At 52.6% G+C, this 71,556-nt stretch overlaps 2 protein-coding genes across 2 annotated transcripts in view; both read right to left on the reverse strand.

The window, feature by feature from the left end:
* Positions 1 to 2,220: 2,220 nt before the first annotated feature.
* TTLL8 (tubulin tyrosine ligase like 8) lies at positions 2,221 to 40,459 on the reverse strand. Its single transcript, XM_082665566.1, is given in 12 exon segments — positions 2,221 to 2,489; positions 14,493 to 14,555; positions 14,558 to 14,671; positions 14,674 to 14,731; positions 14,735 to 14,986; positions 15,459 to 15,894; positions 17,889 to 18,129; positions 20,066 to 20,214; positions 30,182 to 30,368; positions 37,750 to 37,875; positions 39,443 to 39,557; positions 40,403 to 40,459. Coding segments are annotated over 12 exon segments (1,944 nt in total). The 5' UTR covers positions 40,445 to 40,459; the 3' UTR covers positions 2,221 to 2,328.
* A 16,532-nt stretch (positions 40,460 to 56,991) lies between these two features.
* The window catches only part of MLC1 (modulator of VRAC current 1), a gene marked incomplete at both ends in the record, with an annotated part of 18,876 nt that continues 4,311 nt past the window's right edge, over positions 56,992 to 71,556 (reverse strand). Inside the window, 7 exons of the mRNA XM_082665944.1 lie at positions 56,992 to 57,066; positions 58,581 to 58,730; positions 62,859 to 62,981; positions 63,616 to 63,672; positions 65,615 to 65,731; positions 66,563 to 66,634; positions 67,004 to 67,102. Of these exons, the coding sequence (XP_082522070.1) occupies positions 56,992 to 57,066; positions 58,581 to 58,730; positions 62,859 to 62,981; positions 63,616 to 63,672; positions 65,615 to 65,731; positions 66,563 to 66,634; positions 67,004 to 67,102 (693 nt within the window). The remainder of the gene's footprint in view (positions 57,067 to 58,580; positions 58,731 to 62,858; positions 62,982 to 63,615; positions 63,673 to 65,614; positions 65,732 to 66,562; positions 66,635 to 67,003; positions 67,103 to 71,556) is intronic.

Here is a 71,556-nt window from a genome sequence, read left to right on the forward strand (position 1 = left end):
AGGCTCTGGGGTCTCAGGTAACCGCGTTCCCCTGGGGCTGGCTGCGCGCCTGTGCGATCAGGGAGCCGCCTGCCTCCCCCACGGCTCCCGGGTGTCCCCCTGTCTCTCAGGCCCCCGTCCTGTGGTTGGGGGATGGAAGGTGGTCAGGGGCCGTGGTCGTCGAGCTCAGCGGGGCTGGCAGAGGGGTGGGAGCCATCCCAGGCGCCTGTCTCCCAGGGCCGCTGGCGCCAGCCCCAACTCCCGCAAGCCTGGGGACACCCCGAGTGCCCCCGTCACCCATCTGTATGTGAGAGGCTGCCCCCCCCTTTGCTGAGCCCTTGCCTAGACATCCCTCACCCCAGAGGGCAGCGCCCCGTGGCCTGTAACTCTGGGGCCTGGCTTCTGCTGGCGGCGGAGCTCTGCTCCTTCCCGTTCGGATCTTCCTGGACAGGGGAGACGTCTCCAGGCAGCGGCTCCCAGCACCCTGTCCGGCCCCAGAACCCAAGGTGTGGCTCTGGGGCCCTTTGGTATCCTCCCTGTGTCCAGCCCTCCTCCTGCACCCTCCGGCCTGGGAGGGCACTGTCCCATGAAGGGGGCATGGAAAAAGGTGTATGGCTGGAGAGCTGGGGACACCCCGCCCCCGTTGTGCTGGCCCTGGGGGCTGGGGCTCTGCTTGAAACCACAACAGGGCACCCCAGGTGTGGAGAGGAGCTGACCCGGAGCTGACCCCAGGCCGGCACCCTGGGCAGGCGGGCCCCTGGGGCGGCCCTGGCTGCCGGCCCGTCTCTTGCACCCTGTCTGACCCGAGTGCTCCGTGAAGTGGGCTCAGGCCCGAGGCAGGAACGAACTTGGGAAACACCTGATGGAGCTTCGGCACCAGAGGATGGGCCCCACAGGCAGACGGCACGCAAGGCCACGGGCCCCACACCCCACCCCCGCCCAGGCACCAGAGCCCACGGCCCAGCCTCCCTCCCTCCGGGCCTGCACCTCACCGCTGCTCCCACCAGGCCCGGAGCACATGTGAGCACCGCGGGGCTCTGGGCACCACCCCTCACTCTGCCCTGTCAGTGAGGCAGAGCTGATGGGGATAGCGCATGCCCGGCCGCGTTCACCTGTGGGGCTGGCCTGGGGTGCGGTCAGCCACAGGCTGGCGTGTTTCGGGGTGGCCAGGAAGTCCAGGTGCTAGTCCTCCCGCCGCCCCTGCTCTGCCCCCCCCCCCGAGTTGAGCTGCAGGAGGTCCCTGGGCCCCTAGGTCAGCCGGGCGGCGTAAGTCGGGAGAGGACGTGCTGCCGGAGCTCAGGCTGCGCGGCCCGGCGCTGCCCTCCACCACAGCCTGCTTTATCATCACCCACGGGACAGCTGGGGACGCCGCACTCAGTGACTCTCCCCAGAGCGGCACAGAGGCCCCATGTGGCCCAGTAGGCACCGCAGTGGCCCTCTCTACAGGGCCGCCCCAGGACAGGCCCACCCACCAGGTGACACCCTGGTGTGCTGAACACGCCATCCCGGTGCCAAGGAGATGCAGGTGATCGGAAGTGGACGGCAAATCCAACCACATGACTTCATGGGGAAGAACCATGGTGGGGACAGGCCCCTGACCCCTGGGTCTCCTGTCTTGCCTCTGAGGGCTGGGGGCTGCAGATCCCCCCAGTGTCCACAAAGAAGCGGCCCTCGAGACCCCTCGCAGGCCCCCTGTCCCCTGTAGGCTCGGGTGGTTGGGACACCCCAGCCTGAGCCCAGAGAGGCTGCAGGGGCTCCCCCACCTCTGGTCTCCACAGCCTGCACGGCCCACTGAGAGCCAGAGGCCCGAAAGTCCACCTGCGGTACAATCTGAGGGGATCCGACCCAGTGCAGGGACCCCCTTCACCCCCTCGCTCAGCCCAGGTTGAAAGGAGGCTCTTGGGTGCAAAGAACCTGGACCAGCACAGCCAGACTTTTGTTGAATCAATGAGTGAACAAGGGGCCGCTGGGGAGCCGGCCGGGGCCCTCCAGCAAGGAGGGAGGGGCTCCAGAGGAGGGGTGTCTTGCGGGGGAGCCCACATACCAGGAGGCTCTCATTCTCACATGCCCAGGGCATGCCTCTCACATGCGGGGTGAGGAGAGACGTGTGGGTCTGGGGACACGGGTGTGTGGGTATGGCACGTGGGATGCAGGGCGAGGGGCCCGGGATGTGGGTGGGCATGGGGTGCAGGCACTGGGAGAGGGTGGGGACTGAGGCTCCACAGAAGTACCATGGTGAAGACTGCACAACTTTGCTAGAATAGCTCTGTGTACAAGGTCCCTCATCTATGCCAAGGTTTCCAGAGAAGCACGCCACGCACTGGAGGCCGCGGGGCCTGGTCCTTGGTGTCACGGGGTGCACAGGCCGCCGCCCGGCCCGTTGCCGAGGGGCACGACGGAGGCGCCCTGCAGGACGGCGGCGCAGAACGAGCAGCAGCGTTTGCAGGGACCGGCGGGCGGCAGCGAGCCACGGCACACTAGGCACGGCGCTGGGAGGGCCCTTGGCAGCCCTGGGGGAGAGGGAGAGACAGAAGGGCCCTGAGACGGTGCCCACCCGCCCGGAAACCACGTCCATGGCCCCAGACCGCGCCCACCTGCCCCAGACCACGCCCACCTGTGCAGACAGAGCCCACCTGCCCCAGACCACGCCCACTGAGGCCACCCACCAGCCCACAGACTGCATCCATCAGCGCATGAAATCATGTCCACCACCCCAGACCAGGCCCACTGGTACCAAAAACCATGCCTGCTGCCCCAAGACCTCGTTCTGGCCACGTTCACTGGTCCCTGAGATGGTGCTCCCCCCAGCACGCCCACCTCGGGCTCGCCCACCCTGCGGCGGCCCCCCCGCTGCAAGGCGTGCACCTGGCTGGCAGTTCCGGCCCAGCTGGCTCCCAAGCCCACCTGCTCCCACACAGAAGCCACCCGGCTTTCCCCAGCTCTCAGGAAAGCCCAGACCTCCACTCAAAGCCGAGCGTTGAGGTCCCCTTGGCCCTGCTTATCTTTCTCCACCCCCAAGGGGGCGCAATCCCAGTCAGGGGGAATGAGCACGCCCCGGGCAGTGGGCCTGGGCCCCGGGCAGTGCCCAGCCAGCAATGGCTCAGCCCAGGAATGCCACGGGCAGAGCCACCCGCTGCCAGTGCTCTGGGCTGAGTCACTCCTGCCCGGGGTCCGGGAGGGTCTGGGTGGGGTGGGCAGGAGTGAGGGCCACCCGGCGCCTATGCAAAGCAGCCCACAGCTTCCTGGACCCTTGAGCGGAGGCTGAGCCGGAGCCCAGGAGTGGGGCCTTCCCCGGGTCCTGGGGCCAGCCTGACCCGCAGGACATGCCAGGGCCTGCGTGGCATATGAGGGTGTGGGAGACCGGAGGCCTGGGCACAGGGTGGGGAGGCCAAATCTTCAGGGGTGAGCAGGCTCTGTCGCCAAGGGGGCAGCTCTGCCGGCAGTGCTTTGCCCACCAATGCACCCCAGGCCTAAACGGGCCTAGCGTACGGCTGGACGGGGACAGAGCCCTGGGCCCGCTCCAAGCTGAGGAAGGGCCAGGCCCCTGCGGCAGAGGGGCGGCATGAGGCAGGCAGGAGGGGCTGAGCCATCCGTTTAGGGGCTGGCGTGAGGGGCTGAGAAGCAGGAGAGCCATGCATCGTGGGGGTGAAGGAGGAGGGGGTGAGGCCTAAGGGGCACCGGGGACGGGGGACATCACCGAAGCGGACGGGGTGTCCACGCAGGAGTTGGTGCTCTGGGATCCAGACCAGCCCTTCTGGGGAAAAGCACAGAACACGAAAAACGTCTCAGAAGCAACAAAAGCTGGCAAAAGCAAGGGGTGATCAGGTCGCGGCTGAGGGGAAGCCCTTCCTTCAGAGGCTCTGCGGACCAGCACCCCTCGAGGCTCGAGTTGCCAAGGCTAGGGGTGCGGGGGCAGAAGACCACCCCCAAGAGGGGTGAGAGACACCCCACCCCTCAAAGAAGCAGCAAGCCCGAAAGGTTACAGCCCGGGTGCACGGGTGAGCCCAGAACACACCTTCCCTGCCCCAGGGAGCGCCAGGCGTGTTCCTGGCGCTGAGCTATGTGGGTGGAAATCCCAGAGAAGTTGGAGTCCCGAGCTAGTCCCCAACAGGTCTGAGTGACGGCTTCTTACCCCTGGGCTGCAGGCACGGCGGGGAGGGCACAAAGCATCAAGCTATGAATTCAGAGCGACGCGGGCAGCGTTCCTCGGGAGGCGGGAGATGAGGGGCCCGGGGCAAACACCACCCTCCGAGGGGCTCCCCTGCATTCTGGAAGGAGTGCAAAGAATCCCCACAACTAACGTTTGAAAGAAACTGATCCGTCTCTAGTAAAATGTGAGAGTGCCGGCCGCAACCGCAGCACAGACATGACCAAAGACTTCACCTGTTAGAATTATCAGACACAGAATATAAGCTAACTGTGTGATGTCATACAACTTAGAGGTTTTAGGCAAAGGAAAGGAACTACAAAGAATAACCAACTTTATTGAAAAGTAGAGTTTCTAAAAAATGAAACGATAATAACTAAAGTTAAAGTTTCAATGGATGGGATTCATAAGGCTCTAGACACTGTTAAGGACAGAATGAACCAGAAGACAAATGAGACTGTGCCGATGGCAGCACAGGAAACCAGACGTTGAACGGGAGTGATACGGGCTGAGGGGCAGCGAAGGTGTGAGCAACGTCACACCTGAGCTCCAAAGGCCAGGACAGAGAGGATGGGGTGGAGGCAATACATAAAGCGAGAGGCTGGAAGTTTCTCATAAACGATTAATGACACGAGTGGGAGAGTAAAGATGTCCAAAGGTTCCCAGTTTGAATAAATAAAATCCCACACCCAGACCTGTCTTACTAAAACAGTCGTAAATGGCGCCCGCAGTGAAGACAGCTCACTTTTGGAAAGCCGCGGACTAGCTGAGCATCTCTGAGCGCAGCAGTGAAAGCCGAGACAGCAGATTGGGCTGACTGAAGTCAGAGAGTGGTCATCGCATGGCCGAGGACAGGGTGCGAAGGGGCACGGGGAACTTTCTGTGGAGAAATGTCCCCTCTCTCCTTCCGGGTGGCGGTCGTGAAGGCAAACACGTCGCACCGTGTCTGCTGGAGACCTGTCCTTACCATTTGTAAGTTGCACCTTAAGAACATTGTGTCAAAAGAGATATTATTTCCTGTGGCGTTAAAAACCACCAAATAACCAGAAAAAAAACCTAATGAAGGACGTGCCAGACCTCTACCCTGAAAAGCCACAAGCCACAGTCCAGAGAAAATCAAGACGCCCTAATTAAGAGTAGATCATGCTTTTGATTTGAAAGACAATATAAAGAGATGTCAGTTCTCCCCTCTGCAGATTCAAGGCGAATCCAATCAGAATCCTGGCAGTTTTTCCTCCCCTCCCCCCTCCCTCCCTTCTCTCTGTCTGTCTGTCTGTCTGTCTCTTTTTTGCTTTCTCTTGAGGTGGACAGGCTGATCCTGACATACGTACGGAAGTGCAAAGGGCTGAGAACAGCCTCTGGTGCAGAGTGTGCTTCCCGTGCTGCTGGCTGGGCCGGGCCAGGTGACCTGCCCTCCCCTGCACGCGGTGCAGTGAAGGCAGCAAGTGCTGGCGTGCGGCCCAGCTGGCAAGAGGCAAACTCGCCCTGGGCAGCTGCGGGCTCGCGGCTGAGGGGCTGCGGTTCCGGCCTGAACACAGCCGGTAGCCTGGAAGCAAGCGCAGCTAGTCCCGTGGGACCCTCAGGGCCACAGCCGCGTGACCATCACGCATTGCTTCACTCCGAGATGAGCGCCACGCGCGGTCACCGCAGCACAGACCCACTCAGGCGCGCACGGGGGTCCTGAAACTGAGAGAGACCCTAATAGGTGGTGTTGGCTTGGGAAGCGGCGGGGGGGCGCGAAGAGCGGCCACAGGAGGTTGACCCTCTCGCCCTCTCCCACGGGCACCAAGACCGAGGCAGACGTCAACCACAGCGACACCGCACACGGCAGGGAGACTGGCCGAAGGGTCACGCGTGCCCAGCGTGGCGCAGCCAGGCGCCCTCCTGGAGGGACCCCGAAAGCCGGCATGCGCCCTGAGCGGACCCGGACATCGTCTGGAGTGGCTTCGGGAGTAACCTTGGCTCCTATGAGCAAGAAGCACCTGAACCGGCTGAGTCACCGAACCCTGGACCTGCACGGGCCCCAGGAGAGGACAGCCCCGGACCAGCTGTGTTCCTGTCCCTCCCTGTGACTGGCCGGGCATGGGGACATTAGGACCTGAGTGTGGGAAGGTGGCCCTCCAGCAGGAGGTGGAGAAACCCTGAGCCCGCAGAGCCTCGACGTGGACCAGGTTCTCATCTCAATCGAGCAACAGACAAAATCGAGACGCTTACAGGAAGCAAGGCCTCCAGGGGCTCAGCCTCTGACCAGGCTGCCGGCGGCTGCCTTGCCCTCTGCCAGGCGCTCGGAAGGGGCTGACAGTTGCCCTCGGCTGGACAGGAGGCTCCTGGGGAGGCTGTGGGTCTGGTCCCAGAGTCCCAGCACTGGTGGAGAGAAGGACACATCTTGAAGACGAACGTGGGAGTGGATTTTGGTGCACAGAGTTGGTGGGACGGAAGCACAGCTTTTGGGGAGAAGGGTTACGTTAGCAGAAGGACCGCCAGCCTGGGCCAAGAGAGGCAGCACCCGTTTGCGCTGTGAGGACCTGAGAGCCCCGCTTCCTAAGGCCACAAGCCGCGGAGGAAACGGCCAGCCTCCAAGGGGCACGTGTCCCCCACATTCTCCTTCGTATACGGCCGAGGAGGACGACGAGAAAAGGGCCTCTCGGGGCAGAGCCAAGACTCGCTGAAAATGGATTAAGGAGCATAGTCATGGCACAGAGCTCTCCCCCAGGAAGGGCGCAGTGTTTGCCGGGGGGATCCAGGGTGCTGTGGACCAGCTACCCTGTGCTGCGTCCATGTGGCGTGCGTGCATGTGTGCGTGTGTGCGCATGTGTGTGTCCGTGCAGGCGTGCGCATGTGTGTGTGTCCGTGCACACGTGCTCAAGAGCACGCATGCACGCAGGTACCTCGTGTTGGGAGAGACAGCCCTTGGTCTCTCGTGCCCTCCTACGTGTCCTTCGAGGTGCGCTCCGTCCATGCAAGGCCCTGACCACCCTTCACTTGGGCCACGTCTCAGGGTGAGGTAATGTCTCCCTCCAGGACAAAGAGCTTCCTGAAAAGGCAGCAAGTGCCCCAAGCTCACTGCTCCCCCCGTGACACGGGCCCGCTGTGCATGCGCCATCCGCCTGGGCCACAGTGCGTCCCAGATCAGCTGGCGCTCACGAAGTCCTTCATCTCTGACCCAGGAGTTGCGTGTCTTCTGGCAACATCCACGCAACAGCCTCAGCTAAGCTCACAGCCAACAGCTTGTAAGGAGGGGAAAGCAAACCCAGTCCTGGCAGTTTGGCAGTAAGGATGCCTCCGGGACTCACAGTGCTGAGGCCAGGGCCCCAGAGAACGTGGCTGAGGTCTGTGCTGCTGGGGGACCTGATGACGGTTGTCTTAAACAAATGCATGTGAGACAAATCAAACGGGTTTGGTGCCCACCTCTCCTGGTCAGGTCAGAGTGGCCTGTGGAAACTGGCCGGAGGCTCAGATGATGCAGGATGCTGTGTATCACTGGGAGAGAAGGCCTTCCTTGGGTCTCCCAAGCACCCTACATACTTTGTGGGGTGTGCCAAGAATGCAAGACCCTGATCACCCATTTACCTTTCTCAGCATCGTGCCTGCAGTGAGCAGTCCTGGGGGATGAGGTGCTAGTTCCCTCCAGGACAAGAGCAGGCTTGCTTACTGCTTGCTACAAAAGTGGTAGATGCCTGAGGTGCAGTGTTCCTCATCTGTGATGCAAACTCAGCGTGTGTAGCAGGCATCTGGGCCACAGTGCGTCACCCCACGTGGCTTCACAGATGTTCAGAGGCTCTCGCTGCTTCCTGAGGTGAGAACGATGAAGTCCTTCGTCTCCAACCCAGGAGTCGCGTGTCTTCTGCCAGCCTCCATGCAACAGCCACAGCTAAGCTCACAGCTCGTAAGGAAGGGAAAGCAAATCCCAGACTTGCCAACTTGTTTTTCTGGTTCATAGTTATCCAGGTGAAGAGGAATGATGGAGAATCACAAATCCCAGACTCAGAGTCTGGTTCTATGACTGTGGAGACTTTTTGGCGGGCGGCGGCGGTGAGCGTAGTTTGTTTGCAGAAGGTAAGTGAATGCCAGTGACCCGGAGGTTAGGCTGTTGTATATTTGATTATTGTTCAGAACATATTCATTCCGCTCCTCCTACCCCACTGAGGAGTATCCTTCGTCGCCCACCTACTTGACTTTGGGCAGATGTGATGTGAGTAGAAGCTTTCAGATGCCTCCCCCTTTTGACTTGCCCTCTCATGCTGATACCATCTGCCTCGTGAAGATGATGACTGGGGAACCACTGGCCCCAGAAGGGGAGACACGTGAGGTGGATCTCAGCCCAACCTGCAGCCTGGAGCCTGGCTCAGCCTTCCTGGTAGAACCCAACATTGCTACAGCTGACCTGAAGATGTGTGAGAAACAGAGGCTTGATGAATAAGTACCTCTGAGGTTGGGGAGGGGTTGTCTTTGTTATGCAGCATTACTGCTGCAAAAACCTGACTTAATAAAGACAGAAACATAGAAAATTGGGAGTGTAGAGTCCAAAACCAGAAAAACATACCTAGTCACCTGTCTTGCGACAATGGTACCATGCAGCGAAGAGGACACAGTGTCTTCAATGCACTGTGCTGCATCAGCTGAACGTCTGCACAAAAACTGTGCACCTTAACTCCTATATCACACCACACCCGGAAACAGTTCCAGATGGAACATAGCTCTAAATGTGAAACCATACAACTTTAAGAGGAAAACAGAAGTGACTATTTTTATGACTCTGGGGTAGGCAAAGATTTCACAAACAGAAAACATAAACGCTAATCATAAAAGAGAAATTGATATTGGCATATGCTGAAATAAATAACGTATGTGCACCAAAAGATACTATTCAGAGTAAAAGGCAAATCATAGAATGAGAGAAGTTACCTTTAATACATATACCCACCAAAGGACTTGTATCCAGAATACATAAGGAACTCCTACAAGTTGACAGGAGTAGGGAACAGAAAAACATGCCCAAATACAAAAAAGGTACCTTGCAAGAGTATGTTGAAATGGACTGTTGATATGAAAAGGTGCTGAATTTCTTCAGTCATCAGATAAATGCAAATTGAAACTGTCATGTGAACCCACTGCACATCTACTAGAATGGCTAAAATAAAAGGACAGAGAATATCTAGCGTTGGTAAGAGTGTGCAGCCACTGGAAGACTCATACGCTGTGGCGGAATTTACACTGACACAGTCACTCTGGGAAATTCCTTGGGAGTGTCTACCAAAGCATGACCCAGCAACTCCATTCCTACAGAAAGATGTACACATGTTCACCAAATTCAGGAGTGCTCACAACAGCACTGTTTGTAATAGTCTGAACTAGAAGCAACGTAAACGTCTATCCACAGTAGTACGTCAGTAAACTGTGGTTGAGAACCAATTGTAACTACGTGCAAGAAACCACATCCGGACATACATCAAACTCAACGTCAAACCAACTTAGGTTCGTTCCTGGAACGCAAAGTTGGTTTCACATTCAAAAACCGATCGATGTTCAGTGCTACAGGCAACTTCTTAGAAAAAGAAAAACCTATTGATGTTATTTATCACTTTAATAGTATAAAGAGAAAAAACTTAAGAGAGTCTCATAGATGCAAAAAAAATTGCTGAGAAAATTCACTGCACATTTGTAATAAAAATTCTTGGTAGGGATTAGAAAGAAACGACTTTAACGTGCTAGAGTATCTATACGTTGATATGTATAGACCATATTTATAGCTTTATTAAGACCTACAGAAAATGTCATTATAAATGAGAAATGTTAGAAGCATTCTCTCTAAAATCAGGAATTCAACAATGGTGCCCAACATTGTGTAGGAGGTTCTAGCCAGTACAATAAGACAAGACCATAGGGGCAAGAAGGTTGGAGTGGAAGATACAAAGCAATTTACACAGGATATAATTATTTACATAGAAACTCAAAAGAAGATACATACACATTTTTAGGAATAATGGGAGAGTTTAGAAATGTGGCAGATAGAAAATTAACATATAGAAGTCAGTTTCATTCTATATGACAGCAGCAAACAATGCGAAAATGTATATATAGAGATGACACCATGTGCAATAGTATCTGAATACCAAGTAAGAGAAATAAATCTAATAAAAGATGTCTATGATCTCTGATGGGAAAATTCTAAAATTTAAAGTAGATCTAAGTAAATGGAGAGATATGTCATGTTCATGGGTAGAAAGATGTGATTTCATTAATTTATCCATTTCCCCCAAATTGATCCACGGAGTCAATGCAAATCCAACCAAAATATCAATAGGATTTTTTTTGTTGAACTTGATAAAACAATTATGATATTTATATAGAAAAGAATGAGGTCAGGAAGGACCAAGACCCTTATGAAGATAAGCAGAGAGAGGCAACTTGCCCTACCAGATGCAACAGGCAGTGTGGCACTGGTGCAGGGGGGCAAACTCACCAGTGGAACAGAATAGAGACTCCAGAAATAGACCCACACATGCACACAGGTGGGATACCAGTTCACAAGGGGATAGAAATAAATTTTTCAAAAAATAACTGAAAAATTTTTCTACGTGAACAAAAGTAAAATTCGATTCCTAACTCACACCATATACAAAAGTCAACTCCAAATGGATTAGGACATTTATGTCAAAAACAAAATTTAAAACTCTTTTTTAAAAAAATAAATTTATTTTATTTATTTATTTTTGGCTGCATTGGGTCTTCGTTGCTGCGTGCGGGCTTTCTCTAGTTGCGGCGAGCGGGGGCTACTCTTTGTTGCGGTGCTTGGGCTTCTCATTGTGGTAGCTTCTCTTGTTGCAGAGCAGGGGCTCTAGGCGTGCGGGCTTCAGTAGTTGTGGCACGTGGGCTCAGTAGTTGTGACTTGCAGGCTCTAGAGAGCAGGCTCAGTCGCTGTGGCACACGGGGCCATGTGGGATCTTCCTGGACCAGGGCTCGAACCCATGTCCCCTGCATTGGCAGGAGGATTCTTAACCACTGCGCCACCAAGGAAGCCCCAAAATGTAAAACTCTTAGTAGTAAATGTAGGTAAACAATCTTTTAAACCTCAGGGTAAAGAAAAATTTCTTAAGACAAAGTAGCACTGACTAAAAGAAAAAGATTGATAACTTTAGCCACATTAAAAATCAAATTAAAACCTGTGTGCAAGTTCTAATTACACTACTAAAACGATCCAAAAAAACGTAGGCCATGCAAGGACAAACAATGAAACTATGTCATGAACCAAGAATTATGATTAATCAGAATGTGTGCACCTGAGATCCAATGGGATGAGGAAAATGAATGAATAAACAAGGTCCTAGACAGTCAAAAAAGTGAGAAAAAGATATGAAAGTTATAATGATTGCAAGGAAAGGAAAACAAATTAGTTGATATAACTGTATGTGAGAAACCAAAAGAATCTTCAAATATATTAATGAATTGATAGAAATGATATTAGCCAGATGGACTTTTTACAGAATCCATTCATAGGGCTTCCCTGGTGGCGCAGTGGTTAGGAATCCACCTGCCAATGCAGGGGACACAGGTTCGAGCCCTGGCCCGCGAAGATCCCACATGCCGCAGAGCAACTAAGCCCGTGCGCCACAACTACTGAGCCTGCTCTCTGGAGCCCGCGAGCCACAACTACTGAGTCCGTGTGCCACAACTACTGAAGCCTGCGCGCCTAGAGCCCGTGCTCCGCAACAAGAGAAGCCACGACAATGAGAAGTCTGCACACCGCAACAAAGAGTAGCCCCCGCTCACCGCAACTAGAGAAAGCCCGCGCACAGCAACGAAGACCCAATGCAGCCAAAAATTTAAAAATTAATTAATTAATTAAAAAAAAAGAATCCATTCGTAAAAATCAATTCCCTTTCTATCAACCAGCCACAATTTGCAGGAAAAGTTTTTTTTAATTTGATACTATTTACAATAGAATAAAAAATATATGTCTAAATCCAACAGAAAAAGTGCAAGACCATTACAAAGAAACTTCTAGGAGTCTATTGAAAGATCTTAAAGGATTTATTTATGGAGAGATATACCATGTTCACATATTCTAAGGCTCAGTAATGTAAAGAAGTCAGTTCTCCCCAAACTGATGAATTTAATAGCAATAAAAAATTTTTAATTTTAATAAAAAATTATGTTGGTGAATCTTGACAGCCTACTTCTGTAACCTGTGTGGAGGTGTAGGGGTGCCAAGAACAGCTGAGTCATTTCCAAGGAAGAAAAACCAGCTCATAGGACTTGTCTGACATCCTGCAAAGCTGTAGTAATGAAGACCTTGTGGCACTGGCCCAAGGCAGACAAAACGGTGGAGCTGAACGGAAGGTCCAGAGGTGCCAACACGCAACAGTGCCAGCCTGCAGGTGAGCAGGGGCGGGGCCGTTGGGCTCCTCACACCACGTGCAAGTCAGCTCCAGGAACGTCCAAGGCTGGAATGTATGAGCCACAGCAATGCTCCTAGAAGAAGAGGGCTTCACGACCTCAGGGTAAGGCCGCAAGCCAAAGAAATGACCAACTGTCGAGGGAAAGCCTGACCTATCGGAGTTTATTAAAATTAAGGTGGCTTTACATCCAAAGACACCATAAAGGTGTGAAAAGGCAGATCACAATGTGGGACACAGTGTTTCCACACAAATCAACTGAAAAAGGAGGAGAATCCAGAACAGATGGCTGTCACCCCTTCAAATCAGCAGAAAAGATGCACAATTCTAAGGACGATCAGACAGAAGACGTGCTTTTCAGGACAGGAGCCCTAATTGGCCAACGCATGTCTGAATACAGGCCATTTTATTAGTAAATAGGAAAATGCAAACGAGCGTCATCACTCCCTCCAGAGGCAAACAAGAGGCCCTGTCAACACCAAGTATTGGCACAATGTGAGCAATGGCCGCGGTGTGGCGGCGGTGTGGCCACGGTCACAGTGCCGTCCCTCTGGCCACGCCTGCAGTGCCCGGTGCGCCGGGTTTAATACCCGCCCCCCCGCCACCGCCAAGCTCACGTCCACTTGGAACCTGTGAATGTGACCTTATTTGCAGATGTAATCAAGGTAAGGTGAGGTCGTACTAGAGGAGGTGGGACCCGATCCAACAACTGGTGTCCTTTTAAGAGGGAAATCTGGACACAGTGACACCCTGAAGGAACACCGTGTGAAGCAGGGCAGAGATCGGAGTCACTCGTCTGTAAGCCGAGGAACACCGAGGACTGCCGGGGGTGTCAGAAGCTGGAAGGGACAGGAAGCTTCTTCCCTACAGGCTCTGAGAGCTCGGCCCTGCCGACGCCTTGGTTTTGGACTCTGGCCTTCAGAAAAAACGTCTGCGGTTTACGCCACCAAGTTTGCGGGACTTCGTTACAGTAGCTAATACACCTACTTAGGTAGAAGCTGTGTGCGCCCTGGGGACACTCACTCCTAGGAAGAGGCCTGGGGAAAGTCGCACAGTGCATTGCAGAGAAAACCTGGAAATTGCCCCCATGGAGAGGCAAGTCGCTAAGCAGTAGGGCTGACAGACCTTGGTGCCAGACTGGACATGGGGTGAGGATGGCGGGCCGGACTGCAGGTGGCCCCCAAGGGCCCTGCCAGCTCTGAAAGCACACGCTCATCGTGCCCGGCGCTGGCGACTCTGGGGGGCGGCCCGCACACGTGCTGATGCAACAGACATGCACTGAGCATCTGCTATGTGCCGGGCATGGCCCCAGGTGCAGGGGTGCACCGAGAGCCCAGCCCCTGACAGCTTACAATCCATGGGGACAGACAGACAGGCAAAGAGGCTGTTAGTGCCAGGGAGACAGACAGACAGACACACTGGGAACCCGGGGGGGGTGGGCACAGCAGGTGCATGTGTCCTGGTGAGTTCAGGGAGACAGGTGCACCTGGGGCAGAGCAGGTGGGGGCGTGGCCCTGGCTGGGGTCACTCTCTTGGCCACGGCTGGGTGCCAGACCGTGCCAGTGGGGCTGCTCCATACCTGTGTACCTGCGCTCGGAGGCCAAGCCCAGGCCAGGCTCCCGGGCCACGTGTGACCGGCTCCATCAGAAGCTTCAGAAAACAGCGCGAGGGCCCAGTGATTGCCGGCCCCTCCCGTCCGCGGCACTTGGCGCCTATGCAAACCTCAAACTCGACGCCCCATTGGCGCCACACCCCACAGGGGAGACAGACGAAGGCTGTTACCCACCTGGTCCTCCTGCAGGACCCCCCACTATCCCAACAACTGGCCAGGACCAGGATGGGGCCAGGGCGCCCTGAACCCTGCTCTGAGCTCAGGCTGGACCAGAGGCCCCGGCCTGCCCTGGAGGACGCAGAGCAGGTAGCCCCAAGCAGACCCGGGGCTCAGACGGACACGAGCACGGCGCTGTTACCTGATGGTCTGGGCAGCTGAAACTGAGCGCTCTCCACTGTCTTCACGCTCGGAAGAAGGGACGCAGTGGGCGCACATTTAATAAGTTTGGATCCAAGTGTTTGTCTGATTCGGCCCTGGCGAGAGCAGAGCTCAGGGCCTTACTGTCTAGGTGCTGAAAGGTACAGGTGGGGGGGCTCTATCTTCCCCAAACTCCCTGTGGCCGCACTTTACTTTCGCACTTCTCTCCACCAGCCTCTTTTAGGGCACAGGCAAGGTGCAAGGAAGCACCTTTCCGTCTTTCAGTTTCAAGTCTTGCTGGAGAGCCATTCGTGGTGGCCCCGGAGCCAGGTGTGGCATGGCCGGGGGGCACCTCTCCCCTGGTGGATGAATGTCCAAGAGCGGAGATGCAAAGTCAAAGTTGGAGATGGGCGTCATCTGCTTCTTGGCTTTCCACACACCCACCCCTTCCACGAAGAGGTCGGACCCCGGGAAGGGGGGCAGCTCCACTGCAGGCTGGGGAGGGAAGGATGAGGTGAGGGGTGCTGGCTGGTTCTTTCCTGGCCTGCCGGTCAGGCGTAAGGCCTCAGGGAGAAGCCCCAGCCACACTTCCCGACAGCTGGGCTGCCCACTGGGTCCCCCCACCAGGGGCGCCAGGTTGCAGGGTTTTGCTGCCTGGCCTGCAGGAGGGCTCCTTGGGGGAGCAGGCCCCTGGAAAGACCCCTGAAGGGCGGCTGGATCTTCACCCCAGGAGGACGGAGGACACTGCAGGTCGGAAAAGGAACAGCCTAGAGGGGCCTGGAGGCCACGGACATCCCGCCAGCCCAGCCAGAGGACCCCCTGCCAGGTGGCCACAGAGTTGGGGTTGGCTGGGGAGGAGAGATTGGAAAGCTGGATGGCAAAGGCCAGCTGGGCGAGACGCCCCCGGGGCGTGGGGAGGGGCCACCCCGAGGTGGCCGGCAGGAGAGGGACACCCCGCCCCCCTCACCTGTCTCCACAGCAGCTCGAAGTTGCCGACGTCGCAGTTTCGGTCGACCTTGCGGTCCACCACCACCTTGATGGTGTCCTCCTGCACCTGCGCGCAGAGCCGAGCCGTGACCGGCGTGGACGCGTGCATGGTGGGGCTAGAGTTGATCTCGATGAGCCAGGGCTTGAAGTCGCAGCCGAGGATGAAGTCGGCGCCGTACAGCTCGAAGCTGTTCTTCCGCGGGTCTACGTGGTCCTGGGCCACCTTCATGGTGTTGGTGACGGCCCTCTTCATGGACGGGTAGATGACGCTGCCCCACACGGCTCCGCGGCCCCTCTTCTGCAGGTACTCCTGGAACTCGGTGCTGGTCCACATGTTGTGATCCGGCAGCAGGGGGCTCCGGTTCTTGTCATTCTTCAGGTGCTTCTGGATGGAGTTGTTGCACAGGTGGATGGCGCTGCGAGGCAAGGCCGCCGTCAGGGTCGGGGGGCGGGTGCGCAGGCTCCTCTCCTCCCAGCGGGCGCCCCGGGACCCCACCCTGAGGCCCCGCCCAGACCCCGCCCCGAGGATCCGCCCCCGAGCCCCTGGCCCCGTGGGCCGTGACCCCGGCACAGCGCCACTGCGGGAGGGGTTCTGACGGGTTCCCCGTTCTCCTAATCCTCCTAGGCAACCTCAGGACAGCTCTCCCATCCTGCCTGGGACCACCATGGGGTGGGGCGGGGAGGGCAGGGCAGAAGCCAGCCAGCCCGGGGCCACCAACTAGGGGCCTCCAGCAGGTACCACCCTCTGAGCCCGTTTCCCCACTTGTCCCTGGAGGAGAGCCGGAGCCCCCCTGGGCTAGAAGGATTCGCTAACTGAAATTTTCAATTAATTCGTTTATACGCTGGCATTGTTCTAAACAGGATTTAAATTGAATAGCATCTACTAGGAGATTATAAAATACGTGGGTCCTGTTCAAAGTCATTTTCATTTAAACGTGTCCCTGGGCCTGGGGATTTGCCATCTTGTTCTGGGTGGTGAGACCGCACCTGTGACCATGAGAGAGCTGTACTCCCTAAGACAGTTGCAAGAAACAAGATACAGGCATACGGAAGAGTTTTGGAAGCTGCAAACAGTGCTGTTAGGGAGCCGACACAGTTCAGAAACAATGTCAGAGAATCTCCTGTCAGCCTGGGGAGAGGGTTATGGTCCCGGATGGAGAAATGGCTCAGAGAGGGTAAGAGACCTGCCAGGCACTCAGCTCCCAGCTTGGCAGGGCCGGGCAGGCTGGAAGGGGCTCCGTGGGCTTCTCACTGCCCAGTCAGCCCAGGACCCCTCCTCCAGGCCCTCCCGGCCTGGTGGGAACCAATGTGCTCCTTGAGCTGCCGGCCGGGACCACTTGTCCCAGCTGCCTGCTCCTGCCAGGTGTGACTCCAGGTGTCACCTGCCAGGTGTGACCCCAGGTGTGGTCACAGCCCCCAGCTTGAGCACAGTGGACACCCTCAAGGTCTCTGTGAAGCAACCTTCAGTCCTCGTGATACTGACGGGCTCCCCTGTAGCCCCCGCCAAGATGTCTAGGCACCCAGCCGGGCACCCGCGTGTGGTCACAAAACAGAGCCACGGAGGCCCTCCATCTGGAAAGAGAGGTGGCAGCTGTTCTCTCAAGAGAATGGCACGTTCCCGAGACTTCGCTGGTGGGCTCTCGTCCTGACACCCACCCGGCCTGCCCGCTCTGGGACCCTGCTGGGGCTGGGTTCACCCACCCCAGGGCACCCACTCCTGCAGGTCTGAGCTGCTGCCCGGCACCCCCTGCACCCTGTATCGGGTACCGCTCTCATCGTCTTCACCCCTCCTAACCCCGCACGGCTGGGGTCATCCTCAGAGGACCCCTCAGGCCACCCTCACGTCCCACACTCTGCCTCGTCGGGGAGCCGCCCCCCACCTCCCCAGACACTCCAGCAGCTTCCCCGCCTGCAGGATCCCCACCCAGGGCTCTGGGCGCTCACAAAGCGAAGGCCCTGCAGAGTCTACTGCAGGATTTGAGGGGCTGGTCCCCAGGAGCCTCCCAGAGGAGCCCTACCTGTCCCCTCCCTCCACATGCTGAGGGGACCGAGAGAGCAAGCAGAGCTGCACCCCAAGCCCGGCCCGTGTGGTCAGCGGAGGGGCACGGCCCGCCACTCAGCCTTCCCAGCCGAGGGGCAGCGGCACCCACCGCAGAGGGTGCCTGGTGCCCACGAGCACATGGCAGACGGTGCTTTCAGGATTTTCTGGAGAAGACGCACACCCCATGGGGGCGCAAGGCACTGGCTCTGATGGGCAGGGGGCCTGGGCCCGCCCCTTGCAGAGGGAGGTCGAGTAGCCTCCGCAGGCCCGAGCACGACACAGCACCCCACCAGGCACACGAGACCTGCCTCGCGCTCCAGGTGCTGGTGGGAGCCCACCCTCTATGGCAGCTAGCTGACCCCCACTGACCTGTCCAGATTGTCCAGGGAGAAGCGCTGCGTCGAAAAGCGCAGGTAGCTCTCCTTGTAGAACCAGATGGTCAGCGGGTTCCAGTCGGTGACCAGGAACCACTGCCGGATGTCAAACTTGGTGTCGTAGATGAGCAGCGGCGTCTCGATGTACTTCTGCACCACCCACTTGTTGCCCTTGGTGGGCGGTGGGTCTGTAGCCAGCTCCAGGATCTCCTCCACGTGGTTCAGGCACACTATGTCTGCAAGAGGCCACCGCTCAGCCCCCAGCCCCAGAACAACGCCTGCGGTCCTGCGCTGGGGGGCTGCGCAGGAAAAGCTCTGCCCTCGGGGTCGAGGCCACAGCCAGGGCAGCCCTCCAGGCTCGCCCACCACAAGGGGCTTCAGAGAGGACTGAGAATGGGAAGGTCGGGGACGGGGACAGAGGCCCCGTGAGGAGGCAGCCAGCGAGCTGGGCACTGGCCCGAGTCTGGGGGGCGCAGGGAAGCAGGGCGGGCCCTTCAGCCTCAGGAAAGCAGCAGGCGGGGTGATGGGCTGCTCCACGGGCTCCAAGGGCTGGTGAGGCCTCACACCCAGGGCGACTGGCCAAGTGGGGGTGAACAGGACGGGGATGGGGTACACCACTCTTCCCCCACGTCTGCACCCCTCCACTTTGCAGGAGGGTTTGCATGCCCCAAAGTTAAGCCGTGTGACTGGTGGTGACCAGTGACACGTGAGCCAAAGTGACGTGCATTTCCCTGGGCTGCAGCATTTAATGTCACCGACAGACCCCCTCCCCAGCCCTCTCTTTCTCTGCCGTGACACTCCGGAAGCCTGAACTGTGTCACAAGACGGTGGGGGGACTCGCCATCCTCCCTGCCAACCTGCCTTGGACAAGCGTGAGGAGAGGCCGAGATGTGGGGCGGCCTGGCTCTCCTGGCCGGCACGGGGGGCGGGTGCCCCTTGTGAGGCCCAGGGGCAGTGACAGCGCGGGACACGAGGGAGCTTTCCTCACAGAACACAGGACCCCGCTCTTCAGTTACAGCAAGTGGAGACCTTGCCATCTTGAGACCAAAGTCCAGGAGGAAGCTGCAAGCCCCTGGGCCAAGAGCAGACGGGGGCACTGGGTTGGGGGTCAGGCGGTGGGAGCATAGCCAGTGACCAGGCACAATGGCGTGCACTCGGTTATGAACAGGTGGGTTTGAGGTGTCTGTGGAGCGTCCCCGGGGATGCAGTGTCGGCAGTGGGTGGAAGGTCTGGGCTCAGGAGAGAGCCCGGGGGGGAACACGGGCCCGGCCCAGGAGGGTGCTTGCTGAGAGCAGGCAGAAGCTCGGGAAAGAGAACGTTTCAGGACAGCCTGAATGCAGGATATTCACAAATTAATAAAGCTTTTTAAAAATCTCATAAAAAGTAACCACTTATGAATTTACAGCAACAGTAAAACCCCTCAACTAACTCAAGGGGCAAATAGAAAATGCAAACGAAAGGTAAGGTCCACTTAGATACTCAGGAAAGAGAGAACATCATATAACATAGACAGGAGGATGCAGGGAAGGCTGTATTCTGAGGACATTTCCATAGCCTGGAAGTTTCTACTCTTGCACGAGGATGTCTGGGAATAAATAAGCTTAGCATTTAAGTCAGCACCAAGCGCGAACAGGAAAATTGAACAAATGCAACCAAAAGTTGGTTCTTTGGAAACACTCCTAAGATTGGAAAATCACCCTGAAATCCTGTTTTTAAATGAAGAACCCACAGTATTCACCATTAGGAATAAAGAAAAGGGCACGGTCACAGCCGTGACGCAAGGAGAAGTAGAAAACCGGGGTCCCAGGACAGAGCTCACAGGGCACTCAGGATGCGCCTGCAAGAGGCCAGTGCCTCTGGGGCTTTTATAACCGCCCTGGGCCCAGGCCCCCACTGCTGCTGGACGCGGAGTCCTCGCTCCATTGCAGCAGCTGGCGAGCAAAGCAAATACGAGAAGAAAACTACAGACAGTCTACCTGAGGACTAGAGACGGAACTTCCTAATGAATCCTAATTACTTAGCAAAATTTGGAAGAGCAGCCATGAACACCAGGGTCACTGGGATGCCCGCTCCCCGGGACCCACGAGTCCTGAGCCCCCCAGGGAGCCTGGCGCCCAGTCCCCCCGCCGCCACGGCTGGCTGTCCCCGCAGGGCGCCCGGCTTGGGACTCACCTCGTCCCCGGGACTTGGCCGCGGGCTTTACGATCCAGATGTTCCGAAGCCCATCGATCTCCGTCTGAGGGTTCACAGAGGTGATTTTCTTCAGCAGAGCTTGGCACTGCGAAAAGTAATTTCTGGAATTGGAGATGAACGCCTCGCCGCTACAAAGCAAGATCCAGAAAGCCCGTGAGGCTCTGAGGGCGGTGCCCAGGTGCCAGCAGGTGGCCGCCCGAGGAAAGGGCGAGGGGCAGGCTCAGAACATCCTCCTGCCTGCCCGACGGGTGCCCGGGAACTTGGCCTGTAGGGTGGTGGGGACCCCCGATTTGAGGACACCCCGGGGCGCTGTGCCTGGGCCCAGAAAAGGTGCCGGGACATGAAGGCCAGGGTTCTTGTGCCGGACCCACGTCAGGGTGGCCCTTGCAGGCCCGTGTGGGAAAGCCGAGCTGCCCACGCCGGCAGCACCCAGGGTCCTGCAGCTGACGCGGGCTGGACGCCAGCTTAGTGTCCCGTGGGCTCGACTGCCAGAGTGGCTGGTGGCCACACGGTCACGGCAGCCATGGGGCCGCCCCGGGAAGCCACCGTAACTTAAGGGAATAAGGGAGGCAGACGGCACAGCTGTCTGCGTGCGTTCAGAGCTCGATGCTGGTGCGTCCCTGAAGCCTGGGACCAGGAGCCCCACCCCCGCCCGGGCCGCATCGCAACCCCACGCGAGGGTGGACTGCAGCAGAGGACACTGCGCTGGGCCCCGAGGCCACCTGCCACCAACTGCGGGGATGGCCCTGGCGTGGGGAAAAAGCCTTCTGGGACACGGACGTCTGTGCACAATGTTGTGCCCACCCTGTTGGGAAGGGGGGGCAACAGGGAGGGAGTAGCGATGAGTGGGGTCCCCTATGGTGGAGGAGAGGCCCCATACCGAGGAGCAGAGTTTGGGGCGTGAGAAAGCAGGAGCCCCCTTTGGTGCAGGGAACGTGGGTGACGAGTCAGACGGGGCCACGCCCCCTGGTTCTAACAGGACACACAGAAGGGGAGCCCCCGGAGCCCCCTGGCCCACCTTGGTGGTGCACACGCTCTACCTGACCCCAGGGAGAAGACAGGACCTGGCGGAAGCAGGTGTGAGTCCCGAGCTGTCTGTAACCCTCCCGCCCGGCAGCAGAGACCGGCCCGGATGCCGTGAGAAATGAGGCAGGTCCCCGAGAGCCCAGCCTGATGGCCAGGGGCAGAGCTGCCCAGGACACCAGCAAATGCAATCTCGACTTGGGCTCAGGAAGAAGACAGGGGTTGATCTTCCCCCAGGGAAGGGTCCCCACTGTCTCCCCAGGGTGTCCAAGCCCTTGCAGCGGCATCCGGGCAGGATGGAGTCCCCTGTGAGTTTGTGCATCACAATAGGAAAACAGTCGCTTCCCCCTGGGGGTTAGAGGACGGACGGGAGGAGGCGGGACCCCAGCCTAAGGTGAAGGCCTGGCCAAGCTCCCTGTCCCAGACACCCTCATAATCGCCAGAGAACAAGCACTGTCCCCCCAGATGCTGATGACAAGAAAGGGACACAGCATCTGCCCTTCTGGTCCTGACGACACGCACACCACGCGTGGGGACCCCGGGCGCCTCAACAAGGAAGGAACGGGGACAGACCGAGCTAACCGCCCTCCGGTTCCCTAACGAGCCCCCTAGCTCGGAAGGTGCCACTGCGGCCCTTGCGCGGTCTGCTGCTGCCACCCACTGGTTACACCTGGGACTTCGAGCCAAGGGCACAGCCCTGAGGGGAGAGCTGCCCATTCTCGCACGTGCAGGTGCCACCCGGGTCCAGATGCAAACACTTCCAACCCCTCAAAATGCTGCCCTGGAGACCACGTCGGCCAGACCCCTCTGCCTCTGCCCTGTCCTCCCCGCCCCTGTGTGGACGCCTCCAGCTTCACACCGGGGCTCGTTCAGTCAACAGAACGACGTGGAGAGCCACTTGTGGTGCTGCAGGCATCAGCAGCAAGTTCTTCACACCGCTGGTGGTTTCCAGATTACGAATGAAGACCCTCTGCAGATGTGTTTTCATTTCTCTTGGACAAACGCCCCAAGCGCGGCAGAGCTGGGTCGTAGGGTATGTAGATGGCTCAATTTATACGAAATGCCTGAGGCTTTTCTAGACAGGCTCCACCCATTTCCAGACACCCCCGCCGCCCTCCCCCCTCCCCCCTCCCCCCTCCCCCCTCCCCCGCCGCCCCCCCCAGCAGATTTAGGCTCCGGCCGCTCCACATCTCGGCTGACCTTTCAGCCGATCTTGTGGGTGTGCAGTGGCGTCTCTGTGGTTTTAATTCACCCTTGAATTATGAATTCAGTGATGCTAAGTGTCTCTTCATGTGCTGATTGGCCGTTTGCTGTCTTCTTATGTGACATTTCCAATGGGATTGTTTCTCTTACTGATTTATGGGCGTCCTTTAAACATCCTAGATCCGAGACCTCTGTTGGATATACGTGTTGTAAATATGTTCCTCCAGTTTGTGGCTTGTCTTTTCATTCTCTTTGTAGTGTTTTTTGATAAACAGAGTTCTTAATGTCAATAAAGTACAATTTATCAACTTTTAAATTATGATTAGTGCTCTTAGAGAACTATTTAAGAAATTTTTCTTTTTTTTTTTTGCGGTACGCGGGCCTCTCACTGTTGTGGCCTCTCCCTTTGCGGAGCACAGGCTCCGGACGCGCAGGCTCAGCGGCCATGGCTCACGGGCCCAGCCGCTCCGCGGCATGTGGGATCCTCCCAGACCGGGGCACGAACCCGCGTCCCCTGCATCGGCAGGCAGACTCTCAACCACTGCGCCACCAGAGAAGCACCCTTGCATGGATTTTGATGGGGATTACAATGAATCTATAGATTAGTTTGGGAAAAACAAACATCTCTGTACCACTGAGTCTTCTAATTCATGAATGTGGTTTTATACACACACACGTACACACACATACACACAACACACACACACACACTTACTGGGTCTTTAATTTCTCTGTATAATTTTATAATTTTCAGTTTAGGGTTTTCCTTGTATTTTGTTATATTTTTTCTGGATATTTGTAGGTTTTTGATGTTATTGTAAATTTCATTTTGTGATTGTTACAGTACACAGAAATACAGTGGGCTTTTGTATATTGACCTGGTACCTAGTGATCTTGCTAAACTGACTTAATTATGATACTTTCTTTATGATTGTTAAAATTTTCTATGTGCACAATTAGGTCATCAGTAAGTAAAGAGTTTTATGTCTTCCTTTCTGATTTTTTGCCTTTTCTTTCTTTTTCTTGTACTATTAAACTCAACAGATTGTTCAGTCAATACTGACTAGATGTCATGATAGTGGGAATTTTTGTTTCATTCTGATTTCTAGGGGAACACTTTCAGTTCATGACCATTAAGAAATATATTAGCTTTAGGATTTTTGTAGATAAACTTTATCAAATTAAGGAGGTTTCTTTCTTTTCCTAGTTTGCTAAAAACAGCAACAAAACTTAACATGGACACATTGAATTCCATCAGTGTTTTGCATCTACTGAGACGCTCATACAGTTTTTCTTCTTTATTCTGTAAACACGATGAAATTTACCAATTTACTTTTTTTTCCAAAAATCTTATTGTGGTAAAATACACATAACATTAAATTTACTACCTTAAATATTTCTAAGTGTACAGTTGAGTGGCATTAAGTACACTCACGTTGTGCAAATATCACCACCATCATCTTGTAAACTGAAACTCTGTACCCATTAACTCCTAGCCCCTGGCAACCACCATTCTACTTTCTGTCTCTGTAATTCTGATGACTCTGAGTACCTCATATGAGTGGAATCATACATTATTTATCTTTTTGTGTCTTGCTTATTTCGCACATTATAATGTTCTCAAGGTCCATCCACGTTGTAGCATTTGACAGAACTTCCTTCCTTTTAAGGTTGTAGAATATGCCACTGATCAACTTTTGGATGTTAGACCGACCTTGAGTCCCTGGAACTCAAGACTGGAAATGACGAAATAAAATTGTTTTCTACAATGACATATCCTGTATGTAGAAAATTCTAAGGAACACACACACACACACACACACACACACACACACACTGCAAACTATTAGAACTAATAAATGAGTTCAGCAAAAATTCACAGTTACAAGATCAATATACAAAAATCAATTGCATTCCTATATGCTACCAACAAAAATCCTAAAATTAAAATTAAGAAATTAATTCCATTCATAATAGTATTAAAAATAATAAAACATACAGGAATACATTTAGCAAGAGAAGTATAAATTTTGAACTCTGAAAACTATAAAACATTGTTGATACACATTTTAAAAGTCCTAAACAAGTGGAGAAGCATTCTATATCTATGGATTGGAAGACTCAGTATTATTAAAAACCAGAAAATACAACCCACAGAGACAGAAAAAGATTAGTGGCTGGAGAGGACGGGGGTTCTGAACAAAGAGTGACTGAAGATGGGAACAAGGGAATTTTATGGGGTGATGGACATGTCCTAATACTGGATTGTGGTTTTATACAACTTTGTGAATTTACCAAAAATCATTGAATTGTACATTTACAATTAATGGAGTCTATGGCATTCAAATTATAACTCAATAAATGTATATGGAAGAAGTGGAAACAATTGGATTCCTCCTGTATGATTACGAAGATTTATGGTGGCAAAGACTGCCCTGCTGTGAGTACGCCAGTCTGTTTGCTGATCGAAGGGTTAGTTCCATTTCAGCTATATTAATGCTACTCTGATTTATGACAAGGCCGTACAGTGGGAAAAGAAATACTTTTCAATAAATTATAAGTCATTTCCAATATTCATATGGAAAAATACATCTTGATACCTACCTAACCCCATACACAAAAATCAACTCCAAAAGGGCATGTGTAAAAATATATGAAAGGTAAAATAATGAATATTTTAGAAGAAAACATAGGAGTATAAATTCATGACTTGGAAACAGCAGGGACTCTTTGAATAGTATTATAAAACATCAATCATGAAGAGAAACTAAGATAATTGGACTCTATTATGACTAAAGATTTTCACTCTATCAAAACACATCTTGAAGAGAATGAAAAAAAGCCACAGAATGGGAGACAATAGAAGGATGGGCAAGAAACTTGAACAGTGAATTCACAAAAGAGCATATCCACATGGCTAATAAACATGAAAAGATGACAAACTGCACTAGTTACCAGGGCAATGGATCTAGAAGGATTCATACGTGAGAATAAATAGAAAATTTCTGGAAAAGGGAGTAAAGGGAATGGACTATTTCTACCATGAATTAAATCATAAATATACAGTAGTTAAAAATATACAGTACTATTACTAGGGTAAAAGACAGCAAGGCCAGTGGAAGAGAATATATAGTTTAGAATTAGACCCAAAGATATTAGAAAGACTGCCATGATGATGAGAGATGAGACCAGTGTAAGAGACATGTGGGACACAGTCTAACATATGTGTAATTGGAATCCAGACAGAGTTAGAGGAAGAATGGGGCAGAGGCAATACCGGAAAAATTAATGGCCAAGAGTTTTCCAAATTTGATGGGAAGCTCCAACTAACAGATAAAATAAGTCCCACAAACCCAAAGCCAGATAAATACAAAGAAAACTGCTCCTAAAAGCATTGTAACAAAACTGCCGAGAACCAAAGATAAAAAGAAGATCTTAAAGCACCCAGATAAAAAGACACTACCTTCAAAGGACACAAACAATACTACAGACGATTTGTAAATAAAAATTATGAAAGCCAGAAGATGATAGAACAATATATTAAAATGCAAAAGCAACAAAAACCTCTGCAAAGCTAGAATTTTATTCAGGTGAAAATATCTTTAAAAAATGAATGTCAGGGGGCTTCCCTGGTGGCGCAGTGGTTGAGAATCTCTCTGCCAATGCAGGGGACACAGGTTCGAGCCCTGGTCTGGGAAGATCCACATGTCGCGGAGCAACTGGGCCCGTGAGCCACAACTACTGAGCCTGTGCATCTGGAGCCTGTGCTCTGCAACAAGAGAGGCCGAGATAGTGAGAGGCCTGCGCACCACGATGAAGAGTGGCCCCTGCTTGCCACAACCAGAGAAAGCCCTTGCACAGAAACGAAGACCCAACATAGCCATAAATAAATATTTTTTTAGAAAGTGAATGTAAGGACTTCCCTGGTGGCACAGTGGTTAAGAATCCACCTGCCAATGCAAGGGACACAGGTTCAAGCCCTGGTCCAGGAAGATTCCACATGGCATGGAGCACCAGGAACCTGTCTCCCCACCTAGGCAACAATTGCACTGGCAGAATCTGATGCAGCACCAGGAACCGTCTCCCCACCTAGGCAACAATTGCACTGGCAGAATCTGATGCAGCACCAGGAACCGTCTCCCCACCTAGACAACAATGGCACTGGCAGAATCTGATGCAACTCTTTTGGAACTCTGGGGTCTACTAAACGTGTGCAACCTCCGAGGGAAGCCTCAGACAGCAAATCGAAGCTAATTTTGGTCAGTACCAGTTCTTATTACCGTGGCAGCTCCGCGTCTCCCACCCCTGTGGCAGGCAGCTGTGCATGGGCTCTGGGGCAGCGTGCACGCAGCTTGCAGGCGCCAGGGCGGGGAAAGAAAGGACCCTGTCCTCCAGACATCGGGGATCTGTGCTCTCTCTGATCACTGATTGCTCCTCCTGATGATAGAGGTACAGACAAATCAGACAGGCCGCCATTATTGCTGGACCTCCCCCCACAGTGTTATAAGCCCCACCCCCTCCAGCTGAAGAGCCTTCCAGGAGATTTAAAGGGCCAGCACCCTTCCCGCCCCTTCATCTTATTCTTCTTCCCTTTTGGAGAGCCAGACATTAAAAGACTAGGACATTGAAAAACAACTGCATAAAAAGGGAAAATTAGAAAGTGACTGTGCATGCCCAGAGAAAGGCATAGAAAAGACCTAAGAAGACCTTAAATTTACACCTCAGGCACAGAGACAGACTACAGAAATCAAAAAACCAGAAACAATAAACAGAAACAATAACATGAAACAGCAAGCCCTGGAGAAGGAGGAGAACCTGATTTCCAGAGTTTCCAGCTCGCCATAACTAGAGAAAACCCACGCAGCAACGAAGACCCAACACAGCCAAAAATAAAATAAATTTATTTTAAAAAATTTAGCTGTAAAAAAAAGAAGTCCCTTCTTATCAGTTATTATTTTTAATGTAAGTGGACTAAACTCTCCAATCAAAAGACATAGATCTGCAGAATGAATTTAAAACACATGATCCAACCATATGCTGTCTAGAAGAGACTCACTTTAGATCTAAGACACAAATAGACTGAAAGTAAAAGGATGGAAAAGATATTCCATGCAAACAGTAACTAAAGAGAGGAGATGTGGCTATACTAATATCAGACAAAATAGATTTGCAGTCGAACAGGTTACCAGAGATAAAGAAGGACATAATATATTAATAAAGGTTACATCTTCTTCAGCAAGAAGACATAACGATTATAAAAAGTTATGCATCTAATGACAGACCATCAAAGTACATGAAGTAGAAACTGACAGAATTGAAGGGAGAAACAGAGAGTTCTACAATAACTGGAGACTTCAATACCCTACACTCTCAATAATGAATAAAAGAGCAAGACGGAAGATAAGGAAATAGATGACTTAACACAGTAAATCAACTAAATCTAACAGAAACACACAGAACACTCAACCCAACAACAACATACACATCGTTCTTAAGTGCACGTGAGACATTCTCCAAGATAGACCGTAAGTTAGGCCACAAATTAACTCTTAATAGGTTCTAAAAGATAGATATCATACAAAGTATCCTCTCTGATCACAACGAGATGAAGTTAGAAATCAATGACAGAAGTACGACTGGAAAATTCACAAATCTGTGGAAATTCAACAATACTTTCTTAAACAACCAATGGATAAAAGTAGACACCACAAGGGAAATTAGAAAATACTTAGAGATAGGAACTTCCCTGGTGGCACAGTGGATAAGAATCCACCTGCCATTGCAGGGGACATGGGTTCAAGCCCTGGTCTGGGAAGATTCCCACATGCCATGGAGCAACTAAGCCCGTGTGCCACAACTACTGAGCCTGCGTTCTGGAGCCTGAGAGCCACAACTACTGAGCCCGTGTCCACAACTACTGAAGCCCGTGCGCCTAGAGCCCCGGCTACGTGACAAGACAGGCCACCGCAATGAGAAGCCTGTGCACCGCAACGAAGACCCAGTGCAGCCAAAACTAACTAACTAAATAAATAAAGTTTAAAGAAAAAAGAAAATACTTAGAGATAAATGAAGATTAAAACACAACATGTCAAAACTTATGGGATGTAGTGAAAACAGTACCAAGGGGAAAATGTAGAGCTATAAAGGCTTACATTAAAAAATGAGAAAAATCTCAGACCAATAACCTAACTTTACAGCTTAAGAAACTAGAAAAAGAAGAACAAACTAAACCCAAAGCTAGCAGGAGGAAGGAAATAATAAAGATTAGAGCAGAATTAATCAAAATAGAAAAACAATAGAGAAAATGAATAAAACCAAACGTTGGTTCATTGAGAAGATCAACGAAGTAGGCGAACGTTTAGCTAGACGGACTAAGGAGAGCAGAGAAAACTCAAGCTACCAAAGCCAAAAGTGGTATGGGGCATTACTACTGAGTTTACAGAAACGAAAACAGTGGACCTCATCAAGAAATTCCACTGAAAGGTAAAAAGACAAGTCATGCACCGGGAGAAGGTAGGCTTAATGCACCTCTCCAACAAAGGACTTGGTGACGAAAATGTCGAGAACTCTTAGAAGCCAACTTTATAAACAGAGAACCAACCTCTTTCTCTTTAATGATCAAAAGATTTGAATAAGCACTTCACGAGAGAACATAGCCAAACGGCCAGTAAGCATATGAAAGTATGTTCATCCCCATCGGTCATCAGAGAAACGCAAACTAAGACCGCGATGAGACGACGAGGAAGGGAAAATGAAAAAGTGTGACAGTGCCGAGGGCTGTCCGCGGCGCGGGGAGTGGGGCGCGTGGACGCGTATCACGGCTGGCTTATGGAGGTGCACAGCCACTTTGGGAATTGGTTAAGACTGCTGGTATCCCACCTGCCCACCCACAGCAGAAGGAGTAAGGGCTCTGTGGTCTATTGAAAGGATGGGATTCCGCACAGCAACAGAAAAGAATGAGCTTCTGCACCGACTTGGATAAATCCCGCAGGTCTTGTGTTGAGGAGAAGAGTCACAAACGAGACAGCCCGGCCTGTACGATTCCATGAATATGAAATTCCACAGCAACATTGGTGGAGGTGGCGGGAGTCAGAGGAGGTGTGACGTCGGTGGGGTCCTGCCTGGGAAGGGTTACTAGGGGGGCTGGGGGGCTGGGAGTGCCCTTTATCTTGATCTGGGCGGTGGCTACACAGTGAGCACACATGCAGACTTGTATCCTCCTGGACAAAGACCACCAGCACATGGCGCGCCCTGTGCCACATTTACATCCAGTAAAGAAGAAAGTACTTGATCCAAAGAAGGAAAGGAGTAAAACAACAGAAACGACCCCGGGATGGTGCGTGTGCACCGCAGGCAGACCCTCCGAAACGAGGGCTCCAGCCTTGCTGCCATGTTCCCTCGGCGGACAGCTGCTCCCGCCGCGGGTGCTGGCCCGCCTCTGCCCCAGCTTCTCACTGTCGGCCACTGTGAGAGGTCGCAGCCCTCCGCAGAGGGCCCCCGGGTAGTGGGGGGCAATTGAAGGTCGTGGAGTCAGGAGGCCTGGGCCGAGCAACGGCCCTGCCGGTCCCGACCACCCAGAGCCAGCCTGGCAGCCTGGCTGCGAAGGGGACGCCCAGAGCGGCCGTGGCCCCAGATGACGCAAAGGACACGCAGGGTGCACAAGGCGCCACAGCCTCGCCCGGCCGTGTCATCCTCTTATCAGCCAACAAGGGCCTGGGCAGGCACCCCAAAAGGCACCCCAACTCCCAGACAGGCGCCCCAGACGTCCCAGGGGCCAACGTCCCCAGACAACCCCTAAAGCCCACCCGGCGTCCCCTGGATAACGCGAGCAGCGGGCAGGCCCCAGAGGGCGCCGACCAGGCGTCTTACTGAATGAGCCTGTAGTACTGCTGGGTCAGGTCCTTCCACTCGTCCTCCGTGAGGTCCTTGGCGGCGTCTTCAGAGAGGTCGATGTCCTCGTGCTCCAGCCGCCCCAGGTAGGCCTCGCACGCCCTGCACGCGACGTCCACCAGCTGCCCTGAGAGGCCTGTGAGCCTCGATCCCGTGCTCTCAGGAACTGAAACCCAAGGACAAGCACGTGGGGCCTGGGCCACCACCCGCCCCCATGCAGTGGCACCACTGGGGGCACAGGCAAAGGCCACCCCACCTGTCTGTGCCTCAGGGTCTCACGGTGAGGGCTCTCGCTTCTCTGGGCAGCCGCCCTGGACGCCACACCTGGGCCTGGGCAGGTAACCTTTCCCCTCCCGAAGCTGCCCCCCACTGCACCGTGCCCCCTCCCCGCCGCACCCTCCGACTAGACTCTCAGCCCCTCGGGTGGGAATGAAACGGCACTTTTGATGAGCTCTCCACAAAACCTCTGCTTCTGAGCACACACTTGGTCCTCAGTGAGAAAAGAACAGGTATGCGTGGACAGCCCTGCAGTGATGCCTGTCAGCCCTGCGGGAGGCTGGGGGAACACCTCCCTGTACGTCCAGCACTTCTCAGAGCCCCAGCATGTGTGGGCTTTGTGGCTCTGAGCATCCGACCTCTCACACAGCACCCTCTCCTTCTGGAGCCCGTGAGCCAAGATCACTGTTGGTCTGGGGAGCACTGAACACAGGGAGGCCCCCGCCCAGGTGAAGGCAGACCTCATGCACCTGGCCCCCACCTCACGTGGCGGCCTGCCCCCCCCACAAAGCCAGCGGTCCCCAGGCTGGATGCGGAGATGGGGTGAGAGCTGAACCCTGTCGTGGGGCTACGGGGCAGGAGCCTGCAGAACAAGGCTGCTTGGAAGGTGTACGGAGACACCTGCACAAGCCCCAGGCACAGCCACTGAGACGGCAGCCCTGATGGACCCAGCGGCCGCCAGCGAGCACGGACCCGGGAGAAAGCGCTCGAGCTTCGCGGTTGCTGCGGGGTTACAACATGCATTTCTTAAATGTGCTGAGGTGAACTTCACAAAATATAAAAATAACCATTTTAAAGTGAAAATTCACTTCTGGTGTCCAGCACGTAAGGAGCCTGGAAGCTGCCACTCCACCCCAACAGCGGGTGAAAACCTGAACAGACCGGAAAATCACCAGCTGTTCTTAGATCTGTCCGAGAACTGAGGTCACAGGGCAAAAGCCTGCCCCAAACTGGCGAGACGGATGGGCAGGTACAGAGAGTCACCAGAGCAGAAACCTGTGTGGGAGCCGGCACCAGGGAAGGAAACCCACCTGCTGCAATGGACGAGTTGGGAGCTGGCGCCAGGGAAGGAAACCCACCTGCTGCCATGGACGAGTTGCTGGAGGCTCAGGGCGGACAATCCTGAGACTTAGAAACCCCAGGGCTCGTCTTTAGGGGACCCCGTACTTTTGTCAGTTTTACCTCCAAGAGTCTGACCTGGGGGTCACAGTGAGTATTGGAGGAAAATCCCCTCGTGTTGCTGACGGGAGAGGAGGAAAGGAACACTCTGTTCCTAACAAGGCTGCCCTCAGGAGAAATAGTCACCAGAGTGTGACCTGCCAGGGTCTGATCAGGGCCTAATCAACACTGGGGCAGGAAAATACCCAGCTCCGCCGCCTCTAGCCATCCTATCCCACCAAAGGGGGGAAAAAGGAGAAGCGGTGGTGAAGGTCACAGTCCAACGGCACAGGCTCAGCAAAGACAGAGACCTGATCACAGGACTACAAAGCACTGTATCAGACAAAAAAAAGAAAAAAAAGAGGGGATTTGTTGCCAGTAGACTTGGCTTGCAAGAAATGTTAAAAGAAAGAAATCCTTAGGAGAGGAAAAAAATGGCATAAATCAGAAACTCAGATCCACATAAAGAAAGGAAGAGCATTAGAGAAGGAATAAATAAAGGGAAAATTAAAACTTTACTTTTTTAATCCTTAATTGATCTGACAGAACATAATAATTTAATAATTATTATTAAAAATAAAAATAGAAAAAATATATCCAGATTATAGCTTATGGATAAGTGAAATAAATGACAGCAAAGATACAGGGCACAGGAGGGAGGAATTAGGAATATTTTGTTATAAAATATTCCCATTACTGTAAAGTGGTCAGTGTTACTTGAAAATGCAGTTTGATTCATTGTAAATGTATATTGCAAACTATAGGACAACCACTAAAAAAATTTATATATATCTATGTATATCTGCTATGCTAGGAAGAGAAAGAAAATGAAATCATACAAAATGCTCAATTAAAACCACAAGAGTCAGAAAAAGAGTAGAAAACAATAGGAACAAAGGACAAGGGCAACGAATAGAAAACAGTAATAAATATGGTAGCTGTTACTCCAACCATATCAATAATCACTTTAAATGTCAACGATTAAATGTATCAATTAAAAGAGATTATACAGTGATCAAACAATAAGACCCAGCTGTGTTTTCAACAAGAATTCCACTGTAAATGAAGACACATATAGATTAAAAGCAAAGGGATGGAGAGAAATATACCCTTCTAACACTAATAAAGGAAAGCAGGAGTATCTATATTAATTTCAGACAGAACAGACTTCAGAGCAAGGAAAACTATCAGGGATGAAAAGAATGTTACATGATGATGAAGGGGTCAATACACCAAGAAGACATAGCAACACTTAACATGTATGTGCCTAACAACAGAGCGTCAAAATACATGAGGCACAAACTGATAGAACTTCAGGGAGAAATAGATGAGCTCTATTAGAGTTGGAGACTTTAACACCCCTCTCTCAGAAATGGATAGATCCAGCAGGCAGAAAATCCGTAAGGACGTAGGTGAACTCAATAGCACCGTCAACCAACTGGATATAATGGACATCTATACAGTACTTCATCCAACAACAGCAGAATACACATTCTTCTCAAGCTCATTTGGAACAGTTCCCAAAATAGGCCACTTTGGGGCCATAAAACACACCTTAACAAATGTAAAAGAATAGAAATCATAAAATATATGCTCTCAGGCCACAATGGATTAAACTAGAAATCAGAAGATACAGATAGCTGGAAAACTCCTCAAGTACGTGGAGACTAAACAACATACATCTGATAACACATGAGTCAATGAGAAGAATCCCAAGAAAAATTTTAAATATTTAGAACTGAATGAAAATAAAAATACAATTCATCAAAATTTGTGGGATGCAATGAAAGCAGTGCTTAGAGGGGAATTTATAGCACTGAATGCATATATTAGAAATGAAGAAAGATCTGAAACTAACTATCTAAGCTGTTATCTTAGGAAGCCAGAAAAAGAAGAACAAATCAAACTCAAACAGAAGAAAATAAATAATAAAACTTAGACCAGGGACTTCCCTGGTGGCACAGTGGTTGAGAATCCGCCTGCCAATGCAGGGGACATGGGTTCAATCCCTGGTCCGGGAAGATCCCATATGCCACGGAGCAACTAAGTCCATGTGCTGCCACTACTGAACCTGTGCTCTAGAGCCCGCGAGCCACAACTATTGAGCCCACGTGCCGAAACTACTGAAGCTCGCACACTTAGAGCCCCTGCTCCACAACAAGAGAAGCCACTGCAGTGAGAAGCCTGTGCACCACAACGAAGAGTAGCCCCCACTCACTGCAACTAGAGAAAGCCCACGCGCAGCAATGAAGACCCAACACAGCCAAAAATAAATAAATAAAATAAATAAATTAGAAAAAAACACAAACTTAGACCAGAAATCAATGAAATTGAAAACGGGAAATCAATAGAGAAAATAAGTGAAACCAAAAGCTGGTTCTTTGAACACATCAATAAAATTAATAAGCCTTTAGTCAGGTTAACTAAAAACAAAAAAGGATGGATGACGTAAATTACTAATATCATAAAACTAAGAGGTGACATCACTACAGATCTCATGGACATTAAAAGGATAATAAAGGAATACTATGAACAACTTTATGCCGACGAATTTTATAATCTAGGTGAAATGGACTGATTCTTTGAAATATACAATCTGCGAAAGCTCAAAGAAGAAGAAATAGACAATCTGAATTGTCCTATACCTATTAAAAAAATCGAATCAATGGTTAATAACTTTCCAAAACAGAAGGCACCAGTCCTAGATGGATTCACAGGTGAATTCTACCAAACATTTAAGGAAAAATGTATACCAATTCTCTACAATCTCTTTCAGATGATAGAAGCAGAGGGAGTACTTTGTAACTCATTCTCTGTGGCCAGCATTACCCTAATACCAAAACTAGACAATGGTATCACAAGAAAAGAAAACTGTTGACCAAAATCTCTCATGAACATATTTGCAAAAATCCTCAACAAAATATTTGCAAATTAAATCTAACAATTTATAAAAAGAATTATACACCATGACCAAGTCACATTTATCCCAGGTATGCAAAACTGGTTCAGCATTCAAGAATCAGTTCATGTAATCCATCACACCAACAGGCTAAAGAAGAAATATTACATGATCATATCAATAGATGCAAAAAAAGCACTTGATAATATTCAACACCCACTTATGATAAAAACTCTCAACAAACTACGAATAGAGGGGCTTCCCTGGTGGCACAGTGGTTGAGAGTCCGCCTGCCGATGCAGGGGACACGGGTTCGTGCCCTGGTCCGGGAGGATCCCACATGCCACGGAGCGGCTGGGCCCGTGAGCCATGGCCGCTGGGCCTGCATGTCCGGAGCCTGTGCTCTGCAACGGGAGAGGCCACAACAGTGAGAGGCCTGCGTACCACCAAACAAACAAACAAACAAACAAAAAACTAGGAATAGAACATCAAGTTGAATATCCTCAACTTGATAAAGAATATCTACAAAAAACCTACAGCTAACATTATACTTAATGGTGAGAAACTAGAATCTTTCCTACTAAAATCAGGAGCAAAGCAAGGATGTCCTTTCTCAACACTCCTTTTCAACATCATACCAGAAATCCTAGCTAATGCAATAAGACAAGAAAATTAAAAGTAAACAAATTGGGAAAGAAGAAATAAAACTGTTTTTATTCAGAGATGACATGATTGTCTAGGTAGAAAATCTAAAAGAATTAACAACAAAAAAACTTCTGGAACTAGTAAGTGGTTATGGTCAATCACTTTCCTATACACCAGCAATTAATAATTGGAATTTGAAATTAAAAACAAAATACCATTACATTAGCACTCCAAATATGAAATAAATACATAATTAAATCTAACAAAATATGTACAAGATCTATATGAGGAAAAGTACAAAACTCTGATTACTTAAATCAAAGAAGAACAAATTGGGCTTCCCTGGTGGCGCAGTGGTTGGGAGTCCGCCTGCCGATGTGGGGGACACGGGTTCGTGCCCCGGTCCGGGAAGATCCCACGTGCCGCGCAGTGGCTGGGTCCGTGAGCCATGGCCGCTGGGCCTGCGCGTCCGGAGCCTGTGCTCCGCAACGGGAGAGGCCACGGCAGTGAGAGGCCCGCGTACCGCAAAAAAAAAAAAAAAAAAGAAGAACAAATTAATGGAGAGAGATTCTATGGTCATGAATAGAAAAAACTCATTGTCAAGATGTCAGTTCTTCCCAACTTGATCTATAGATTCAAAACAATCCCAATCAAAATCCCAGCAAGTTATTTTGTGGATATTGACCAACTGATTCTAAAGTTTATATGGAGAGGCAAAAAAATCCAGAATAGCCAACGCAATGCTGAAGGAGAAGAACAAAGTTGGTAGATTGACACCATCTAAATTTGAGCTTTACAATAAATCTACAATAATCAAGACAGTGTGGTATTGGTGAAAAAGAGACAAATAGATCAGTGGACTAGAGAGCCCAGAAATAGACCCACACAAATACAGTCAACTGATCTTTGACTAAGGCACAAAGGCAATACAATGGAGCAAAGACAGTCTTTGCAAACAAATGGTGCTGGAACAAATGGATATGTGCAGGCCAAAAAGAAAAAAAGAATCTAGATACAGACCTTACACCCTTCATAGAAATTAACATAACATGGATCATAGACCTAAGTTGAAACACAAAGCTATAAAACCCCTAGAAGATAACATAGGAGAAAACCAAGATGAACTTGGGTATGACGACGACTTTTCAGATACAACACCAAAGGCACAATCCGTGAAAAAAATAATTGATAAGTGGGACTTCACTGAAATGTAAAACTTCTGCTCTGTGGAAGATATCATCAACAGAATTAGAAAACAAGCTGTAAATTTGGAGAAAATACTTCCAAAAGACACATACACTAAAGTACTGGTACCCAAAATATGCAAAGAGCCCTTAAAACTCAACAATAAAACAAACACCCCGATTTAAAACTGGAGGGAAGCTGAACAGACTCCTCACCAAAGAATATATACAGATGGCAAATAAGTATATTAAAAGATGTTTAACGTCATATATTGTCAGGGGAACGCAAATTAAAACTACAGTGAGACACCACTACACACCTACTAGAACAGCCAAGATCCAGAGCTCTGACATCACCAAATGCTCACCAGGATGTGGAGCAACAGGAACTCTCATCATTGCTGGCGGGAGCACAAAACGGTGTAGCAACCACTTTGGAACAAGCTTGGCAGTTTGTTACCAAACTAAACATACTCTTGCCATATTATCCAGCAGTCGTGATCCTTGGTATTTACCAAGTGAGTTGAAAACTTACAGCTGCACAAAAGCCTGTATGCAGCTTTAATCATAACTGCCAAGACTCGAAAGCACCCAAGATGTCCTTCAACAGGTGACAGGATGAACAAACTCTGTTCCATCCAGACAGTGGAATGTTAGTCAGTGCTAAAGAGAAATGAGCTATCAAGGCATGACTTAAGGAGGGATTTAAGGAGGGACCTTAAATGCACATTAGTAAGTGAAAGGAGCCTGTCTGAGTCATATACACTGTATGATTCCAACTGCATGACATTTTGGAAAAGGCAAAGCTGTGGTGACAACAAAAAGCTCAGATGTTGGGGGGCAGGAGGAAGGAACAGGCTGACCACAGAGGGGCAGGAGGAATGAACAGGCTGACCACAGAGGACTTTCAGGGCAGTGAAACTACTCTGAAAGATACTGTATCAGTGGATACATGTCATTATACATTTGTCCAAACCAAGAGGGAACCCTGATGTAAACTGTGGTCTGGGTGATGATGACGTGTCAGTGTAGGTTCATCACTTATAACAAATGGACCATCTGGAGGAGGATGTTGACACAGGGGAGGAAAGGGCAGAGGGTACACGGGACACCTGTACCTCCTGCTCAACTTCGCTGTGGACCTAAAACTGTTCTGTGAAAGTGAATAACAACAAAAAGGACTTATCTGGGTCTTGTAGGCCTAAACCCACGGTGGCCCACGACTCCCTACATGACCCAGGAGCGCCATTCCCATGGCATTCTGCTGGAAGAGACTGGGGGTCGGGCAGAGCTGCAGCCCCACCCTGGATGCACAGCTCCACGGCCCCTCCCGTCACTGTCCTCCCGGGGTGCCACGGCCTTGGCCACGCCGAGGCGGCACACACCTTGCTTGTTGCTGGGGCCACTGTCACCGGCCTCTTCCTTCCAACCCTTGGGTGTGCTCCTGCTGCAGTTCCGGTGGCTGACCACCCACTTGAGGATGCTGGAGGCCACCGTGCGCCGGAAGTCGTCTGAAAGGACACCAAGGCCTCACCCCCGTGCCTGCGCTGGGGACGGGAACTCAGCCAGCGCCAGCCATTCCCAGCCCGGCATCCCACTGCGTGCGGGGGCCTCACTCCTGCCTCAGAGCCCTCCGGGGGCCGGGCGCTCCCCCACCGTCCACACCCTCCACCTCCACACTCATCCTCCCTCCTCTGCGGAGGGGAGCCTCATCCACCCCAGGACCTCCACCCCAGCTGCGCATCCACCCTGCCTACAGGCCCAGAGGCAGAATCCATGCACCCCGTTTCCTGCCCCTCTCCTGCACCCCCAGGGCCACGGTCTGTGGCACCGTCACCACCTCTCCCTGTCCCCGTGTCCTCAGCCCTGCACAGAGGGATCCTTCTAGAAGAGCCCCCTGCTGACAGCACCAGGACCCTCCCCATCACACAAGCCCCTCCGGACCTTCCTGGACATGTTGGCTCCCACCGCTCTAACTGCGGGTGGCTGGGGGCCCTGCTGTATCCACCAGCGCAGAGGCAGCTCAGGGTCCCCCAGACCCAGGCTTGGAGCCAGGCTGCCTCTGAGCGCCTGTCACATGCCAGGGGCAGCGGCCAGGGGAGGCTCGCCTCCGTGAGGGGCCTGGGAGGCGAGGCTGCTCCCCACCCCAAGTAGCTGGATATTCCAGCAACTTCTCTCCTAAACCTGCTCCTTCCCCACCTCAGCTGAGGCCACCCTACCCGGCATCCACCGGCCTGGCACTACTGCTGCCCTGGAAACACCCAGAACCTGAGCCCCCCACGCGGCCCCTCACCCACCCCCCTCCGTCCATCAGAACACATGCTCCTGACATCACCAGCCCTCTGCCCGAGGACGTGCGGGCACACTGCCTGCTGCAGGGCTGGCCTGGAGCTCCCCAGCCAGCCGCCCTCAGCCCCCCTCTCCTCTGGGTCTCCGCCCGGCGCCCCATCTTGCGAGGCCCCTGCTCACGGCCCTGCCCCCGCTGCGCTTCTCACCTCTGCCCCCGCCCCGCCCCTGCCTTGTCCTGCAGCCGGCCATTGGCTCCTGGGAGCCCCGGCCTGGGGTCAGGGCACAGGGCAGGGGTGCTGGGCAGATGCCGCTCTCTACAGCCCCCCAGACGGGCGCTCAGGAAACACGGGTCCCCCCCGAACGACCCCCTCCCTGCCTGCCCTGCCCTTCTCCTTCTCTCTCCTGTGCCTCCAGGCAGATCGAACCAGGCACCAGCCTTTGTCCCCAGCCCAGAGGCCGTTGTCCCCGTGTGCCCCAGGCACCCAGACCCAGGCCCAGCACCACCCCCATGCCGGCCTCTCCCAGAAGCCTCGTCAGAACCAAGCTGCTGACACTTGGCCTCCTGCCTTGCAGACGCTGCCCATGGAAGTTTCTAGACTGGCTCCTACCACGTGAAACAGAGCTGAGGTCCCAGGTGCTGGGATGGGACCGGGCCCTCCGCCATCACCCCACCCCCACCCCCAGCCCTGCGGCCCCTCCTGCAGGAAGGTGGGCCAGAAAGAGGCCCCGCCGGGTTTCCGGGCCCAACGCTCAATGCCAGGCGCCTCGGCCGGGCCGCCAGCCACTCACCCAGGAACTCTCGCTTCTCGCTCTCGGTGCAGAGGCCGTAGCAGCGTGGGAAGAAGGAGTCGGGGTTGGCCTGGACGTACCACGGCAGGTTCCGCAGGCTCACGCACAGCCCGATCTCCAGAGACAGCGGCACGTCAGGCCCGCCGGCCACGCGCCAGGCCAGCTTGGACCACTCTCAGTGCCCACGGGCCTGGCTGGGCAGCACCGGCTCCAGTGGGCTCCCGGGAGGGCACCTCCTGCAGCCGCCCGGCCCCACTGGGCTGTCCGCATAGCCCACACCCAGAAGGACACCAGCGGCCCAAGGCCTGGCAAGGATGTGGGGGGGGGGGGGCGGAGCCCTACAGGGAGCCCCGGGGGCAGCCGTGCACTTCATCCCTGCTCCTCTGTCACCCTTGAGGGTTTAGGGGACGGTGCCCTTGTTGCCAGGGAAGCCCCTTTACCCAATCGCTCCCAGGGGGTACACACAGGCCTGTCCCTCCCGGGCTGGCCCCGCCCCTAGCCTCAGCCCTCAGGGTAAATGGTGAACGGCTGCCTGGACGGGCTGGCGGCTGAAAGGGGGAGAGGGCAGGAAGTGCCCGTGTGGCAATGCCCCCTGCAGTTGGAAGTCACAGCGCAGGTGAGGGTGGCCCGGCCCCCCTGGGATCCGGAGCCCCTCCAGGGCCCAGAGCCTGGGTCGGGCTGCGGTGTCAGCCGTCACCTGCCCTGTCTTGGGCTTGGCCTGTGCGCTTGGGGCCGCCCAGGTACACAGGGCGAGGGGTACAGGGGCTCTGGGGGGCGGTCTGAGGGCAGCAGCACGGAGCGGCTCTGGACTCTGCTGCCGGGCCAGGCCAGCAGGAGACTCCAGTCCTGGAGAGGCGCCCCCAGGGAACCGGTCCCCGAGTGGCGCACCCGGCTCCGGAGGTGCTGGCATTTCAGGAGGCGGGGTGCTGCCCCGCCTGCGCCCCCAGCCCTCCCACTCACCTTGGTGGTGAAGGACGCCGTCTTCCCGTAGTGATTCAGCATCTGGTCGCAGCTCAGGCTGTGATAGTCAATGATGTCCCTTTTGATTGTCCAGAGGAAGTATGGTGTTTCATTTTTTACCAACCTGGACTGGCAAGAAAAAACCTTCATCCACACCCAGCACCCAAGGCTCACGTCTCTGACAATGGGACACGCCAAGACTAAAGGAACCGGGGTTTAGGTGAGAAGCGGCGTGTGATTTCCGTGACTCCCATCCTGACTGTGGCCTCGCACGTTCCTCGAGGGTCTGCTGCGGGCTCACGTGGGAGCAGCTACCACACAGGGCTTCCGATGGCACAGGGGTGGGGGGCTTCGGGGTCTGGGCTGCAGGGGCCCCGAGTGAGGTCTGAGCTGCGCCCCCCATGGGTGCCCACGCCGGCCGCAGGGACACACCACGTGTGGACCTGGGAGAGTCCCCGTCCCTGGCCGCCGGGACACAGGCTCCTCCGCTGCCCCCGCACCTTCAGAATGCAGGGGCCCATGAGAGCAGCTGTCATTTGTCACAGTGTGTGAGGAACCGTCGTACACGGAAGTTTAGACAGAGGCTTGGTGGCCACCCGGGCGCCCGGGACGAGAAACGGGTGGGTGACTGGGGTGTCCTCGGTGTCTGCACTTTTGTGTTTACAAAAATGGCATGTTTTTGGTCAAAATTTCTAACCATACAAAGAGATACTAGGAAAGGGAAAGATTCTCCAAAATCCTACCCTAGAGATGACCCGGACACCCTTTGTGGTCACTGTCTGCAGACAGCATATCAGGACCACCTAAGCCCCCCGTGACTCAGGTCAATCGACCTTGACCCCTGTGTTCCGGCAGGACTGGCTCCCCCCACCCGACAACAGCACTGTTGCTGGGGGGTGCAGGGAGGGGGCTGCTGGGGCCCAGGCCGCCAACGCCACTTCCAAAACGCACCCACCCAGCTCCCTGAACGCTGGGCTCGAGCCCTTGGTCCTCGTTCCCGCTCTCAGAGTGACATGTACAGCTCCTGCTGCCACCTTCCCGTGTAAGTGTCATTTGTCACACTGTGTGATGAACCGTCGTACACGGAAGCATAGACAGCAGCTTGGTGGCCCCCCGGGCGCCTGGGGTGAGAAACGGCCTTCGGTCCAGAGCTGACGCTCCTGCGCAGGCCCGGCCCCCTGCACCCACCCCCGCCGACTGCCCACGCCCCCTACCCGCGGACAGCCCCCCAGCCTCACGGTCAACTTTCACAGAAAGGAATCCGCTCTGGGAACTTGCAGTGATGGGCTCCCCGGCCTGTCGGGGCTTCGCCCGTTTCTATTGGATCGTCATCTGCTCCTGACCTGTGAGCACGTCACATGTTCTGAGTACCAGATCTTTTAACTCGTAAGCCCTGCAAGTACCTCCCTGAGCGGCTCGTCTTTTCGTTCTGTTCACGGGGTCACATGAGGGACAGGAGCTCTTCAGTGCGGTCAACGCGTCACGCTTGCTCGCGGTGGACGCTGTTTGGTCTTGTTTTAACTTTCTTCCCTCCCCTTGAGTCGCAGTGGCCCTCTGTTATCGGCCAGCAGAGCCCTCCCGGGGCAGCACAGCTCTGCAAAGCCCATCCCTGATGGCTGACCTGCCACCAGGGAGCATCGAGGCCCGGGAGCTGGGCCCTGTGGCAGCTGCCCCGCCCCGCAGGCAGGCGCTGCGTCCAGCAGACTCCACCGCCACCGTCGCCGCCTGGGGGCTGTTCTGATCCTGTCCCACAGGGTTTCCACAGACCACAGGCCCAGCTTGCCTGCCCACACGTGGAGGCACACACGTGGACACTCAGAAACACGGGGCACACGGACGCACACACGTGCACACGCATGCACTCGCGCGCATGTCCTCGAGGCCGGGCGTGACCGTGGCTTTGCCACATCTCCCCCCCCAGGACACGGCACAAAGGCAGGTAAACGTCAGCCGAGACCCCTCCAGAGCCCACGGGACCTACCATCACATCGTGGATGTCGTCTGTTTTCCTCAAAGCCACTTCTTGACTTTCTTTGCCTTCAGCATGTCTGTTTTCTGCAAACACAACACACAGGAGATGTCAGTGCATCATGGCCGGAAGGCGTGACCACAGCCGGGCCCACGACAGGGCCCAGTGCGGAGCAGGTGCCCCCATGGGTCCCGAAAGGAGCAGGGTCGAGTCAGGCTCGGGTGTCCACCGCGTGGCACCCCCGCCAGGGGCCGTGCCAGGGTCGGGGACCCGGGACGTGGGCAGGGCTGTGAGCTGGGTCTCAAGCACCGTGTGGGACAGGGCCCAGCGCAGACCCTGGAGCCAAGAGGATGAAGACTTTGTGCCGAGCAGGGGGCAGGCACAGGTGGGGTCAGGGAGGACCCGTGACCAGGGGCTGGGTGCAGCGGGCACTGCTGGGGGCCAAGCATGGGGCAGAGGAGGGACAGTCAGGGCCAGGCCGCTAAAGGACGATGAACACCATCCAGACACAGGAGGAGGTCTGGGCATGGACGGTGGGACACCAAGAAGTGACCAGTACCAGGGTTTGAAAGGGCTCGCCAGTGCCCGGACGCCTGGGGCGGGGGCCGGGAGGTGACTCCTTCCCCAAGGGCGAGGCCACAGCACAGGACCCGCAGAATCGACTCACGTCTGGGTCCTCGTGACATACACACAAACCTCTCACACCGAAACACAAGACACCTCCAGTACTCTACCTGGCGCTCCTTCCCCTTCGTCTTTGACACTCGGAACGACCTTGGGCAGAAAGTGGAACCTCTTCTCCACCCAGCCCTTCCTCCGCAGGGAGGCCCGGATCACCGGGGAGTGTCCGTAGATGGAGAAGATCTTCTTTTCCTTGAATTGCAAGAACGTATTTGAAATTAAAGAATTGAAAACGAGGCAGTTTTGTCTCTGCAAGAGGAGTCTACTCTCAGGATGACACAGGCTGCACCGGCGGGAAGACACCTGTGTTCTGCTATGAGGAAATCCCCCAGGAGCGTTGGGACAGCCGACGGGTTGGGGCCGGGCAGCCCCCGGGCAGGCCCACTCCGCCGTGTGTGTGCCTGCTGCCCCAAACGTGGAGGCCAGGAGGCACAGCACAGCCAGGACCTCCATGCTTCCTGAGGCTCAGACTCCAGCTCAGGGCAGCTCCAGGTCTGAAAGGCGGGATGCAGGACAGGGCCCGAGGGCCTGTGCTCTGCGGCTTTCTTTTCTCTGCAAAGGTGACCGCCCCTCATGCCTGGGGTGGGGGAGCTGCTCGAGGTTTGAGAGGAGAGGGGGGAACAAATGCCCACCAATGGCTGGAGGGGCAGTGCGAACTGCCCAGGGCCAGCACCAGGGGAGCTGGGGGCTCTGCCCATCACTGTGGGAATGAGGCCAGCTGCCAGGGGCCAGGCAGGGAGTTGGTAGCTTGCATCCGCTGCCTTCCCAGATGAGGGACAGAGGGCAGGAGAGTGATGGTCATGCTGGAGCCCCAGGGCCCATGCTGCTGAGGACATAGCCTGGGCACATCCGTTGGACGGGGTCAGAGGGCAGCAGTTGCAGGGCAGGGTCAGGGAACAGGGGTATGGTCAGCAGTGAGCTTAGGGCCTCATGAGCTTAGGGCCTCATTAGCTTGTGAGAGCAAGAGGGGAGGCCAGGGCAGCAGGGGGAGGCGGCTCAAACTCACTAGGGTCCCTAATAAGACTCTGAATTTGAAAGACAGACTATCCTGGGTGGGCCTGACCTAATCAGGTGTGCCGCTTAAAAGAGGGTCCAGGATTCTCTCAAGTCAGAGATTGAAAACAGCAGAGACTGTCTCTCTCCACTGCTGGCTTTGAAGAAGGTGCCACAAGGAAATTAATTCTGCCAACAAGCTGAGGAAGCTTGGAAGCAGGTCCTTCCCCTGTTGAGCCTTCAGATGAGACCCCATCTGGCTGATGCTTCATTTCACCCTTGACAGACACTGAGCAGAGGACCCAGCCTGGACCCCTGACCCACAGGAGATAATACGTCGTGTGTTTAAGCGGCTAAATTCATGGTGATTTGTCACGCAGCATCGGTGGCTAACATGGGTCCCAGCGGGAAGACTGCGAACACATGCCAAGAACGTGTGGGCTTGTGGCCAGACGCTGAGAACTCAAGTCCCAGCGCCCACATGAAAGACCTCCAAGCCCCCTTTTAATCAGAACCTCAGTCCAAAGCCTGGCCTCACCCTCGACAGGGCCGTGCACCACGACAGGGGCCACTGTGAGGAGAGGCGGGCAGGGAGTATGACAACAGCAGGAATGTCAGTGCCCTGCAGCTCCAGCAAGACCTCCCAGCTGCGTCCAATCCTCTCCTTAACTGGAGTCCAACTGAATGACTTCAGAAAATCTGATTAACTTTAATAAGTCAGCACAGTACAATACATAAGGGAACTACAAAAGGACAAAAAAGAGTACAAGATTTCTAACATAAGAGAGGGAAAATGGAATAATAAAAAGTAATCAGTCCACAAGGAGGCATGAAAGGAGAGGACAACTGAACAGACAGTGCAAGCCAGATGAATGCAACATGATGGGAATACACCAGTGTTTAATATAGATAAATACACAAAAGGCTCCAGTTAAAAGGTAAGGAGTGCCAGACTATATCTTTTTTTAATCTAAATCTATGTTGTTTACAGGAGAAAATCAGAAGCACAACCCTACAATATCTGTAGATAGATAAAAAATAAAAGGATCTATATATGGGACAGAATAGCCTCTGGGACAAAGAAACATCACTAAAGTAAAGAAAATCATCCCGTAATTTAAAGCAAACGCTCAATTCACCAGAAAGATACACTTGCACCCATTAAGATGGCTATAAATTACATAGAGCAAAAACTGGCAGAAGCACGAAGTAGACAAATCCCCAATTACAACAGGGTATCTAACATGCTTCTCCCAGGAAATTAGAGAACACAGAGAAAAAATTTCAATAAGGCTAGAAGACTTCAACAACGCAAATAACACGCTCTACCCTGATGGCTGCGAATATAGCACTCTACGTCAACTTTTATATAAATTAACAAAATGCTAGGTGTAAAGCAGGTCTGAACACATTTCAATGGAATAACATTGTACCCATTACATCCTCAACCACAGGCAATCAAACTAGAAATCAATATCAAAATAAATAGAAAAAGAGCCACCAGTTTAGAAATTAAGAACCATAGTTTTAAGTAACACACAGTCAATGAAAAGCAATAATATGAATTATAAAATACTTTGAACTGAATCTCATCAAAAACACTACAAAATGAAATCTTTTGAAATGCAGCTAAAGCAGTACTTAGTGGGATGTTTGTAGCCCTGAATGTTTATATGTTTTAAGGTCTCAGAAGAAAATCTGAAGATTAAATTCTACTTATACGAAGTCCCAGAAAGGACAGTGGTAGGAAGCACAAAGGGCACATCCGTGGTTGCCAGGATTTGGGAATAACTAGGGCGGGAGGCAGCTTCAAGGGGGCAGAGGCGCTGTCATGTCTGCAGGGGTTCATGCTGATGACACACGTCGCCTGTGCTGTGCCTCTCTCTGCAGGTACATCCAGCCCATCACAGCCTGAGCTGTGCACTTGTGGCCTGTGCGCTCTCCTGTGTGTGCTGTGCTTCGGAAGAAAGTTAAGGGGGTGAGCACATTTCCACGTGTTAATGTGTGTTGGCTTTGTCAGTGCTTCCCCACTGTCCCGGCCTGAGCAACGCAAACGCGTGATAAGGACAGAGGATCACGTTCTCAGAGTGGCAGCCGTGGAGCCACCTGCCCCCATTTGAAGAACGCTTGTCCTTCTTTATCTCCCCCAAATTCTCCCATTCTGCTGAAAGGGAGGCCTCCCCCTTGAGGAAGTGGGTGGGTATGCCAGCTGCCCCACTCGAGCCCCAGAGTTCCTCTCCTGGGCACAAACCCCTCTCACATGCAAGTGTCCTCACCGTGTCACCCGGGAGCCTGGGGCAGGGGGAGTGGATGGGAGGGGGTCTGTGAGGCACTAGGAGTCTGTCCCTTGTCTGGGATGTGTGTCCACAGCTGCAGTCACACGACTGCATGGCTGCAGGGGAGATTTTTACCGTGTATGTGTCTGCGTTTTTTGAATTTTGAAAGCATTACCTATTTCAAAAGTACAGCTGAAACATAAAGTAACTGGCGGAAGCCTCCAGGCGGGGGCCAGGACTGCGGGGGCCGCCTCCCATGGGCGGGAGGGGGCGTCAGAGGCAACAAACTCACTCTCCAAATTCCAAAACGAATTTCTCTTCTTAAAAGTACCCCTCCCCCCCGAGCCCCAAAGAGCATTTACCTTGATTGCCTTGTCCGTTAATTGTCTTGCTATTTTGTATTTGTCTAATTTGGGGGAAGAAATCAAGTCTTGGGAAATTCCTCGTTTTAATTCTACAAAAGAGAAACAGACATCAAGGCAAAGGGAAGAGCGAACAAGTGACATTCGGACTCAGGAGACACCAGCCTAATCCCCATGTCCAGCCCCCCACAGCACTCGGCCAGCCCTCAGCCTCTGCCTGGGCCAGCCTTCCGGCCACCAGCCCCTCTGGGGTCCTCTCTGGACCCTGACCAGCAGACTCCCATCAGCACACAGCAAGCGTAGCAGCGTCCATATAGACGTTACAATGAAACCCCTCATCCCTGCACCTGCCCACTCCCTCCTCCACCTCTCGTCTCTCCTCTCTCCACAGCGCGTCTCCTGGCTCCACCACAGACAAGCTCGGACCGAGGTCACACGTGCACAGGCCAATCCCGTGGTCACTCCCCGCGTCCAGGTCTCTGCCAGCACTGGACACTCAGCCGGCCAGTCCCTGCTCCCCTGAGCCCCGCTGTCCCTCCCTCACTGCCACCCCTTCTCTCTCCCCATGCCCTAACTGTGGCCAGGCCCAGGCCTGGACCGCAGACATCTGTGCTTCACCTCCCTGTCCACCCTGGGCCATCTCATCCCAGATGGTGGCTTGAATTCCACGGGGCAGATGCTCCTGCAATGTACACACCCCGGCAGACCATCCGACCTCCCGACGCCTCCTGGACGTCCAAAGAGCATCCCAGGTGGGCAGGCAGGCAGTGACACCCTGGCCACCCACCCACCTGCTCCACCTGCAGCTCCCTCCACCCCGTGGACCCCAGAGACCCACACCCTCGGAGCCAACTGATGCAGGCAAGGGAGAGCACCGAGGCCCTGAGCGGGGGTGGGGCTGCAGCAGCGGCCTGTCCACGTGGAGAGGGGAGCCCTAGCCCCACCTGGGGACACACGGTAACTGGACGTGGGTCACAGGCGCAAGTGTGAAACGTGCACAGGAGCCGGGAGGGGCTCTCAGAGCCTCGGGCTAGGCAGCAAGTCCAAGATGCTCCACAAAAGCACTGGTCATCGAAGCTAAAATGGGCAAATCAGACTCTATCAAAATTGAAATGTTCTCCTCGGCTAAGAAAATGAGAAGGCAAACCCTAGACTTGGGGAAAAAAAATACAATACATTCAACTGACAAAGCAGACACCAAGGTGCATCTGAGGGCTTCCACATGTGGGGAGTTCTGGACAGTCAGTTACAAACCAGAGCAGGGCTGGCAGGACCACCAGGAGGACACAGTAGCCTCAGCTGCAGATAGGCACAGGCACTGCCCTCGGTCACTGACACAACCACAAAGGTCAGTGAGGGTGAGGATTGAATGTGACTGTCCGCCCCTCACCTCACACGCACACAGAACACCTCGCTCAGTGGCCGCCATCCTGCCCATTCCAGGACACAGGGAACATTTCTTAAAATTGACCACGGAGATATTCTTAACCAATTTCAAAGGGACAGTAGCCACATAGATCATGTCCCCTGATCACAGAGCCGTGAAGTCAGGGAGTTTAATCAGAAGACAAAGTAACAACAGGAGATTAACACACATTTCACAAACGTGCTTCTGAATAACGCGCGTCAAAGAGGAGATCGGGATAAAGAGTAATGAATGTTTCTTAACTAAATGAGAGTTAAAATACCAAGTATCGAATCTTGTAGCTAGGTTCTGTTTATAAAGCGATTTTTAGCTGTAGATGCCAATAGTGGAAAATAATAAAGGCTAAGGACAGTCAGTGAAGCGTCCATCTCAGATATTAGAAAGATCACCTCAAAGTCAAACCCAAAGAAATCACCAGAAAACTACCAGCAAATTCAAACCCAAACAAATCATCAATACCAGATATTACCAGAGGAGATATTAATAAAATGTTTTTTGGGGGACTTGCCTGGTGGCACAGTGGTTAAGAATCTGCCTGCCAGCACAGGGGACACGGGTTCGATCTCTGGTCCGGGAAGATCCCACATGCTGTGAAGCAACTAAGCCCGTGCGCCAAAACTACTGAGCCCGTGTGCCACAGCTACTGAGCCTGCACCTAGCGCTTGTGCTCCACAACAAGAGAAGCCACTGCAATGAGAAGCCCGTGCACCGCAACGAAGAGTAGCCCCCGCTCTCTGCAACTAGAGGAAGCCTGCGTGCAGCAATGAAGACCCCACACAGCCAAAATTAAAAATAAATAATTTTTTTAAGAAAACCCACAAATGTACTATAGAGAAAATTAGCAAAACCAAAAGTTGGATCTTTGAAACATTTTTTTTCAAATTGATAAACCTCTAAATAGACTGACCACAACACTATAAGACTAGAAATCAACTACAAGAAAAAAAACTGCAAAAAACACAAACAGGTGGAGGGTAAACAATATGCTACTAAACAACCAATGAGTGACTGAAGAAATCAAAGAGGAAATTAAAACATATCTGGAGACAAATAAAAATGGAAACACAACAATCCAAACTCTGTCAGACATAATAGCAAAAGCAGTTCTAAGACGGAAGTTGTAGCGATACAAGCCTACCTCAGGACACAGGAAAAATCTCAAATAAACAACCTAATCTCACACCTAAAGCAACTAGAAAAAGGAGAACAAACAACCTAATCTTACACCTAAAGCAACTAGAAAAAGAAGAACAAACCCAAAGTTAGTAGAAGGAAAGAAATCATAAAGATCAGAGCAGAAATAAATGAAATAGAGACTAAAAAAAACAATGGAAAAGATCAATGAAACTAAAAGCTGGTTCTTTGAAAAGGTAAACAAAATTGATAAATCTTTAGCTACACTCATCAAGAAGAAAAGGAAGAGGGCCCAAATCAATAAAATCTGAAATGAAAAAGGAGAAGTTACAACCCACACCACAGAAATATAAAGGATCATAAGAGACTACTGCAAGCAACTCTACGCCAATACAGTGGACAACCTAGAAGAAATGGACAAATTCTTAGAAAGGTACACTCTCCCAAGACTGAACCAGGAAGAAACAGAAAATATGAACAGACCAATTACCAGTATTGAAATTGAATTAGTAGTTTTAAAACTCCCAACCAGCAAAAGTCCAGGATCAGATGGCAGCACAGGTAAATTCTACCAAACATTTAGAGAAGAGTTAACACCTATCCTTCTGAAACTATTCCAAAAAACTGCAAAGGAAGAAACACTTACAAACTCATTCTATGAGACCACTATCACCCTGATACCAAAACCAGACAAAGATATCACAAAAAAAGAAAATTATAGGCCAATATCACTGCTGAACATAGATGCAATTATCCTCAACAAAATACCAGAAAACTGAATCCAACAATACATTAAAAGGATCATACACCATGACACCATGATCAAGTGGGATTTATCCCCGGGATGCAAGGATTTTTCAATATCTACAAATCAGTCAACATGATACATCACATTAACAAACTGAAGAATAAAAACCACATGATCATCTCAATAGATGAAGGAAAGGCTTTTGACAAAATTCAACATCATTTATGATGAAAACTCCCCAGAAAGCAGGCTTAGAGGGAACCTACCTCAACATAATAAAGTCCATATATGACAAACCCACAGCTAACATCATACTCAGTGGTGAAAAGCATTACCTCTAAGATCAGGAACAAGACAAGGATGCCCACTCTCACCACTTTTATTCAACATAATTTTGGAAGTCCTAGCCACAGCAATCAGAGAAGAGAAAGAAATAAAAGGAACCGAATTGGAAAGGAAGAAGTAAAACTGTCACTGTTTGCAGACAACATGATACTATACATAGACAATCCTAAAGTTGCCACCAGAAAACTACTAGAGCTCATCAGTGAATTCAGTACAAAGTTGTAGGATACAAAATTAATATACAGAAATCTGTTGCATTTCTATATACTAACAACAAAAGATCAGAAAGAGAAATTAAGAAAACAATCCCATTTATCATTGCATTGAAAAGAATAAAATACCTAGGGATAAACCTACCTAAGCAGGCAAAAAAACCTGTAGTCCAAAAACTATAAGATGCTGATGAAAGAAATTGAAGATGACACAAACAGATGAAAAGATATACCGTGTTCTTGGATTGGAAGAATCAATATATTAAAATGACCACACTAGCCAAAGCAACATATAGATTCAATTCAATCCCTACCAAATTACCAATGGCATTTTTCACAAAACTAGAACAAATAATTTTTAAATTTGTATGGAAACACAAAAGACCCTGAATAGCCAAAACAATTTTGAGAAAGAAGAATGGAGCTGGCGGTACACACGCCCTGACTTCAGACTATACTACAAAGCTACAGTAATCAGAACAGTATGGTACTGGCACAAAAACAGAAATATAGATCAATAGATAGAGAGCCCAGAAATAAACCCATGTACTTATGGTCAATTAATCTATGAGGCAAGGATATACAGTGGAGAAAAGACAGCCTCTTCAATAAGTGGTGCTCGGAAAACTGGACAGCTACAGGTAAAAGAATGAAATTAGAACATTCTCTAACACCTTATACAAAAATAAACTCAAAATGGATTAAAGACCTAAATGTAAGACTGGATAAAACTCCTAGAGGAAAACATAGGGAGAACACTCTTTGACATAAATTGCAGCAATATTTTTTTGATCCATCTCCTAAAGCAATGAAAATAAAAGCAAAAATAAACAAATGGGGCCTAATTTAACTTAAAAGCTTTTGCACAGCAAAGGAAACCATAAACAAAATGAAAAGACAACCTATGGACTGGAAGAACAAATTTGCAAATGATGCAACTGACAAGGGATTAATTTCCAAAATATATAAACAGCTCAGTATCAAGCAAACAAACAACCCAATCAAAAAATGGGATTTAGAAGACCTAAACAGACATTTCTCCAAAGAAGACATACAAATGGCAATAGGCACATGAAAAGATGATCAATATCACTAATTACTAGAAAAACGCAAATCAAAACTACAATGAGGTATCACCTCACACCGGTCAGAATGGCCACCATCAAAAAGTCTACAAATTATAAATGCTGGAAAGGGTGTGGGGAAAGGGAACCCTCCTACACTGTTGGTGGGAATGTAAATTGGTGTAGCCACTATGGAGAACAGAATGAAGGTTGCTTAAAAAACTAAAAATAGGGTTATCATATGATCTAGCAATCCCACTCCTGGGTGTATAGCTGGAAAAGACGAAAACTCTAATTTGAAAAGATACATGCACCCCCATGTTCACAGCAGCACTATTTACAGTAGCCAAGACATGGAAGCGACCTAAATGTCCATCAACAGATGAATGAATAAAGAAGATGTGGTATACATATATATATACATATACAATGAAATATTACTCAGCCACAAAAAAGAATGAAATAATGCCATTTGCAGCAACATGGATGGACCTAGAGATTATCATATTAAGTGAAGTAAGTCAGATAGAGAAAGACAAATATCATTTGATATCACTTATATGTGGAATCTTAAAAAATGATACAAATGAACTTACTTACAAAACAGAAATAGATTCACAGATATAGAAAACAAACTTACGGTTACCAAAGGAGAAAGGTGGGAGGGGAGGAATAAATTAGGAGTTTGGGATTAACAGATACACACTACTCTCTACAAAATAAATACACAACAAGGACCTGCTTTATAGCATAGGGAATAATATCTTGTAATAACCTATAATGGAAAAGAATCTGAAAAAGCATATATATATATATATATATATATATATAGGTGAATCACTTTGCTGTATACCTGAAATATAAATATAAATATAGTAAATCAACTATACTTCAATAAAAAAGATATTATGAACATCCACATGTCAATAATTCGGCAATTCATATGAAATGGGCATTTTCCTTAAACGACACTGCTTATCAAAAGTGACATAAAAGAAATAGAAAATCCAGATGGGCCTATTTCTGTTAAACAAATTAACTCCATATTTAAAATGTTTCCCACAATGAAGCCAGGCCTAGATGGCATTAGAGGTCAATCTGTCCAAATATTTCAGAAGAAAAAAAAAAAAAAACCCAAAACCCCCCATATAAACCCTTTCACTAAAGAGGAAAGTAGAAAAGCCTTTTCAACCCTTTCTTTTTTTTTCTTTTTCAAGTTTTTTTTATGAGGTCATACATTTAACACCAAAATCTGACAAGGACCTTTTTAAAAGAAAGAAATATTACAAGCCAATCTTGCTTATAAAAATAGACACAAAAATCTTAAAATATTTGTAAATCAAATCCAGTGACATATAAAACAGTACACTTGACCATGTGGTATTTGTTTTAGGGATACAAAGTTTGTTTAATATTTGAAAATCCATAATGTAATCATTTGATAGACTAAAGGAAAAAATATGCAGAAGAAAACATATGATAAAATGTAATAACTACTTGCTTTAAAACTCTCAGTAAACTAGGAATAAAGGGAACTTCCTTTAAAACTTATAGCAACAAGAATTTATAGGTGTTTAATTTATAATTTTTGTGAATGACAACTTAGTTAAAAGATACTTGTACATTTTATAGGGAAAATATTAACCACTAGGGCTTAGAGAAAGGTATCCTGGTGAACCTGGATCAGTTTAGGGCCTCTGTATTATAACTATAAAATAGGTTCTAAAATGAAAATTCAATATTTTAGATAAATTTGCCAAAGAAAACTTGACAGTCAAAGAAATGTGAAAAAAAATCATGTTTAAAACATTTAAAAAAACTTATACATCATATTTCATGGTGAAACACTGAGTACTTTCCTCCTGTGTGGAAACAAAAAAAGATGTCCACTATATCATATCTATTCAACATTATACTCAAAAGTGCTAGCCCATGCAATAATGCAAGAAAAGGAAATAAGAGGTATTAAGACTGAAAAGATCTGCAGGTGATGACTGTGCATGTAATAAATCTAATTATTTCTATTTCCAAGCCAGGAAAATGAATTCAACTGTATTTCTATACGCTAGAGACCATCAGAAAATGAAACTCAAAAATGCCACCTACAGCAGTATTAAGCATGGATTATCTGGGAGTGATTCTAACAAAAGGTCTTGCACACCTGTAACTAAAAGTGGGAACCTTACTGACAAGAATGAAAGAGCTAATGTTCATGGTCAGAAGTCTGGATATTAAGATGTTAATTCTCACCCCAATTGATCTACACATTCAATGGAATCACAAAATTCCGGCAGGACTCGTGTGTGTGTGTGTGTGTGTGTGTGTGTGTGTGTGTGTGTGTGTGTGTGTGTTGGGGGGGCTTATATTAACAATCGATTCTAAAAATGCAAAAGTCCAAGAAAACCTGAGCGCATCCTGAAGAACAAAGTCAGATAAATATTAAGACATTACGAGGCTCCTGGAATTAAAGCAGGCACTTCGGAATAAGGACGGGCAGACAGATCAACAGAACAGACGGATGCCCCCTCCCCGAGCCTGAGCTTGGCGGTCCCTTTCAGGAAACCCAGGGCGGCGGGCTCAGGACAATACTGACTAGATTCTCCTCTCCGCTCCGCTTCCGATGACGCAGACGGTTCCATTCCGGCCTCGGCCTCGGGCACCTCAACTTTCCTCCCTTCCACTGCCTGGACCCCTGCAAGGGGGTATCAGTGCTGCTAGAAGCAGGGAACTCAGAGGGGCGAGAGCAGGGCGGAGGTGGAGGGGGAAGTCTGGGGTTGGGGGGCGCAGGCTAGGGTCGGGGTGGGGGGGCCGAAGGCGGGGTCCAGAGGTGTAGGGCTGGGCAGGTCTGGAGTAGGGGGCGGTCAGGAGCTCCGAAGGAAGGGTAGGTCCGGGACTCCGCGGGGGTGGTCTAGAATCCCAGGGGCGGAGGGGCGGAGGGGCGGAGGGCGGTTGGCCCCGTGCTCACCCGGGAGGGGGCCCGTGCCCTCGCCCCGCGTCGCGCCGTCCCGCGTCCTCCGGTTGCCCGGGGTGACGGGCCCGGGCCGCGCGGCGCATTGTGCAGCAGCACCGGGGCGCCGGCAGCGGGGCCCGGGGAGCGCGGCTCGGCGGCGGCCGGAGCGGGGCGTGGGGTTGCGCGGGCGCGCGGGCGGCAGGGGGCGGCGGGAGCGGCTGCGGGAGTGGCTCGGAGTGCGGCTCCGGGGACGACAGCGCGCGGGGGCCGTGGGGTCCCACAGGCCGCGGTCGGGGGCATCCAGGCGGGGCCCCCGGCAGGGGCTGCAGTCCGAGGGGCGGCCACGGCCCGCGCGGGGGCCGGGGCGCCGGGGGCCGGGCATGGTGTCCGCGGGGAGGAGGGCCAGCGAGTGGCGCCCGCCCCGCCTGGGATCACGCGGTCCCGCCCTGCTCCGGGTGTCAGAGTCACACAGACCCGCCCTGGCAGTCAGAGCCCCCCAGGTCATAAAGACCCGAGGGCCACACCCGGGCCCCCGCCCCTGCGGAACCAGCCGGGCTGTCCAGGGCAGGCTGTGTCCTGGGACCCTCGGGCCTCTTTCTGGTCCACACCTCGGGCCTCCCTCTGCACCTAACATCCGATGTCCCCCAGCAGAACGCCCCCAGCCCACCAGGGAGTGTGCTCTGGTGTCCCCAGGGTCACTTGTGGGGCCTGACCCGCCGCCCCGGGGGTTCCCAGCATCGGCCAGTGTCCCAGCCCACCCAGATATCCTGCGTCTCTGGTCCAGCATCTTTGCGGAGGGAGGGGTGAGTAGGAAAGACCCGCCCACCCCATCAGTGCCTTTCCTCCTGGTAACTTTCCCAAATCTACATGTCGTCTTTATTTGGTTTAAAAATCTTTATTTTGCATCTAACTACCCAAGATAACCCAAAAGTGAGGTTCTGCGCCCACTCAATGAGGGGTGGTGGGCATTCCCCTGGGTGGGCCCCAGTGCCTTTCCCGTCTCCACCAGATCCCACTGCAGACTGGCTCAGGGCAACATAAATCATGAATAAATTAAAAGGTGGCCCTCGCCCCCGTCCCCCTCCTATGCTTTACCTCTCAGTTGTTTCAAATACCCAGAGACCCAGAGTTAAACAGGCACCTGGGCCACGTTGACATGTTAGCATTTATTGCTCAGGCGGTATTAAACTATGTCACACAAAAATGTAAATTGACAGAGACAGGACTATACACTTTTAAAACCCCATTTGTGTGGATTTTTCAAGCTCTCTCTGAAATAAGAAAGTGCAGGCCTGTGTTAAGCCCCCAGGCACCTCATTCCAGCTCTAAGACTCAGACTTTCTGGACCCCCAGGAGACATCAGTCACACCTGCACTGTCCCCTTGGCTCCCGTCCAGGCTGGGGAGCTGCAGGAAGGGGAGGGGGCCCCGTGGGCTGTGGCTGGGTGGGGGCTGCTTGTGTGCAGGTGAGAGCCACCTTGCTGCCCCCGTGCTTGTCTGGGGGCCTGAGCAAGGCATTCGTCTTCCTGGCCCGCCCGGGACACGGAGGCCACCGAGACGTGGAGATGTGAGCTGTCAGTTTTCAGAGCCTTGGACAAGGGCCTTACCCCAGAGAACACTGAGCTGCCACAGTGGAGGGGGTTGGCCCCAGTGTTGTTGACAGAGGGCTCAGGACGGGTGCAGGCTGACCGCTGCTGAGCTGGGTCTCCACTGGCCGTGTAGGACACCCGTGCATGGACCAGAGCCACTGAACGGGGGCCCTTCCGGAAAGACTGGGTTTAAGTATAGAGAGAGCAGAAACGCAGGCAGGTGGGTTTCACGTGGGGAAGGCTGCACATTGGGGGTGGGGGCTGCCCTGCACCCCTGGTTCTGGGGGAAGTAGCCCCACGGGCTCTCGAGACAGGGCGGAAGCAGCTCTGCCCTCGTCAAGGAATCCATGCTCAGTCAGCGGGCGGGGCCCCCAAGAAGAGAAGGGCCGAAATGGGTGAGATCCACGCATGGCTTAGCGAGGTGTGTGTGCTGGCTGCGGACAGTAGATGCTCTACAAAAGCAGGGCAGGGAGGCGGGGCGAGGTTTGGAGGAGCAGACACCGGCAGCCGGTCACTGGTCGGACCGGGAACCCAGAGACCCGTGGTTGCCCAAATGTCAGCGCCTGGAGAATTCAGCTCTAGCGTGGGCCCCTCCCTTACCTGGGGGCCCCGTGCCACTGCTCCTGTGGTTAGGCCACCTCCGGAGCACTGAACTGATTCCAACCCCCCCAGTCGGCGCAAAATAGTCAACGTTTGCCTATTTCAAAATTAAACTACCGTAAGAAATGAAAACTCCACGTTGCAGCCCAGCCTGCCCTACGAAAGGGGAGGGGCGAGTTGGAAGGTCGCGGCTCGGGGACGACTAGAGTCTGTGCGTTAAGTTAACAAGAGGGGTGCGCAGTCACTGGGCCATTTGCACCATGACGGCTCTCCACGCTTTCTCCTTGTCAAACTCCTTCAGGGGGCTTCTGGCCACCTGTGACTGAGACAGGCAAAGAGTTATTTGTCCCGGGCCACCCACGCGGCAGGAAGCAGGAAGGAGGCTCAGTTCCCTCTCACTACTCTGCTGTCCAGAGCCCCGGCACCTCCGGCCACGACCCAGAGCACATGTCCTCCGCAGGGGCGGGGCCTGGGCTGCGGGGTGGGCTCTGGATGGGGGGGTGGGAGGCTGCCGTGAGTGGGCATCCTCCCAACAGCCGGGGAGCCGGGGGCTCGGGTGGAACCTGCCCCTGCCTCGTGAGGCCTCTTCCTGTGGGTCTGCATCCCAGCACCTGGCAGAGCAGCGTCTGCATTCAGTAGGTGCTCAGTAAATACTGCTGACTGTGGAATGATACACACCAGGGTGCAGGGGTAAGTCCCTCCAAGCTCCTCCTGGGGGCAGAGGCTGGACACTCCACAGAGAAGCGGTCTTGACCTGGCCCCGGAGGCTGTGAAGGCATCTCCAGGGGCATGACAACAGAGGAGGGAGGACGCTTGAGGCAACGGTCACCAAACAGGGAGGACAGCTGCCCGCTTCAGCACCCCCTGCGCCCCCAGAACTGGCAGTTCTGGAACATGGGGGGAGGATTCATTGGCCTGACACTGCACCTTGGCGTCCTGACGCAGAACCAGGGGGACCTCACGTGGGACCCAGGGACAAAGCCAACCCCGCTGGGGACTGACCACAACCGGGTAAAAACAACAACCAAACGACGCCGTATGAGAAGTGCAACGAAGGGAGAGGTGGGGCAGGTAGGGTGGCTGAGGAAGGGCCAACGACGGACGCCGGAGTGCGTCCCCCGGGAAGGGCGGGAGAAGCCTCATGGGGCGACAGGGTGACGAAGGCGGGAGGCTGGCCGCGCCGGACGTGTTGCCGGAGAGCAGCAGAGCAGGACGTGAGACGGGGCGGGCCCGGGTGGTGGCTGGGCGGGAGGAGCGCCTGCAGGGAGGGCCCTGCAGCAGCCTCCCAGGTACACGGAGCACCTGGAGGACAGTGGGCAGGTTTGCCCGGGAAAAGCACCACAGTGGGCAGCTCACGGGGAGGAGCCTTTCAGCCGTGGGGACAAGAGGCAGGGCCTGGGGCAAGTGCAGCGGCCTCGAGCCTGGCCGAGGGGCTGGCGTGACCCTCAGAGCCCGCCGGCCAGGGGTCGCTGCTGCCACGTCTGTAGTGGGCACCCTGACGAGCCGCAGGAGGGAAAGCTCTGTGATCCATGCAGATGTTTGCCAAGTTCTCTTCTACATTTGTAAGAGTAGAACTGGAAGCATTCAGTCCATAACACCTTTCCAGAAATGGATTTGTGTTGGCCTGGCTGGCTTCAAAAGCGTATAGCGTATTGTACCTTTCCAAGATTTTTCTGGGGCATTTTAAAAAATACGAAGTGACCCAACAGGTCTTGAAAGAAGTCAGCGCAGGTGGGCGTCGCTTTGCCCAGGGCCCTGGGAAGACAGCCCCACTGGGATGGGACGGGACGGGACGGGACAGGGAGCCACGCTCGCTCGGAGGCCACTCACCTCTCCCGCCGGGCGTCCCTGCGGGCCGGTCTGTGCGGCGTCCCAGGATGCGCCCGCCTTGAAGCGCACGCACTGGATGACCGTGGCCGTGTTGAGGCCCGCCTGCAGCAGCAGCTCCAGCATCAGCAGCAACAGAAGCGCGTCGTAGGACTGCCAGGGGTGGAGACAGGCGGTGAGCAGCCCGGGGCCTCTCCTCCTGGCTCTCAGCCGCCCCCAGGGCCCCACCGCGTGGGCCCACTGCCCAGGGAGGCAGCGCACAGGCTTCCCAGGCCGTGGCCCCGAAGCACAGACCGTGAGCCCTGCCGCAGTCTGTGTGGAGCGGTTTCAGGCTCTCACTCCACTGTGCCCTGTTACGTCACCAGCCTGAGCAGGAACATTCTGTCTCAGTGAGAGAGAGTTGAGGAAATCACTTCTGCTCTGGGTTTAACAGAGGGACACAAAGATGACCCGCCTCGTGGGGCGACAGGGTGATGGTGCCGCTGCCCGGGTCAAGTCGTCCAGGCCTCCCAACAACCACTCGTGTCCACAGCGGAGCCACTGAAACCACCCGTGGCCTCGCCGAGGGTGCCCAGATGGGGCGGAGGTCTGCTGTGGAGGCCCCGAGCCGGACGAGAGACAGGGGCAGGGTCCGGGGCGGCGGGACACAGGCACGGTCGACAGATCCGTCTCGAGGCTGGAGGGTGCGGCACTGGCTGCTGGTGAGGAGGGGTCTGCCCAGGACTAGAGGGAGCCCCAGGGGCTGCAAGGACAACCACAGAGCACTGGCCCCTCCCCACACTGCAGGGGTGTCCTTCCAGCCTCAGAAATACAAAACAACGCGACGTTAAGACAAAGAAGAGCCCAGAAAATGTCACTTAGAAAAAAACCAAAAAGACTCAACAGCTCTGAAGTTTATATGCACATTTAACCATGAGTCCAGTTTTTTAAAAAATGCAACATTGGGCTGGCTATCTAGAGCCAGGCAGGGTGATTCTAAAATTCATAGAGGGACTTCCCTGGTGGCAGTGGTTAAGAATCCGCCTGCCAACACAGGGGACATGGGTTCGAGTCCTGGTCCGAGAAGATCCCACATGCTGTGGAGCAACTAAGCCTGTGTGCCACAACCACTGAGCCTGCGCTCTAGAGCCCGCAAGCCACAACTACTGAGCCCACGTGCCGCAACTACTGAAGCTCTGCGTGCCTAGAGCCCGTGCTCCACAGCAAGAGAAGCCGCCGCCATGAGGCAATGAGAAGCCCGCGCACTGCAATGAAGAGTAGCCCCCACTCACCACAGCTAGAGAAAGCCCACGTGCAACAGCGAGGACCCAACGCAGCCATAAATAAATAAATGGATGAATAAATAAATAAATAGCATTCATAAAGAAGAACTAGCAAGCGACAGAAGTGAGTCAGCCCCGAAACGCAGGGCCGCTGGCCGCGAGGCATCGAGCAGGCCAGGTCGCGATGCCTGGTGCAAACCTCCGGGGTGCACCTGGCGGCACAGACCGGCCGAGGGGGGACAGTCAGGGCAGAAACGGGCGCAAACAGACCGAAGCTCCGTGCGTGATAAAGGCAGAGTCTCAGACGACTGAGGGAAAGGTGGGCTTTTCAATAAACAGTATTGAACCATGAGCCATTTGAGGAAAGTCCGACGGGGCCCACTCCTTGTGCGGCACTCCAGGCTAAACTCCCGCGGAAACACAAGTACGAGCCTTTCTAATTGTGACTTAAAATCTAGAAGCAATAAAGGAAAATATTGACAAATTTAACTACGTAAAAACAACAACAGGGCTTCCCTGGTGGCACAGTGGTTGAGAGTCCGCCTGCCGATGCAGGGGACACGGGTTCGTGCCCCGGTCCGGGAGGATCCCACATGCCGTGGAGTGGCTGGGCCCGTGAGCCATGGCCGCTGAGCCTGCGCGTCCGGAGCCTGTGCTCCGCAACGGGAGAGGCCACAGCAGTGAGAGGCCCGCGTACCACACACAAAAAAAAAAACAACGACGACGACAACAAAGTTTCCACATGACAAAAATCACAGCAAGCAGTGAAAACGGCTGCCAAGCTGAGGCTGCCGCTTGCATCTTCTGCGTCTGACGGAGGACTGGGCTCCCTGCGTTAGCAGCGTTCTCAAAGCCCACTAGGAAATGGTCAAGAGACACGGACGGAGGTTACTGGGGAAATGCAGCACTGCAGGCACACAAGGGGTCACTCATTTTCAGAGAGATGCACGTAACGGCCCCACCCGAGGCTCTGTCTCTCACCTGTGTTACAAAGCCCAGCGTGGCGACCCTCCCCAGCTACGCGGAAGCAGGTGCTCTCATACCGTTGGTGGGAGGGAAAACGGGAGCCCCCAGGAGAAATTAAGTTAAAAAAAGAAAAAGGTGAGGTGTAGAAGCGTGGTTAGAGTGACCTGTTTTGTAGGAAAGAAGGAAAATAATAATATGCACTGTAGGTTACCTGTAGAAGGAATCGGGGAAGCCGTGGATGGGACCACAACTCCCCTGAATTTGCCTTTCAGATGGTTTGACTTGAACCATGTGAAAGTTTTATATATTCAAAAATACTATTAAGAGGGAAAAAGCATCAGAGCCTAAAACTGAATACAGAGAGAAACCATCAAACTTGACTGTGTAGCAGGACCGCTCACAGAAGGGGGTGCCTTCGCAGAGCACATGACCGTACCTCCGCGTACAGCGAGCCGTCCCTCACCCAGCAGGTGCGCTGCTGGTCGAGAATGCGTCCTGTAATTGTGAACACGTGTGAGTCGTCAGGCAAATTTAAGCAGTAACTATATTCAATGTTACCAGGATTTTGGGACTAAGAGAAAAATGATGCAAATATAAAATAACAGAGGTTAAGGGGGAAAAAACCCTAGAACGTAAAATTTGAATTGGAAATTGCAATATACGTCAGGGATCTTTAAGTGGGCATACATTTCTCAGCTCCGTCCACTGACAGGGCTCAGGAGCAACGATGCCCCCACAGGAATGGGTACACGGCCCCCCTCCAGGGGCGAGGGCGAGACACGGCAGGACCAGGACCAGGTGAGCCCGGGGCCATCTCAAGCGTCTGACGGGAGAGGAGGACGTGCTGGCATCTGGGAGCCGAGGGGTGGGTCGCCCTGAGCGTCAAAGAACAAAGAATGCAGCACTCTGCCGACAACGACGCACACACGTCCTCCGTGGGGTTCTCGGGCAGGCGCAGGTGTGAGCGCCCTGGCCTCCCCTGCGAGCAGCCCTCAGTGCTGCCCACAGGCGCTTCCGTCCTGCGAGGGATCGCCTGCCCTCCAAGAGGCACCCTGGCAGCCACGGCAAGCCGGCCAGGATGGCAACACCAGTGCACCTGGACTCGCTCCCGCTGACGCCACTGCAAACAGATCCACAGGTGGGACCATCTCCCAGACAACTGGCCTGGACTCCGAAAGGTCAGTGTCCTGGGGGAGAAGTGGGAACTGTCCCAGATCCAAAGAGACTGAGCGACCCTCATAGCTCTGAGAACCTGAGCCCACGAAGCATCTTCTCGGGATGGTCTGAGGGGACAATGTGCTGTCACCTAGCACGTCAGCCACCTCAGCTGTGCAGGAGACTGTCCTTACTGTTGAGATGCCAGAGCATCTAAGGGCGAAGGGTCACCTCAAACCTCTGCCACTCGCTTTCAGATGCCTCTGGAAAACGATGGCCATGTGTGTGCTCCACCCACCCGTCAGCATAAACACGCACACGGACACACACGTAAACCTCCAGGGAATCTCAGTGTTTACTGCATTAACCTTTCAACTCTGCCACATGTTTGAAATTTCTCATGATAAACATTTGGGGGCAAACACTGTCTATACTGAAACTAACCTCACCCGGAGCCGGAGCCTGCGGGGAGGACGCTGGACCCCCGAGAAGCCCCCGTAGAGGGGAGGCTCTCACTCTCCTCAGTTTACCCAGGAACCAATGGGGTCTCTCATGAAACTGGACAAACGGTGACTCTTAAATGCAAGTGGATGGGAACAGGGCCGAGAAAATGTAAGGCGCCTGTGAAGAGGGGTGTCTGGGGGGTGCCCAGGGCAGAGCAGCCCAGAGGAGAAGAACAGAAGCAGCTGAGCGGTGCCGGGCAGAACGGGCATCAGAGAAGGGTGCACAGACGCCTCACAGTGCACGGAGAAAAGCAAATTAGCAGAACCAGCTCCATGCGCGTCAGGCCGTGCGCAAAGCCAGCTCCGGCCATCTGCCCCGACGTGGGCAGCGGCTCAGCGCTGCTCAGCGGCATCGTGTTTCTATAGAGTTCAAAATAAAATAAAAGAACACCCACCTTGAAGGCTGGCGGGTAATCTTTAAAGACATCCATGATTCTCATTACGCTGAAGGACAGGTACCCCGAGGCCGTGAACAGCAGCGGGGCCGCGAGGCTGCAGATGGCTATCAGCACCTCCACCTGGCGGGAAGCAGACAAGAGTGGGAGGTCGGGGTCTGGGAGCCACTGCCTGGACAGAGGGTGCCGCCCGGCAATCACACAGCGGGAGTTACGAGCGGCGTGTGTCTGCGTCCAGCCTGGGGCACCTGCTGAGTCTCTGTGCTCCGTCTGCCCGTTAACTCAAAGCTCACCACGTGTCGCGCGAGTTTTCTCAACTTAGGCGCAATTCGCTCTGTTGATAACATAGCACTTAGGAATTGATGGCCTCCTCCCAGTGCCCTCTGACCTGCTCCTGCGACCTCCCAAGGCCCTCCCGCCTCGGAGAGCCATGGCTGGCCCAGAGGCCACGCAGGCCCAGGTGTCGGCTGAGCTCAGCACCAGCTCGGAAGCTCACTTGGGCCGGTTTAGCGACTGTCACTGTCCGACATCCACAGCCGGACAGGGCGCCGCCTCTGCTGAGTCCCAGGAATCTCTCCCGACTCTTATGCCAAATGGGCCGTTTCTGCTTACTTCCACAGACAGCCCAGCCCTCGGACAGTCGCAAGGCCCCCTCAAGCCCGCAGCCTGCAGACGCCCCTCAGATGCTCGCCCCTGACCCCGCCCAGCCCGGCAGGTCGCTCCGCGGGTGCCTGGAACCCGGCCGGGCTTCACCTACCAGAGATCTGCTGGGACACTCTGCCGTCACATGACTGGCAATGGCACTTGGAAAACACTAAGAAAAGGAAAAAGAAAGGCTTCAGAGATGAGAGCCCAGCAAGTCAGATCCCAAACGTGTACTCTCCCGTTCTGATTCGGGCCATCCTGGTCGCCAGGAGAGCCGGGGATCCGTGCAAGAGAGGCAGAGCAGCCTGGAACCCGCACACCTGCTCTCTCAGGTGCGGCACCCGCCCCCAGATGCTCGTGTGCGTGTCTACTGCTCCGTCTCGATTCAGCACCGCACCGGGGAAACGTGACACAGACTCAGCAGCTTTGTCCGAGGCAGGGTCTGTGTTCCAACTTGCAATCGTCCCGACGATGTCCCGGTCCAGCTGGGTCTGCTCCCAGCTCAGGACCCAGTCGATGATCACGTTTCACGTTTCTCGTCAGTTCGCTGGCCTCATTGACGGGGAGGGCTCAGCTCACGCTCAGCGGCGCCACCTTCACGACGCCGCATTTCTGGAGGGAGCGCCAGCTGGCCGCTGGCGGGCTCGGCTGGGCTATCAGACTCAGGGCCCCTGGAGACACCGCGCCCTGCCCACCATGTTTGACCACTGGGGGCTCCTCCGCTGGACCAGCATTCCTGTGCCTTTGTAATCAATAAATGCCTTTTCCCACTTATTTTAAGGAGCTTGATTTAGTTCTACACGATTCGGGCAGAGGGAAGCTCAGGGGAGCACAGGGCTTCCTCGAGGTTGCTGAGTGCTGGGCCCAGCCCCCTGCCATCCATCTGCCCCCCAGCCGGGGGTCCAGGTGCCCAGGGGTCCGCCGCCCCAGCCCAGCACAGCCTGCTGGGCCCAGGTGTGTCCGGGCCCCAGTTACCCATCCACACGCCCACAGAGGAAAAGGAAATGCCCAGGCCCTTGGTGTGGGAGCACCAAGCACAGGAGCCTGTGGTTTGGGGGCATCACGTGACATGTGGAAACTCGGGTGTGCAGGGGCCCATCGCAGCTGCTCCAAGCGGATGTGTGGCCCACACCCAGCCGGCAGCACAGCCAAGGGGGGCCAAAGCCTGGGGGCCGTGTGTTCCCCGGGCCGCATTTCAGCTAAACGCTAAACAACATTAAATTACGTAAGTCAACTCGGACTTACTTATACAAGGATGAAAGGCCCACGTTTAGAACAGTGACCGTGTAGTCAGTAAGCACTTACCAAGCACCAGGTGCGGGGCTAGGCATTTACGGTAGTCGTATTCAATGTAAGATAATATAAACGTATTACATTTTAAAACGTATTATAAAACAATATGAATGTTATATGTTATAAAATAATGAAACAAGTACTTTTCAGGGAAACTAATGCAAAAAATATAAAATACTAATAGCAGCTACCGCGTCCCCGGTGCCGCAGTGGATAAGAATCCACCTGCCAATGCAGGGGACACGGGTTCGAGCCCTGGTCCGGGAAGATCCCACATGCCACGGAGCAACTAAGCCCGTGCGCCACAACTACTGAGCCTGCGCTCTAGAGCCCGTGAGCCACAACTACTGAAGCCCGCACTTAGAGGCCGTGCTCCGCAGCAAGAGAAGCCACCACAATGAGAAGCACGCGCACCGCAATGAAAGAGTAGCCCCTGCTCGCTGCAACTAGAGAAAGCCTGCGCGCAGCAACACAGCCAAAAATAAATAAATAAATTTATATTTAAAAAAAATAATAGCTAATCTGAGGGAGTAAACAGTATCATGATTACAAAAATACATCTGTATGAGGTACTGGTATCCTCAAGCCAGTTTAAAATAATAATAATAATAATACCAGCTAACATCCCGACTCATTTAATCCTCGGTTCCCAAATCGCCCTGGTCTGGGGCCCACGAGGACCTGGGAAGCATCTTGCTCGGCCCACCAGCGCCCACTCCCCACCCCCACCCCTCCTCCCGCTGCTTTCCAGCCTGACTGCCCCAAAACCGAGCTCAAAGGCCGGCCACACTGACGAGGGCCACCCAGGGTGTACTCACGGCCACTAAGATCCAAAAGAACGTCACCGAAAGGTGCGGGCCTGAGATGGCGTCATCCACATTCAGAGCGATGACCCCTCCAAGGATGGCGGAGACACCGGCGATCACCTCGATGACCTGGGGGCAGAGAGTGTCACCCAGGGGAACGGGCAGGCTCCCCGGGGTCCCTGGAAGGGGGCGGGGGTGCAGGGGGTCCTGTGAGTTCAGGGCAGAGCATCAGGGCACCCCGTGCTGAGACACTGAGGATAACCTCCAAGGGGATATCGAAAACGCATATTTCCAACCCAAATTCGTGGGAAAGGGAAGGAAGAAGCTCCTGCCAATTCAAAGGAAGGTGGGAAAAGGCATAGAAAATAGGAAACAAAAAGATGGAGAAATAAATATGAACGTGTCAGGAATTGCGCTCTGAGTGAACCAGCTCAATTCAAACGGCACCAACACTCTGTACAGAAACTGCCCAGATGTAAGGACAGGAAGAGCTGGAAGAAGAGGGGAAGACACACAGGGAAAATATTAATCGAGAGGTAACTGACGTAGTTAACAATATATGTTCTATGGCAAAAGCCACTACTATAGAGAGCTGCTCGTAATGATTAAAAAAAAAAAATGAAGGAAGGAAGGAATTCTAAACTTTCGTGTACCTAAAAACCCAGGCTCCAAAACTCTATGGTGAAAAGCTACAGAATTACAAAGACAAATTGATAATGCCCACAGATTGGGAGGTTTTTAACAGCTCTTTCAGTAATAGAACGAGTAGACTAAAAGATTCTGGAGAGGACGTAAACGAGTGAAAACACAATTAACATATAATTTATGGACACATTGAGAGTAAAAGGGGGTGTACTGTCAACCAGGACAGTTCATGTACCAGGGACACGCCTACACCATATTTATCTAGTACTCCCCCCACAATGAAATAAAATAAGGAGAAAGAAAAGCTTTTCTTACGGAATAGGATTTCAGGACCCGAGCAGGAAATGTCACTTCATACAGAATGTTGGTGCTCTCCGAGATGGAGCCCTGAAAAGAAACAAAACCTCATCACAGGGGTGGCCGTCCGTCCAGGCCGTCGCTCGGGTGATGGTCTGAAACGTGAGCATCTGGAAGACGCTCCTGGATCTCCAGGCTTCGGCGCAAAAGCTCAAACACGGACCTTCTCGTTGCATGTGAAAATGTGTTTGATTGCTGAAGTCCTAGTTTACAAGGTGATACTCTAGGCGGACTTGGTCTCTGCGTGTAACACTACTGGCGGGTGGGGGTGGTGTTACTTGGTCAGGATCAGGCTACGGAGGAGATGGTGCTGCATCCCCAGGTTTGCCTCCCTGGGGCCGTTGGCCCCTCGCTCCGCAGCCGGGTCTGCGGTGCAGCCGTGCCTCAGGCTGGACCAACCTTCTGCTTGCAGTGCGCCTCGCTGGACCGCGCAGAGATGATCACCGTGGCTGCCATGAAAAGCTCCAGCAGAAGCAGCAGAATCAGATTGAAATTGATCTGCCAAAGGAGAACACATGCGTCTGTAAAACCGGCTTCTTCACTTTCATCCCGTAAACGTGGACAGTCCCACGAAGGGGCTTAGACGCCTCTTCAAAGTCTCGGCAACTTTTCTGTCCAGAGCCAGATGCCAGGCACACAGCTCTGACTCACATATGTCTTTTTGTTTGTTGGTTGGTGGGTTTTTGATTTTAAATTATTGTTGGCTCAAGGGCTGGATTTGGCCCTCGGGTTGTAGTCTGCCCTGATCTCAACCTTCCTTGGTGTTTGGTCTCTCCTGGGTATTTACTCTAAAGGGATGAAAACTTACGTTCACACCAAAACCTGCCCACGTTTATAGCAGCTCTGTGCATAATTGTCCCAAAGAGAAAACACCAGGGGGTTGGGGGTTACGGAGCTGATGCACGTCCTGACTGTTGGCAGTTACAGAAATCCATGCCTGTGTTTAAATCCACAGGACAATACACCAACAAAGTTGATTTAACTGTGTGATATAAAACCAACCAATCGGGAATCTCCTGGCAGTCCAGTGGTTAGGACTCAGCACTTTCACTTCCGTGGCCAGGTTCAATCCTTGGGCGCGAAACTAAGATCCCAGGCAGCGCGGCCAAAAAAATAATAAAATAAAATAAAACCAACCAATCGAGAGTCTCTATGGGCCTCTCCCGCCACCTGCCCCAATCACCTGGGCAGCCCCTCCGCCCTGAGCCCACCGAGATTATTCACGCTGGCCGGTCCTGAGCCTGCTCACCCTGCCTCACATCTCTCCCTGCGGAAACCCAGTGAAGGCTCCTGCCCACGTGTCCCCTCTCCCTGCCTCCTGACCGGCCCTGGGGCCCCCTCCTCTTGGGACCTGTGATAAACTGTCTTTGCAGTGGCAGTCGTCTCCTGATCTCTTGGTCTCACTATACCTTCAATGATGATTTTTTAAAATTCTACATTTAAAAACAAATGCAACTAATAAGTTGGATCTACAGAATTGTACATGCAAAATAAAACATAGAATTTTCATTCTTTTGTAGCATTTGTGTAACACTAACAAAAATTGACCATCTATTAGGCAACAAAACAAACCCTGGTAAATTCTGAACAATCAGTACATTATAGGTTGTACATTCTGACCCTAATGTAGTGATATTAGAAACCAATAATAAATGGGTGACCTTCTAAGATAATTCCACACGTCTGTTTCATCAGGGTTCTAGGCAGAGACTGACAACCAGAAATACAAAGTGAGGTTAACAGAGCAAAGCCAGTTCTTCGAAAAGACTACTAAGAGATACGATAGAGATATAAATTACATTTCAGAATGAAAAGGAGAAATAACTAAAATATTTGGCTTGAATTAAAAACGGTGAGCAAGATGAACGACTATAAACTAATAATTTTGAAAACCTGCACGATATAGATAAACTTTTGATAAAAATATAAAACCCAAAATTTGACACAAGAAGAGACAGAAAACTTTAACACTAATAATGAAAGACCACCCCTCACCAACAGCCCCGGATGGAGAGGATTGTACAGGTGAGCTCTACCATACTTTCTAGAAGCAGCGACTTCTTATCATATCAAGGTTTTACAAAAAACAAAAGAGAGGTGAGAGCTGCCTCGTTCATTTTATGAGACCAGTATAACCCTGGTTCTAAAACCGGACAAAGGGGACTTCCCTGGTGGCGCAGTGGTTAAGAATCCACCTGCCAATGCAGGGGACACAGGTTCGATCCCTGGTCCAGGAAGATCCCACATGCCGCAGAGCAACTAAGCCCATGCGCCACAACTACTGAGCCTGCGCTCTAGAGCCCACGAGCCACAACTACTGAAGCCCACGTGCCACAACTACTGAAGCCTGCGCGCCTAGAGCCCGTGCTCCACAGCAAGAGAAGCCACTGCAATGAGAAGCCCACGAGTAGCAACAAAGACCCAAAGCAGCCAAAATTAAATTAAAAAAAAAAAAACTTATTGGAAACTCTTTAGATACAACCTATTTAAAATCAGGAATAAGCCAGAGAGCCCCACGGTAGCAGAAGTCCTGGCCAAAGCGATAGAGCAAAAGGAACAACAGGGTTAGACTGAACAGGAGCGTTTAAACTGTCGTTATTTGCAGACGATAGGGTGACCTACATAGAGAAACCAACATAACCTACAGAAAACTCGGAGCATACGAGTCCAGCAAAGCTTCCAGACACAAAGTCCACTTATAAAAATCCTTTTTTAAAAACCAGTACAATATGAATAAGGTCTAAGTTAACATGTGCCAATGTCAGTCTCCTGATTTGACCGTGTAAGATGCTCTCATTGGGGAAAACTGGATGAAGGATACACAGGAATGCTCTGTACTATTTGTGCAAATTCCTTCCAGTCTCAAATATTTCAAAATAAAGAAAAAATGAAAATCAGTAGCCTCTCTCTGCACTAGCAATAAGCCATCTAAAAATATAATTTAATAAATAAGACACCATTCATACTAGCAACACATCTGTGAATCATCTAGGGATTATCTAACCAAGAATGCTCAGAACTTTCCAACCCTAACAAAGGACAGAGATGATATGAGTCAGTAGAGAGACGGTCTATGCTCTCAGTGGGATGACTCCACGGAATAAAGATGTCACTTCTCACAAAACTACTCTGTAAACATCAAGGAATCGTAATAGAATCCCAGCTGTATTTTTTGAGGAACTCAATAAACTTATCCTGAAATATATTTGAAATAGGAGCTGTCAGCTTTGAAGAAGGAAGACAACTGGAGTCACGAAGCCACAATACAAAGCGTGGCGTCGAGCAGCTCGCGGGGGAACTTGACACACGGTGTGGCAGCAAGTGCTGCGGCTCACAGGAAGAGACCCCTGATTTCGGACAAGCCGAGGACGGGAAGGAAGCCCAAGAGGGCAAACACCCAGGAGGAGGGGCTCAAAAGTACTAGTGATCGGAGAGTGTGACCTGAGGTGACAGCAAGCCACTGTCACCAGACGGGAAAACGGGGGCTGTTGGGGACGCCAAGTGCGGGAAAGGCTATGGGACCTGGCGGCCTCCCGCTGGCGGTGAGGGTGTGTCCTGGGCTTAGCTGAATCCAGGTGGACTCACGCCCCTCCCCGGCCTACGAGGACCCCGAAGGCATGTGCCCACGTCGGCCCAGTTGTGGAAGGGGAGCGTCGGAGGCCATGGAGCTGGATCCTTCCCTAAAGAAAGCGGGGCCCACGGCGGACATGCAGCAGCCCAGGCAGGGATGGCAGGTGGGAAAGAGGGAGCAGAGACTCTACAGCGAAGCCCTGCGTGGCTGTCCCCAGGGCGGAGGTTCAAGTCCAGCGCCCGGCTCCACAGGGAGACAGGGGAGGGGAGCAGCCCCTTTCCTGAGCGGCCTCACGCTGCAGTTTCCTGTTTCACCATTTGTGACCTTGTGTTTGGACACCGGTGGTCCTGACATCGTGGTCCTGGGGTCCTTCCACGTGTTTAGGTGTCTGAGCTTCGTGTCCTGCACATGACCTGGCTGGACCTTCGAGGTGGCAGGAGCCTGAGGGTGTGGCTAACGGCGGGCTCTGGCGCTGGGGCCTGGGCTGGGGGACGATGCGGGTCCAGCTCCAGGGGAGGCCACTCAGTAGGAGGAGGCTGTGAGCATGAAGCTTCATGCGGGGAGGCCCCCAGTAGGAGGAGGCTGTGAGCATGAAGCTTCATGCATCTTTCACAATTTCTTCGTCCATTTGTGCGCTTGGGGGGCACCACCCTAGGTGATGGACGTTGGATTATCTGTTTTGGTTTGGAGTTTTTGCCACGATCCACAGGGCTGCTAGGAACATGCCGCCTGGTCACATGCATGCGTGTCTCTCCAGGGTTTGTGCCATGGGGCTCCCCAGTGTATGTACTTCTTCAGAAAGGACCTGCAAATTCCAGACTTTTCCACAGAGCCTGCAGCAGCGCGTAGGAGCTGTCGGACGTGAGGGAACCACCCTGGGCTCCCGCCCGTCCCGACGCTGGAAACGGCATCTCCTGTGGCTTTCATTGACCTCCTCTTATTACGAGTGTGGCTCCTCTGAGCTGCGCGTTGGCGCTGTGGCTTCCTGCTGGTGAGCGCCCGCGTGGTCCCCTGCTGCCCTTCACTTTCTCCCAAGGCTCCTCATGTACCCTGGGACCGGCCGGCCACTCCAAGAGAACGCGTCCCCTTCCATACAGAGTGTGCTCCTTGTGTCTGCGGGACGACTGGCCGCGGCTTCGTGGTGGGCGGGCCGGGGGCAGGGCCCCCCCAGGTTGGTCACGGCTGTGCTCCGGGCCGGGGCTGCGGCCGCGCACGTGGGGCTGCCTGGGCCGACTGGTCAGGGGCGGCTCTCCTGTCCTGCTGGGACGGCTGTGGGGTGCGGGTGAGTCCCCAAACATGTTCTTCAAGGGGGCTCCACCCCAGCCCTTGGTCACCACCTAAACCTGCTGGGTCCTGTCTGCAGGCGCACTTGCTCTGGACC

Source organism: Grampus griseus (assembly GCF_964374135.1).
Source record: "Grampus griseus genome assembly, chromosome: 11".
In the NCBI taxonomy this organism is placed as follows: Eukaryota; Metazoa; Chordata; class Mammalia; order Artiodactyla; family Delphinidae; genus Grampus; species Grampus griseus.